The 72089-nt window shown below is 41.2% G+C and overlaps 1 long non-coding RNA gene across 1 annotated transcript; it reads right to left on the bottom strand.

Annotated features, from left to right (window-relative positions):
- Positions 1 to 54314: 54314 nt before the first annotated feature.
- Positions 54315 to 70462, bottom strand: LOC137167230 (uncharacterized). The gene is made up of 3 exons (XR_010924060.1): positions 70361 to 70462; positions 67967 to 68028; positions 54315 to 54401 (listed from the first exon to the last, which is right to left on the bottom strand). It is a non-coding gene; the product is annotated as an uncharacterized lncRNA (long non-coding RNA).
- Positions 70463 to 72089: the final 1627 nt, after the last annotated feature.

The raw sequence follows: 72089 nt of genomic DNA, 5'->3' as shown, positions 1-72089 counted from the left end.
GCTAAAACACAGGACTAGGCGTTCAGAGATGTGAGTTCTGCTCTCAGCTCTGTTACAAACATCCTATGTGGTCTTAGGCACGTTACGTAATCTCTCTATGGTTCAGGTTTTTTTATCTGTAAAATGGGCATAATGATATTCAGCTACCTCACCAAGTATTGTGAAACTATTTAATTAAGTTTATAAAGCATTTTGAGATCCTCAGCAGCACTTTGGAATACGGTGTTAGTGGATCACGATCAGCTGCTGGACGGTCTCATAATGCCTCTGTCTGAGACTTTTTAGTGGTTGAATAACCACAACACAAATGGCTTTGCTATTTGGTATTTGTCCTAGAGAATATGCCTTATTTATTATTATGGTTTTTGGCTATTCCTGCCATGCAAAACTTCCTTCAATGGAGAAGCAAGTAAAATAACATTATGCTAAACTATCTGCTTAATCTTGTATTTCGCTGTCACACTCTGAGTATCTTTCTCAGACCTGAGGAAGAGCTCTGTGTAAGCTTGTCTCTCTCACCAACAGATAGTGGTCCAATAAAAGATATTACTTCACTCACCTTGTTTGTTAACATTTGTTATTTCATCCTTATCAATCATCAGGGTAAAGGACAGGCACGTAGATTTTGTGCATCAGCTGATAACTTTTTGTGGTATTTTTGCAAAGCTGGGTTATTCACGTTTTTCCATATTTGAGCTGCTCTGAGATGTTAATTTCTGCAAATTTCTGCAATGCTCATTTTTTGAGGTCTTGCATTGTTTAGTACAAGTCATACTAATTGGAATTTGTGCTTTTTCTACTGCAGGCAGTATTGTCATTGGGTAGATGTGTAATTAATTACTCAGAAGACCTGTGAGCCAGTCAATTATGTCATCTTGCTGTATCATCAAGAAAGGTTGGCTCAGAAAACTAATTTTGCACCACTCTACCAAAGTTTCCACATTAAAATAAATTAAAACTCTTAACTAATTATAAATCACATACCAAAGAAATGTAATGGTCCTGAAGGATTAAGTTCATTGGTGCATCATCTAATAGACTTATTGAATGGGTTTATCCTTCCAAAACACTGAATAATCCCAGAAAAACTGCAATAGGAAAACAAATCAAATCATCAAGGACCACAGAACACCAGCTGATCAGTTTAATGTGTTTAAATGAAATCCAAACCCCAATATTTAAGACTACAGTTTCAAACAGGTTTGTATCTAAATGCTTTTACAAATGCCCAACTTTGATACAGAAATGCCTCAAGTTACATTCACAAGACAGATTGCAAATATACTTTCTTTTGTGTAGGAGTGAAGCCTTAAATTGTGTCAACCTTTAGGAAATTTGTGAGCATAAATTGGGCATGTGCATTTAGGCTCTCATATATTTGAAAATAAGGCATTTAATCTCTTATTCCACTGGTACAATGGAAGAATATTCTTCAGCCAAATTCCAAAAGAATACTTCACTGTAACAATAACCTGTTTTTTCTTCTTCACTTGGGCTGTAGTCATACCTTCCCTTCCTCCCATTTTTGCAAAAACGTTCCAACAAATGAGCTTACTGGTAGGAATGTTCATCAAACCAGTATCATGAAACCTGATTCTAAGAGTTCTGCTAGTCATGTCAGGAAACATAAATGCATCATAAAATCTATGTATCCAATCAAAGCAACTCAAATTTCAAATACTGAATACTCACAAGAATCGCATGGTTAGAAGGGACTGCAAGGGTCATCTAATCTAAGCCCCAGTCTAAGAAACTGCTCAGAAAGGATTAACACTACTGATCAGGTAGTAATAGTTGAAGTGAGTAAGTGAATAATTTTGAATAATGAATTAACCTGAGAAAGTGTAATCTGTTTGCAGGCAATTCCCAAACAGAAAAAGAGATTAAATGCTTCAAATAAAATATTTGTGATTAGTTATTTGCCCTACTCTAGTTAATACCCTTATTCTTGCAGCTGTGCCCTGAGAATCTTTAATGAACACCAGTGGCAATAGCTGGGGGCTTACATCTCATCTGGAAGAAAAATACACATATACAGAAAAGGAAATCAAATTGGTGGGGAAGACAAACTGATGAGTTGGAAGAAGATAGGAGAATAGCCTACTGTATTCATTTATGCAACATTAACTGAGATATTTTATGTTGCACCTTGACAAACAGTTAAATTATGTAGTCATTTAATATCATAGTTGCCAAATTGAGCCAAATCTTCAGGTGGCTTCAATGGAGTTACACCAATTTATACTAGGAAATCATCAGACATGATTATGGTGCAGGGGCTCTCAATCTTCACTACATTTTACTCTCCTCTTCTTCATAATAATTTTGACTGTCTTTCTCCCATTGATGATCAAACATCTTGTGCAAATGCATTTGGAAAATTAACATTAGGAAAGTATTTAATGTATATTCAGTGTCTTTCAAAGCTATTCATCAGCTAGAAATGAGGCAGAAAACCAGCACCAAGTCTTCCACACTAACAGCAAGTGTTCTCAGACCACTGGTGGTCCATGAACCAGTTTGGTAACCATAGGTATATTGAAATGGTATATGGCTATGGGGGTTCATGGTTGTATGTAGTGAACAAGATGAAAAATGGTGTAGTCTCTTAGCTAAAGTGGGTTGAGGAGACAAGCTTTTGTCTCTATCTGGAGGATAAGCAAGGAGATGCTGTGAGCCATCCCCAGGAGCTGTGCAAACGAATCAGATTTAGACTCCTTGTTTTATTGTATAAGTGAAATAGAAGTAGATATCAATTTTTCCTTTACTGTTATGATAATGGTATAGTACTGTTTAGTGTGGCATAAGTGAACTCCATCTTGTTAGTTTCTTGAAGTAAACTCTTTCCTGAAACTTATACTATTGAACCTAAAAATATCTTGATGAATTCTCTTTGTGTGTGTGAGTGAGGAATGTATGTGAAGGGCAGAAAAAGATACCAACTTAAACTGCTCTGACAACAGAAAGGGAGTGAAGACTCTGGCTGCCATCCTGACCCTGAAGGCTGAAGAATGCATATCAACAACTCTAAAATGCAGATAAATGACCCTAAAGTACAGAAGGATCCACCCTGGGAATGAACAAAGTACAGAAATAAGAAAATACTCATGCTTGCAATTAGCTGGTGATTAACAACCATACTGAACCTGGAGGCAGAATAACACAGCAAGGTCCATAGACTTACATGAGAGCCAGTAACTATACAAGATGGGGTAAGAACATGGAAACTTTGGGCTTTGTTCTGCAATCATCATCTTGGAACATCAGATTCACGACCGACAGAGGCTCAGCTCCCTCCTAGTGCCCAGCCTAGTTGGCCACTAGGCTGACTTGAGCAACGTATAAAAGGACTGGTAATTATATGACGCCAGCTTGCAGAACTTCTTGGATATCAATGTGTATGTGAATGTGACTGCTTTTTCACATTCTTACATTTACAATAAACACAGCGTATTGCCTTGTCCCCCTGAATAAGATCCTGCTAGTCTTTTCTTCTATAACAATGCTAGTGTAGCAAGAGTATGTCATGTTTGTGATATCAGTGCATGCACTTTAACAAGAAGGTGATGAAGAAGAGAAGGAGAGTTTCTGCCAGAATTTGCAGGCACTAGTGGACAGAGGAGCACCGAAGGAGCTGCTGTTAGTGTTGGGTGTTCTGAATGTACTCACAGACAAAAACAGAAAGAGGTATAAAATGTGTTTAGGAAAAGGCAGCCTAGGCACTATGAATGAAGAAGGGAAAGCACTACTAGACACGTGTAGTTGCAACCTATGGATGATAGCCAATTCACGGTTCCAAAAGAGGGTGACTTATGTGGTTACTTACATCAGTGGTGGAAACAAAAGCCAAATTTATATGATATTGGTGAGGAAATCTCAGTGGACTCAAGCCATGGACTGCAAAGTGATACTTAGCAAGATGGTAGCAGGTGCAACACAAACTTCTTCTGGCAAAGATTGCAGTAGAGTGTTGGATAAGTAGGGAAATAAGCTCAAAAGAAACAAGATTGAAGTACAGGAAGTTAAGGGAAAGTGTGGCAGATAAGTTTGTCCAGAAATAGCTTTGGCATCATGTGAAGAGGAGTCGAAGCACCTCAAAAGAACATGGATTGAGGTTTGTGGTCAATGCAGAAGGGGAAAATGAAGGAAAAGAGAGGAGGAATGGTGGACTGACAAGTGCAAGTAGCAATCTGAAACAGGAAAATGTCATGTAAAGAAAAATAAATGAATCCAAATGGAAATGAACGCAAATGCAAAGAAGCAAAGTGAGCTGCCAAACAGGCAGTGAAGAAGGCCAAAAAGAGTGCCCTAGATAATGTGTATGCCAAGCTTGTAAATGACCCAAAGCTGTCTGGAAAAAAGTTTTATAGCAAAAATGAGACACTTAAAGGAAGGAGTATGGTATTACAACACTATTTGTACATGACGATCATGGGAGACTGCCACTAACACCCGAACAAGTGAAAGAGAGGTGAAAACAATTCTTTGAGAGTCTCCTAGATGAGCCAAAGACCTTCAGAGAGGACTTGCCAACATGTGATCCTAATGTGATGCTTAAGCCTAATGTATCAAAGAAAGTGATGAGAAATGCAGTCCTGGACATTAAGAACGGTAAGGCAGAGAGACCTGATGAAGTGATGGCCGACATGGTAAAAGTCTTGAATGAAAGAGACATAAAATGGATAAGCAGATTTGTTAAAGCCATGTGATAAGACAAGAGAATTCCCAAGGACAAGTCCAAGTCTATCCCGGTCCCAATACATGAGAAGGGAAGCATCCATGAATGTGGAACTATTGAGGGATAAAGTTATTGTCATATGTGATGAAGAGACTAGACTATCCTGGATACTAGGGTTAGGAGAATGGAACACATCCACAAACAAGAGCAGTTTGGCTTTAGGAAATGATGGGGAACCACAGATGCCATGTTTGTAATTCAGCAAGGAATAAAGATGTAGCTAGAGTACAGGATAGTATCTGGATAGTATCTGGACTTTTATAGACCTAAAAAAGGCATACAATAAAGTGAACAGGATACTCACACCACTGCTGAGGAAATATGTAGCGTCCGAGGATTTAATAACTATGGTAAGTGCCCTATATAGATCACTTAAAACAATGAACCAAACATATTTTGGAACAAGTCCCTTTGAAATGGAGATCCCAAGGAGAAGGTCAGAAGCTGCTATCTACAGATAGCATAGCAATAAGGACATCCTCAGAAAAAGACCTAGAAGAAATAGTAAACCAGAGGTTTGTTAAGCTAAGCATGGGATGACAATGAGTGTGACTAAAACTGAAGTCATGTGGGTCAGCAGAGGTGCCACAGGGAAACTATGTGTAGCGATTAATGGAATATGACTAAATCAGACTAACTAGTTCAAGTACCTTCATGGCTGGGTCATGGAAGATGGCAAGCTTGCATATGAAATACAGTCCAGATTGGAGATTGCTGAAAGAGTGTGGAATAACATCTCGGGGCATTGTATGACAAGGGCATGCCACTGAAACTAAAAACACAACTGAATAAAACAATGTTAGCCCCCACAATGCTGTGTGGTGCAGAAGCATGGGAGGTAAAGAAGTGGCAGGTTAAATGCCTCCAGATGTTTAAGATGAGATGACTTCATGCCATAAGCGGAGTTACATGAAAAGACAGATCTTGAGCGGATCACTGCAGACTATGTGGCTCTGGGAAAAGAGATAAAGGAGTTTGAAGCGCAAGTGGTGTTCTCATCCATCCTCCCTGTTCAGAGAAAAGGCCCAGGTAGGGACCGTCGCATTGTGGAAGTAAATGCATGGTTACGCAGGTGGTGTCGAAGAGAGGGCTTTGGATTCTTCGATCATGGAATGCTGTTCCAGGAAGAAGGATTACTAGGAAGAGACGGGATTCATCTAACGAAGACAGGGAAGAGTATCTTCGCAGACAGGCTGACTAACCTAGTGAGGAGGGCTTTAAACTAGTTTTGACGGGGGACGGGGACCTAAGCCCAAAGGTAAGTGGGGAAGAGGGACACCACAAGGAAGCAGAAGGAAGAGGGTGCAGCAGGGGAGGCCTCCCGATTCATACAGCGAAAGTAGGCCAATCGGCTACTTATCTCAAGTGCCTGTACACAAATGCAAGAAGCCTGGGAAACAAGCAGGAAGAACTGGAAGTCCTGGCACAGTCAAGAAACTACAACATGATTGGAATAACTGAGACTTGGTGGAATAACTCTCACGATTGGAGCACTGTCATGGATGGGTATACACTGTTCAGGAAGGACAGGCAGGGGCGAAAGGGGGGAGGAGTTGCACTGTATGTAAGAGAGCACTATGATTGCTCTGAGCTCCAGTATGAAACTGGAGATAAGTCAGTTGAGTGTCTCTGGGTTAAGCTTAGAAGCAAGAACAATAAGCATGATGTCGTGGTGGGTGTCTGTTACAGACCACCAGACCAGGAGGATGAGGTAGATGAGGCTTTCTTTACTCAACTAAGGAAAGTTTCCAGTTCACAGGGCCTGATTCTCATGGGAGACTTCAATCACCCTGACATCTGCTGGAAGAGCAATACAGCAGAGCACAAACAATCCAGGAAGTTTTTGGAGAGTGTTGCTGACAATTTCCTGGTGCAAGTGCTGGAGCAACCAACTAGGGGCCGTGCTTCTCTTGACCTGCTGCTCACAAACAGGGAAGATTTGGTAGGGGAAGTAGAAGTGGCTGGCAACCTAGGCAGCAGTGACCATGAGATGGTCGAGTTCAGGATCCTGACGAAAGGAAGAAAGGAGAACAGCAGGATACGGACCATGGACGTCAGAAAAGCAGACTTTGACTCCCTCAGGGAACTGATGGGCAGGATTCCCTGGGAGGCTAATATGAGGGGGAAAGGAACCCAAGAGAGCTGGCTGTATTTTAAAGAGACCTTATTGAGGGCACAAGAGCAAACCATCCCAATGTGCAGAAAGAATAGCAAATATGGTAGGCGTCCAGCTTGGCTTAACAAAGATGTCCTTGGCGAACTTAAACGCAAAAAAGAAGCTTACAAGAAGTGGAAGCTTGGTCAGATGACTAGGGAGGATTATATAAACACTGCTCGAACGTGCAGGAATGAAATCAGGAAGGCCAAAGCACAATTGGAGTTGCAGCTAGCAAGGGAAGTGAAGGGGAACAAGAAGGGTTTCTAGAGGCATGTTGCCAACAAGAGGAAGATTTGGGAAAGTGTGGGCCCCTTAGAGAATGAGGGAGGCGACCTAGTGACGGAGGATGTGGAGAAAGCTGAGGTACTCAATGCCTTTTTTGCCTCTGTCTTCACAGACAAGATCAGCTCCCAGACTGCTGTACTGGGTGGCACAGAATGGGAAGGAGGCGAACATCTTCACAGTGCTGAAGGAATGGGTTCAAGACTATTTAGAAGGATTGGACATACACAAGTCCATGGGGCCAGATGCAATGCACCCGAGGATGCTGAGGGAGTTGGCTGAGGTGATTTCAGAGCCATTGGCTATTATCTTTGAAAGCTCGTGGCAACAGGGGGAGGTCCCTGAGGACTGGAAAAAAGCAAATATAGTGCTCATCTTCAAAAAAGGGAGGAAAGAGGATCCAGGGAACTACAGACCGGTCAGCCTCACCTCAATCCCTGGAAAAATCATGGAGCAGGTCCTTAAGGAATCCATTTTAAGGCACTTGGAAGAGAGGAAGGTGATCAGGAACAGTCAACACAGATTCACCAAGGGAAAGTCATGCCTGACCAACCTGATTGCTTTCTATGATGAGGTGACTGGCTCTGTGGATGTAGAGAAGGCGGTGGATGTGATATACCTTGACTTTAGCAAAGCTTTTGATACTGTCTCTCACAGTATTCTTATCAGCAAGTTAAAGAAGTAAGGGTTGGATGAATGGACTATAAAATGGATAGAGAACTGGCTAGAGCATAGGGCTCAACGACTAGTGATCAATGGCTCCATGTCTAGCTGGCAACCGGTCACAAGCGGAGTTCCCCAGGGGTCAGTCCTGGGTCCGGTTTTGTTCAACATCTTTATTAATGATCTGGAGGATGTGGTAGATTGCACCCTCAGCAAGTTTGCGGATGACACTAAGCTGGGGGGGAGTGGTAGATACCCTGCAAGGTAGGGATAGGATACAGAGTGACCTAAACAAACTGGAGGATTGGGCCAAAAGAAATCTAATGAGGTTCAACAAAGAAAAGTGCAGAGTCCTCCACTTAGGAAGGAAGAATCCCATGCACAGCTATAGACTGGGGACCGACGAGCTGGGCAGCAGCTCTGCAGAAAAGGACCTGGGGGTAACAGTGGATAAAAAGCTGGATATGAGTCAGCAGTGTGCCCTGGTTGTCAAGAAGGCTAATAGCATATTGGGCTGCATTAGGAGGGGCATTGCCAGCAGGTCATGGGAAGTGATTATTCCCCTCTATTCGGCGTTGGTGAGGCCGCATTTAGAATATTGTGTCCAGTTTTGGGCCCCCCACTACAAAAAGGATGTGGACAAGTTGGAGAGAGTGCAGCGGAGGGCAACAAAAATTATTAGGGGGCTGGAGCACAGGACTTATGAGGAGAGGCTGAGGGAACTGGGCTTGTTTAGTCTGCAAAAGAGAAGAGTGAGGGGGGATTTGATAGCAGCCTTTAACTACCTGAAAGTCAGATTCAATTATGGTTAAGTACTGAGGGCTATTTTAATGACAGTTTGCAAAACAAAATTAGGAACATTCCACAAGATCAGTAAATCTCACATGGCTCAAATCCTATCGGAATGGCTGTTCTCATGGTGAATATCTGAACTGGAACAAGAAAATAAGACGCTTTTTTTCTTTTTCTTTTTTTTTTTTTTTTTTTTTTTGTTATCCCAGAAGAAACAAAAAAGAAAGCAGTGAATTCTAGATCTGGGAATCTGAATCCTATTTCCTCAAAAATCCAAAGGAGTTTTGGCTCTAAAGTTTTGATTTAAGCCTCTCCCCTTTTTCCCCAATCTAACATTCCTGTACATACTTGAAATATTTTGGCAACATGTAACACACCCATTAAATTAAATAATTTAATCTAAGATCTTCCCACTGTGGACTAACTTGTTTTAGAACAAGGGTTACCTTCTCTACTGTGAAAGGGTGATAATTAGAAGTTCTTTAAACTTCTTTAAGAAAAGAAAAAATTTAAAAAAACAAAAACAAATTAAAGATGTCTCAAGATATGGAGTCAAATTTCCCACATAAAAAGCAAAACTAAAAAACTCCCATATACTATACTATACTATATAGCGTAGCTAATTAACATAACTAACAACTTTCTGCCTCTGCAGCCTCATGTATTACAGATTACATTAATTTGATTGTGAGACTTGTGTAGCGAATGAATACCAACATACCAGGATATAATATAGTGATGCACTTTGATTTCTACCAGTGCTATAATTCTCATTTTGTTTTAAATTGATGGACTGCTGGGTAGCTGCTTATCTCCTTTTATAAGGCTAGTGTGTCTTGATAACTCATGGTGTCATTTCCCTTTCCTTTCATCAACATGCTGAAGCCGTTTTTAAAAAAACTCCTTGGCAGTAGAAAAGCCACCTGTAAAATTCATCGAAATCACTTCCAGCAAATGATTTCGGTCTGAGGCTCCATTGCACTTATTAGTTGACAAGTACTCCCAATTTCAGCATTTGTTTCTCTCATTTAATATGCCTTGTCAGTTAAACCCTGTGTACAGTTTCTGACTCATTTTCATGTTGGGTAATTTTGGAATATAGAAGCTGCTGAGTGATTCTCATGCTGAGTGAGAGAGTCCATGTTTATGTATCAATTAGAAGCATTGACTAAAATGAATACATGAAAATGACATATATTCTAGAATACTGTTGCTCTGGAGAATACTCAAAACAATACTTCAAAATCTTCTATCATCCACATGGATTAGATGCAGGCCTACTTTCTGAAAAGTTGCCATCTTTTCAAGATGCCTCAGATCAGATGCTTGAGCAGCGTTTTATTTTATTTTATTTTATTTTATTTTATTTTATTTTGTTATGTTTTGTTTTATGGCCGTTTATAAAGTGCTGAGCAGATGTTATGAGAAAGCTAATAACTCTTAATTGAAGAAATTAAGTAGAGTCAAAATCATTTTGGTAAATAGGGCTGAATTTTGACACTTACACAAATGGCTCTTGACTGATGAATTGCTTGCCCATGGCCTTTGAAGGACAGTGCAGACTGTGAATCACCACTGACTTTATGTTTTGGAAATGTGAACAAATGACTTACTAAATGGTGTGAGCTCTTAATGACATGTTGTTTTAGATGTACGTTGGATGAGCTAATGTACTCTCCTGATTATGTTCTGAAACTTAACCGAAATGTCTTTCTACAACCAAGGAATGTTATATTACATTATTTAGTGATATGTCTCATTATTCACTGGAAATTGCTCTTACTTAAAATAAAAAGTACATTTTGGACAGACTAATTTAATAATGGAAATACCAGTGCAGTAAATATTTGAAACCTATAGGTTAAAATATAATGTCCACTTCCCATGAAACATGCATTTAATAAAGACTTCCCATGAAACATGCATTATATTAAAGACTCCATAAAATCTGCAACACAGGTTCTCTGAAATGATGGCTGTTGCTAGCTCAATTAAAAGAAAACTTCTATTGTAAACCTAGCAAATTCCAAGCTTATGGGAAAACATTAATTCAGAATTAATCTCTGCAAAGATAAAAACACTTCCAGAATGCATATGAGGCTGAGAGAAACATATGCAAACTGCAACTGAATGTTGAGTAACAAACAAAACTTCCCAGATATCTTCTGAGCTTGGTTAATCTGGGGCATAATTTTGTCATAATTAATAGATGCTGACTCCAACATAATAGATCTCCTAAAAACAGACGGTACAGCAGTTATCCAGACCAGAAACCATTTTGCTGCTTATAAGGCAGCAAATTTCTTCATCTTAGCACATATGTTAACTAAAATCATGGGAGCAGATTAGGGATGTAAAAGCCTAACCATTTAAATGGTAATCAGCTGGGCTCCCCCCCAAGCCAGAGCAGCTGGGCAGTTCTGGCTCATGGGAGGCATGGAGGGCAGCGCAGTTCCCACCCTCAGTGCAGAGCGGGGGAGGGGAGAGCCGCAACTGGGCTCAGCTCCCCTCCCCGCCAGAGAGAGCTGCCCGGCTACTGCTCTACGGCAGAGATGCTGCAGCTAGGCAGCTCTTGCTTGATAGTTAGCCCAGCATGGCTCCCCCTCCCATGTTTAACCGTTTAAACTTTCGATTTTTAGAATGTTTAAACGGATTTTTTAAAACGAATGTTTACATCCCTAGAGCAGATAAAGTCACCAAGGGATTGAGTGTAGAAAAAGGAAGGGTGGAGAAGGGACTGAGGGAGCCTTAAGGAATGTCAACAGAGAGGGAGGGGGAAGAGATCAGAGGCAGCACAGGCATTGCTGAAGCAGTAGTTAGTAAAGCAGGAGGAGAACCACGGAAGTACAAAGTAATGGAAACCCAACAAAGAAAAGAACCTAAGGGAAAGGACAGGGTCACAAAGTCAAAGGCAACGAAGAGCTCAAATAAAAAGTATATGGAGAACAGGCACTTTGTTGCGGCTAGAGGGATGTCAGTGGTGATCTGAGTGGGAGCAACTTCAGTAGAAGGGAGAGTTTGGAAATCAGACTGAAACTCCTCAAGGACAGGATCTAATAAGAACAAGATGAAGTGTTTAAAATAACCAGCTTGCTCAGGGAGCTTGTACATAAGCCAGAGGTAGGGGAATGGAGAGGAAATGAAAAGTTACCTAACTGAGGATGGCAGCATTGGGTCCATTTTCTGTACCATTTGAACCACATTTTTCCATCTGGTGATGGTCATTAACAGAAACAATTCATCCTGTCCTGTCTTAAGATCCAGTCAGTCAAAACTCCCAGGTCTTCAAAAATTGGCCCTTAGTGCTTAGCCATATTTAGCAATGTGCACTGCCCCCTTGAGTCTGTCACAGGTTCAATTTTAATTTTACGTCCAAGGTCTAATGCCTGATGTGAGTTTTCTTTAGAGGACTTTTATAATAGATATAATCGGAATCACTCTCTTATCCAATCAATGTGAACGTTTCTCCATTTTGTATGATAGTAATGTAATTTGTAAAAACCAGATCATCCTTTAATTACTTGCCATCTTCCAGACAGAAAATGAAAAACAAAAGTTGGAGTTGGCGAATAGAAAGAAGGACCCGGACGAATGTTCTAGAGCTTTAATAGCATCAAAAAGGTGCCAAAACCAAAACAAATGTTTACTTTTCTTACATGAAAAGATTTATATTTTAGAAACTTGGTCAAAATAGCAACATATCTGTGGAATGGTCACAAAATAATAATAAATTATGAATGTTATTAATCCAGGAGCCTTCCCTTTCCATTGTCTGTCTGGTACAAAATAATCTCTTGACTTCCATGCAATTTAAGTGAAGTGAACTTTCAATACATCACCTCAGAATAAGACATCTTTGAAGAATCCTTATCTTTCCTGTGCATAGTACTTCTGTGTTCACCTCCCCTGAACTGAACACAATAGTTTTGTCTCCCTCACTAAGTTGAGTCTATTGAGGCACCTCAGTATACAACATGAAGCCCATTAATATGATAAACTTGTATACAGTGAAAATCCATTAACAATGAAATCGAATGAATGAAAGTCCACAATTATTTCAATGCTTTGCAAATAGGCAAATTACAATTCTGTTTGTAGAGTCACAGAAGGTAGAGATGGAAGCGTAAATTGTGCAAGGGATATAATTGCCCAAAAGTCTCATGCCTTTAATTACTCAGGCCTGCTTTTTGCAGGATGTGTTGAGGTGAAAAGCACTATAGGCTCAATTTTCCATTGCACCTGAGCTTTGCTAACAGGTGGACCCATTCGCAGTTCCCGGATTCTATTCTGCACTGCTCCAGAATAACTTAAAACTGCAGGAGAGGCAGCTTTATGTTACCTTCAACTGACAGACAACAATAGAAGAGTCTCACTCTCCTACCTCCTCTCTTCTGTCTCCTTCCCCATCCCTAAATGCAGCCTCCCCTTTACTTCAAGCATTATAGTTCCACCAGGAAAGGTGTTTGCAGTGGAGCTGACACATAGCCTCTTCTGCCAGCTTTATACCTGTTGGAGATTACCCCCGACACAGGGAGAGTTATCTAAGAGGTTTCTCTGTCCCGTTTAAGTACACAGTGCAAAATGAACTTAGCAGACCAGGGCATCTGCCTTACACATGCAAAACATTTTTATTACTACAGTATTATAAAATATATTGTCAAGCTTTTGCTTCATAGGGATTTTTATCATTGGTTATTTGTTAAATCTTAACCTAAAACCAGACTCCTTAATAACACTTGTTTTTAGCACTTTTTAGCCAAGGAGATTTCTACATTTTAATTAATTTAGCCTCACATTCCCCATGTGATGTGATGGAAGACATAGTGGAAAATTTGATACAATTAAATAAGAATAGAATAAATATTCTGATTCTTTTTTTCCCCCACCTGGGTAGATCAGGTGGCTAGAAAGATATTTTCCCTCAACATCAGGTTCTGATGGCTATAAGATTTGACAAACCAAAGAAGTCCACAAAGGCTGGAGCCATGAGATCTCCATTTGAATGATGGAAACAGAAAGAGATGAAGAAAAGCTGGAAAAAAGGCAGCCTTCAAATAGTATAAAGTGAGCATGTCTTGGGTTTGTGCCTGGAAGACCATGTGGACTTTTTACAAGAGAAAAACCTAGAAAAAATAAATTGCCTTCCGACCTTGCTTAAACCAAGGAAAAAGGAAGGCCCTGGTTGCAATTGAAAGGGGACTTAATTATTGGCAAACCTAATTAAAAAAAAAAAAGAGATGTGTCTTACTCTTTTAGCTGAAAGTGGTCTGGCTGGGACTCAAATATTTTTGTAATGGAACTGAATTCCAAAGGTGAAGGCCCAACACTAAGCATGATTTGCCTCAGATTCCCTGGAGTTCACCTTCTGGATATTAACTTGAAATGTGTCCTACAAGCATATTTGTTGTGGTAGAACAATGAGGAGAAAGCAGTCTCCTTTTATCGTTTGAGTGACCTTCCTGGGAGCAACTTCAATAAAGGCGAGAGATCAGTAATCAGACTGACACAACTCATGGAAAGGATCTAATAAGAACATGCTGAAGTGTTTGGAATAATCAGCTTACTCAGGGAGCTTTTAGGTAAACATCAAGCAGAAGATAGGGTAATGGAAAGAAGTGCTGGGTAATCCCAAGGACTACTGAGTGAAGAAAACTAATGGTGTTACCCTTTCAATGATACCAGCAGAGGCGTTAGGGGATCTAAAAGTGTACTGGTGGTGAAAAATAGAGTTGAGAGGATCTAGGGTTGGATAATTTCTGCATAGCAACTAAGGGTACATCTACGCTGACAGCGGCAAAGTCACTGCCGTCAGATCAACCTATCTAGATCAATTGAGCGGTCAGTGAAGACCCACTCAATCGATCCAGAAGTCATCAGAAGTCGACGTAGTAAAACCACCCCCTCAAGTGGTGTAGCACTGCGTCGATGGGAAAGCAGTTCCCATCGGTGCAGTGCAGTGAAGACGCTGCGCAGAAGAAAAGCACAGTAGTTGACGGGAGTTACGCAAGCTACTTTGGGTAGCTTGCGTAACTCCCATTGACTGCCGCCAAATTGCCAGGTAACTGTAGACTGGACCTAAGTACACCAAAGAGAAAGCAGTTTGGATTAGCTGTCTAATGGAATACTGCAATCTGCTGCAGTTCCTGCTTTTCACTAATTTACAAAAGACAGAGTCGGGTAATTTATATTTGCAGTTCACTGCTAAGATGTCATTAATGAGAATTTTAGACATGCTGTAATGTACTATAAAGTTTTTTAGTGTTAAGCCAGAGTAAACAGATGCAGGAAAACCTGCTGACATTATGTGGATTTATTGTTTAAGAACTTAAACTTCTGCAGGTAGTATGGAAATTCGTTCAAGCGTGTTTGGCCTGGGTTTCTTTCTGCTTTAATGAAAACAGGTTGTTGCAACACCAGCACATTTCCATGCCTCTGGTAATACAACAGCACCCAAGAAGGGATTAGAGAGAGTTGGCAAATGTATAGCAATAACAGAACAAGACAATTTTAAAAGATTTTGTTCTGCTCTATTAAAAGCTCCCTTTTCCATACAGATTAATTTCAGGCAAAATATTTTATACATAGTAAGGTCTGATGCTACATAAAGCTCCAAAACTCAGATTGGTATCTTCTCTTTTTTGTCACAGCCATTTCATGCACTCCATTGCACTTTCCAAAGTTGGTCAGATGTGAATCTTTATAGCTAAAACTATACAATGGGATTCATTCATTAAAATAAAACTCCATTGCTTTTATAGCAAAGTTTGTATAGATAGATGTGTATGAAAAAGAATATACCATTATATTAAAAATAAAAAGGTGAATTGAGCAATTTTCCTTGAAATTTCAACTTTTCTTCAGTTGTAGATGGCTCCTACTAAGTTCTGGAAATAGATGTATTCTGAGACAGTAAATCATTTCCCATGCAGTTACCATTCTAAATAGACCTCACCCTGGATTTGATCAATCCAAAGTCCAAATTAAACCCGCTACCTTCTTGAACCAACATCACTCCTGAGTTCCTTTCCCACTATATTTTCCCAAAGCAGTCCTGTCTCCCTACTCTAGCCCTGGCTTCTTTTCTCCCTGTGGGCGGTTTGCAATCTACCAAAGGATCTTTTATTCTTATCACCTTTAAGGTTTGTCTATATAGGGAAATTGTGGAATAAGCAATAGCTATTCCAGTCAATTCAGTTAATTTCCATCCAAAGTGAGGATCTATTTGGGGAGGGTAAGCTATGGGGTTGTTAATAAGAACACAAAGGAAAGGAGATAAATGATTTGCTCTCTGTCTCAGATTATCTGCTTCCCTGCATTAAGTACACTTGAACTTGTTTTTTAGTGTTAACTCCAAAAACGAGAGCCAATACTATGGATACAAGCAAGAAAAATAATGAACTTTTAAATGAACACTGAAGTTTGATTTAAAATAGCAACTAGAGCGTATAGAACTTAGTTGTTCTGAGGAGAATTCCTCATGGAGACAGGGTTTACAGTTTTGGCTTTGAGGTGAAAATAGACATTAAAAAAATCAAGCTTTCTGAGTTTTATTTCTTAGATTTAGTTACACCTAGCTAGCTATGGACTCGTGATGATGACTACAAACAGCTAAGTTTGCAACTCACCTTCTACTTTAAGCCCAATTTTACCACAATTTCCCAATAAATGCAAGAAACATTTCTACATCAAAATTAGCATATATGATCTCTAGATAAAGAATTTAATGTATGGAAAAAGGGTGAGTCAGAAATTGCTGGGAAAGATAGTTTCCAGATAGTAAGCCAAAATGTTTTTGAGAAGTTTGAAATAGGAAATGTGGGTCAATTATGGAAGATTTTTTTGTACAGTATAATTGAAATGTGCTTTGGGTCTAAAAACTGCACCTTGGTTTTATTCTTTAGTCCTAGACAAGCTTACTATACTGAATAGAACTGTTTGCTTATTTTTTATTAATTTGGGAGTAAAATTTAGGAATTATTTGCTTTTGTTTTATGAATTTTTGAATGGTTGGGCATTTCATGGTAGTTCATAAACTTAATAAAAGAGCTTTCTGAGAGCCAAACATTCACCTTTTTAAAAAAAGCATACAAGGAAATATTAAGCCACTCTGACTCACAATCTTTCAATAATAGAACCTTTTATTAATAGCTATGCAACAAAAGCTGCAATTTCCAGAGAGCATTAAGCTCTCCAGACACCAGTGGTACAGAGACAGGGGCAGGCAGATTGAACTTCTGGAATGGAAAACAATCCATATGCTCTGCCATTAGGGAACATTATTAAAGATAATATTCCAGTGGTTTCTCACTCAGTGGTAGTCTTAAGGAAATGGTACATTAATTGGGATCAGAGAATACCTGAACCTATTCAAACGAAATTTGTTTGTAGCTGGTGTCTTGCCCTTTAATATGGAAACAAGTCCTAAAACAAACAAGAGAAATTACTAAAATGTGAGCTCATAAAACTGCAAGTCAATCAAGTGGAGATCACCAGTTGCTGATAGATCCCCATCGGCTCATTATGGAGGGGGGAAAATCCTTCCTTTGGAAAAAAAATCAGACATCAGAGAAAAAACAAAGTGGGAGACCATCTATTGAATAGTCAGAAAAAGGCAGATTTCCAGTAGCCAGACCTTTGTATCTCCACTCTGTGGGTCTTCTCCTACAAATGATCTACAATGCAATAATGGGGGGTATTTTGTTTGTTTGTTTTTAAATCACAGAAAAAGTTGGTTTCTTCTAACATTGGACAAGAAACTTTATTCAAAAATAAGATGGGGGGAAGAGTATTATCCCTGAAACAATTCTGTCTCACTGTTTCTTTGTACAGTTCATGCTTTCCTATTTGGCTTTCTGCTAAAGGAACAGTACACATAGCCTCACATCCTTTATGTGTACAATCACATTGACATGAAAGGGAGATTTAGGCATGAAGACTATGCAAGATTACACCCTTTATTTGTACATTAAATCCTGCCAATCCTAAATTTCATACAACCCTACGAAATTCAATATGTTACTCATATGATTAGTACAATACAAAGGTAGCCTTAAAGTGGGTTTCACATACACAAAGCAATTCAGTCCAATCAAATTTTCAAGACACGTTGAGTGAACACTCTGATTCAAATTGTCTGTTATGTGTTGACTTTCTCCACCAAAAATTTGACTAATTTCTCCTGTTAGTTTGCTTCCATATTACTGTTCTGTAATTCTGCCTTGAGATAATAATATGGTATTGCAATTCTTTAGCTCTCAATCTAGTAATTGTTCTTTATTATGTACCATTTTTCTGGACAAAACCTGTGAACTATGTGTAAATAATCTTGAAAAACTGTCTGTTCAATTAAAGTTTTAAAATACATCTATATATGTGTATTTAATATTTCTGATCCCTTTTGAGCCAAACAGCTAGCCAAAAATTTGAAGTTTTATAGGTGTGACAGACAGGGCAACTTCCTGCAGCATCTTTGGGAGACCATATTGTATTATGTGTATGAAGGGTTTATGCGTCTTTGTGGGCCAGGGACTGTATGTTCTCCACATAAGGAGAGTTACCACAGCTCCTCCAGGAAATGAAAATAGTAGGGGATGATTAAGGCAAATCAAGCACATTATAACATCTCCAGAGACAGGTGGAGAGGCTTGCATATTCTGGTTCAAACTGGATTCTCCAAAGAACAAACAGGCAAAGAAAGAACTTTTGGATAAATAGCCCAGGCTTAAACTGGCTCGGGGCCTGCGTTGTTTCCTAATCTAAAGACCAGAGCAGTTTGGGGTTTGAAGGACTGACACCATCCAGAACTCGATGTTGGGGTTCGGAGTGACTTCTGGTAAGCATTTAGTGCCTGTGTTGATTCTTTTATAGAGAAAGCATGTAAAAACAATAATTCTTTTACCTTAAGAATAAATATGCTTGCTTAGAAGGAGCTGTGTGGTAACTTGTAACTGTGGCAATACACTGGTCAGAGACCTCAGAGAGAAAGCAAAGCACAGGCAGACTGGCTTGCTGGGGACATCATAGTGTAGATCAGGGATCTGTGCAGCCTTAAATCCCTGGTCAGAAGGGAGTGAGATGTGGGTCTCCTCCCAGGAGAGGTGACAGCTGTGAGCCAGAAACCATTAAGTGGGTGCCCTTGAGGGACCATAAAGAGGAAATACAGGGACAGTTTCCCTTGAAACTGATGGTAGGTTGTTCCACTTAGGAGGAGAAATTGATGAGAGTCAGGTATTTCTTTGATGCAATTTTATTTATTTACAAAGACCGTACAGAGTTCTGTTTCTCAGAACATGGGCAGAATCAAACTGTGGGACAGTGTCCTTGCTCCCTACTACAAGCCTTTCTCAGCTGGCACCCCAACCCAAAACTTCTCTCTAAGCTTCTCCCTGGGCCACACATCCTGCTTCCAAGCTGTGCCAGCTTGGCTTTTTATCTGGTTTTGTCTCTCTTTCCTGCCTCTCGCTCTCACACATATACAGCTTTATCCAAACAATGCCCAATTTAGCACCCGTCCACATAGTTCAAATTCTTATGTGGCTTTGAAAGTGACTTTGTTTTGGCTGGACACATTGGTCTGTGTGTGTGGTGGAAGGCACCTGTCCACAATGCCTTCTTTACATTTATCCTGAACGAGAGGCAGCAGTTTCACCTGGCTCATCAAAACAAAGGTTTAACTCAATCCATAACCATATTATTTAAATAAACCTCCACTCCTTTTTCTGGCAAAGTGTCTTACATTCCAAAAATTATCCCTAGTTACTGTAATTTTTATATTAAAATTAAAAAACTGATTCTAACTTTTCCTCAATCCCCACCGCTCATGCATTCTTTCCAACCCCTGGAGTCAATTTTCCACTCTGCTCCGTCTACAGTACCACAAAGAAACTATCTACCTATTTGTTACTGTAGACCTAAGCACTCTAGTAATGGACCAAGACCCCACTGTGCTAGGCACTGTGCAAAGCACAGAAACTCCGAATACCTACTCTAACCCCTTATCTTCATTTCTCCCTGGGGAAAAGGAGTGTCAGTGAGGGGTGTGCAGATTTGTCTCCTGCAGGTACACTGAGGAAATCCTCGTAAATGTGCAACCTTGCTGCGGTTTGGAAAGTGAGAGGCTTCCCTTCACTTGCGCACACACCCCTGAGACCAAGTCACTTTAGTCTCAGTAGGGTTTCCTCAGAAGCATCAGGGAGGGGATACAAGTGTACTTTTCCAGACTGGGATCTTCAGAACACCCACCCCCTTGCTATGTGTATGTGGAGGTATAACATTCAGCCCCTTGCACTGAAGCAGGTAGGAGCATTCCCCTACAGAACTTCACTACCTCATAGATCATTCAATAACAGAAAAGTCAGCTATATTCATCAATTAAACTATTCACTAGGAATTATTCACTCAGCTGTAATATATTTAAATTGGACACTTCTGAACAGAGCAGAGGGACGGGGTCCCCAAAACATTTTCCAGAGCCTTGGCTACAAAAGCAACGAAATGAGCCAGACAAGGCCTTTGCAGATAGAAACATATATACCCAAAACTCCAGTGGCTTCCTAAAGGGCTCCCCTACCTCTCCCTCCACCTCTTGTTTCACACTCATGCAGTCAGACTAGAACAACGCTATATGACGTATGTGACCAGTGAACTGCTCTCGAGTTGGGAATAGTGGGTATGGAATCTTCTCAGCAAATGATTCATGATCAATCCAGAGAGTAAAAACGAAAGTTCAAAAAATGTTTTCGAATAAAATTGGAAGAACCAGTGAAATTGAGGAAATCACCATCAGCTTCTGGTTGCTCTCTGAGCTGAAAAAGAAACTAAATTATTCAAATAATTATTTCTGAACAATTTATTTATGACGGTTACTGGCTAAATTGATTTCCTTGAGACATAGAATTGCTGTGAGAGTTAGGACCCTGGCAAGTCATCATTCGCCAAATATCAGTTCCTATGAGTTGCCCGCTTGAATCGAAAAGAGTATTCTAAGCACAAATAAAACATATTCATGTGGATATAAAAATACGGACACAGGGAAACCGCTTTTTAAGCACATGACACATGGGCCAAACGAATTGCATAAGAATATATATATTTACGTATAATTAACCAAATACCAGAAATGTAACTCATGGTCTTATGATACCATGAGATTAATGCAGCCAATAAATTCAGTTGGGAGTGGGCAGATGAAGTGAGGCTTGGTTTTATTTGTTATTTTTAGGGGGATTTTCGCTGGAAACCTTTAGCTCAAATAAGGGGTTTGTATTTTATTGTAAAATAAATAGTTATTTAGAAGAGGACAGCTTTTTCATAATACCCCAGAGATCAGGAACTACATTTTCAAGATACTGGAATTTCAAAGGTTGACCTTTTCATATTTCACATCCATCATCTGGAGTTCAGAATCTTCCAACAAACAGTAGAAAGTAATCCAGTCTAAAATCATTTCCTTGGGTGAACAGATTAAAGATTTTGCTTAAACTCTACAGGAGACAGACATTAAAGAGATGGAGCCAGATACTGATTTCAATTAGAGCAAAATCAATGCATTTACACCAGATTTACACCAGCATAACAGATGAGAATCTGATTCCTGAAGATTAGAACTGATGGGCTAGATGCACCCATAAGTGAAAACAAGAATTGTACAGCATAAATTGATTCAATGATCCATAAAATGAACACAGATAAGGAATTTCAGTTTGGTTGGAGCCCTGAAGGCACAGATGCAGGAGAGGCCAAGGTTTTGCTTCCTACATGGAAGAAGATGATAAAGAATAATTCTGTTTTCCTTCTGTATCATGGAACACCTTGCAATTGAGGTAGAAATTATTTTTATTTTCAGAGGCTGTGAGATTGTTCGTAATATTTCTCAAACTTGGATCCCTTGGGGCTGTCCATGAATTACATAACCTGTCAATGTGCCTTAAGCCTAGACCAAGAACAACTACTAACTTTACAGGAAAAAGGGTAATTCAGCCCATACAATCCTTGGTCTTTCTAATGATATGCCAACTAGAAGGTCACAAAGGTCCAGATTTTCAAAAGCATCTCCTAAAATAAAACTACAAAATTTATACACTCAAGGAGGCCCTGATGAATGTAGTTATCCATTTTACATGCACAGATGTATGCTTTTGAACATGCATGTTCAATATAGATGGCTCCACCGAAAAATGAACACAGTAATATTTATGTGGCAATGATTTTTTTGTGGTATGGAACCTTGTCCACATCATGTACAACCTGTGGGAATTGGTTCCCAGTCAGCATTTGGGTCATAACAAAAAGTTTATTTGCTTGCTGCAAAGAATTATTTTGATTGTGTGTATGGGCTGAATAAATGAACAAAAGCTGCATTTTAGGTGCTGTTTAACACCTTTGTAGTTTCCAAAAAGCATCTATGTTTTGGCTGAGGAAGCAAGCATCTGTTCATTGGAAGAGTTTTTAGATCGCTAAACAAATTCCCTACAGCAAGTTTTTGTTTTTCCAACCAGTTATTATAGGAGAATATTTTACAGGCACAAAAAGTAATTCACTACCAGTTATACAGCAAACGTATTTCTTATGGGAGAGCCAGTGGGTTCCCATCACACTGACGTCAAGCATTAAATTATATTATAAATCATTTACCCCCATCACTAACCAAAAGCATGCAAGATTCCCAAGGTTCTGGATATTTTTTATCTATGAATATTTTCTTTCTCAGACTCAGATTCTCTAATCCTCTGGTTCTGTGCAGAGTGCAGCACTGGAGTGAAGGACAAAGGTGGGTTTAAGCCATCTTCATACCTCCTTATTTCTGACTCTGGCCTTCAGTGCTACTCTAAATTGTGAAATTTTTATATCCCCTATGTGCCATTATATTGGCACAGCATAGTCCCAGTGAAGTGTACTCTAGCCCAGTCCCATCCTTTGAGACATTTTCTGACATCCCTACCGTAATTGTATTGCACCTCTCAGATGCTGACACGGAGATTTTGTGGAGGTTGTTTCATTTCTTTTGTGATCCCTTGACGGTGCTAGGGCAATGTAAATAGACTGCAGTTAGAGACAGAATGTGGTCCTTTGAGTCAAGGGTGGGGGCTGATTTGCAACATCTTAGCAGAGCTGTCTAGTAGCAGGGAAGCACCCCAAGTTTAGCAGGGACCTACTAAGTCCTGTGATCATCTCAAACTCAGTTCTTCAAAAACTGCCCTGCCACTCCTCTATGGCACCAGATGTGATAGCCTTTCCAAATCCTAGCAAAGCAGATAGAGCAATCACCATATCTCTGGACCTCTTTGTCCAAATAGAGATTTTTGTCCTCTAGGCTATCATTCTTGCACCTTTGAAATGTACTAATTCATTCATTTTTTGAAAGAAGTAGAAGGAAACTCTGATACAAACCTTACAGAGCTGTGTAATACTTAAAATCTTTATTCCAGGAGTATGACAAAATACACAAAAAACAGCATTTGAAATAAATGTAAGTTACGAGGAATTTCCTTTTTTCCATGCACTATGGTGATGTCAACTAACAGCAACTATTGGGGCAGAAGCAACACACAATAAAAGACATCAGATGTTTGTTCCTAAAACACCACAATTGTGATAAATCACAATTTACTGAAATTATAATACCCCATCAAATGGATATAAGTGCTTTGGGCCAGTTTCTGATAGGTATTTAAGCACTTCAGAATGCACTCAGGTGCCTAGTGGGATTTTCAAAAGAGCCCACATGCCTAACTCTCACCGAAATCAACAGAAGGTGCTTTTGAAAAATCCCCCTGGGATCCATCCGCCTCTTTAGATGCCTAAATAACAAAGGGCCATATTTTTAAAGGTAACACTGGAAAGAACTACATGGCTCAGAATGGAGTAGGGTAAAATTTTCAAAAGCCCTAAATAAATTAGGAGCCTAACTCCCATTTTAAAAGGTGTTTTAGGCACATAGAAATCTAGAGTCCCATTGGAAGTCAATAGAACTTAGGGCAAGTCTACAATACAAAATTAAGTCAGCCTAAGTTATGTCAACATACAGCCACCACAGAAATTAAATTGCTTTTGCATGCCCACACGACACTCCTTGTGTCAGCAGTGCACATCCTCACTAGCGGTGCTTGCATAGACACAGAGAGCGGTGCACCATGTGTAGCTATCCCATTGTGCAACTTGCCACCGTCTAGCACCGGGTGTTTGGAAGAATTTGCAATGGCTCGTGGAGTCATGCAGGGGTGACTCAGAACATGGTTTCAATGTCCCATGATGCGGTTTTCTCCATCCCATAATTTTATCTGCATCACTCGGGTTTCGTGCCTCTTTTCAAAAGCACACATCCATCACGCTGTGAGAAGCATGGATCCTGCACAGCTCCACAGTATTATGATGAGCATTGTGAGCACAATGCGCCTGATCCTGCAATATTTGTAGAGCCACTGGAGGAGTCAGGTGGAACAAGACAATTCCTTGGAGGCTGCCTTGCTGTTGGTCTTAGAAAGAAAATTCACAGTTCTTGGCATTCACAGAACAGCTGCAGATAGTGGAACGCTGGTTCTGGGTCTGAGAAACAAGCATTGACTGGTGAGATCACATCATTATGCAGGTATGGGATGATGAGCAGTGGCTGCAGAACTTTTGGATGCACAAGGCCAGATTCCTGGAATTGTGTGTGGAGCTCACCCCAGCAACATTAAAAAGAGAGGTGTAAAGACATTAAAAAGACAGCAGAGAAGCAAGTGGTGATCGCTCTGGGGAAGCTTCCAACACCAGCTTTCTACCAATCAGTTGGGAATCAGTTTGGAGTCAGGAAATCCACTGTGGGGATTGCTGTAATACAAGTGTGCAGTGCCATTAACTGCATACTGCTATGCAGGACTGTGACCCTGGGCAATGTTTAGGACATAGTGGCTGGTTTTGCAGCAATGGGGGTCCTGAACTGCAGTGGGGCAATAGATGGCATGCATATCCCTATTTTGGCACTAGACCACCTTGCCACAAAGTGCATCAACTGAAAGGGCTATCCTTCTATATTATTGCAAGTGCTGATGGATCACTAAGGCCATTTTACCGACAACGCAGAACGATCAGGGAAGGTGCATCTTTAAGAACACAGGTCTGTTCAAAGAGCTGCAAGCAGGGACGTTCTTTCCAGACCAAAAATATCACCATTAGGGACATTGAAATCCCAACTGTGATCCTGGGAGACCCAGCCTACCCCTTACTCCCATGGTTCGTGAAGCCGTAAACCAGCCACCTTGACAGCAGTAAGGAGCACTTCAACTACAGGCTAAGCCAGTGTAGAATGACAATTAAATGTGTCTTTGGCCATTTGAAAAGCCGCTGGTGCTGTTTACTCACGCGATTAGATCTCAGCGAAAAAAATCCCAAATGTGTGCTTCAGAATATCTGAGAAGAAAAAGGGGGAAAGTTTCCACCGGAGCTGTCTGTGCAGTGTCTGTCTGTCAATTTTGAGCAGCCAGATACCAGGACTGTAAGAAGAGCAGAACGGGTAGCTATACAAGGAGGCTTTGAAAGGCCACTCAGTGATCCACAGTTATGTGTGTTGCTGTAGCGTGCTCTGCCTGGCATTGGTTTTTTTGCACCCGATATGAATCTTGTAATGAGCGCAGTGTGTGTAGTACTATAACACTGCAAATGCACCTATTGTTATTACCTGTGAATGACGTCAGCCCCAGCCGCCATATGCTGTGAACTAATAAAGATGAATTAAGTTTCCATATATAGCCTTTTATTCCAAACCCATGAAAACAGACATATTTACAACAGAATGAAACTATGAATACAGGGAAAAGAACCTTTAAAGGGGAATGACCAGTTATTTTCATTTCACGTTTCCACCAGGTCAGCGTATGTGTGGCTGAGATTGTCTGTACTCTCCTCCATGGTGGAGTGGTAGGGGTAGTGCAGTGGCCCTGGATATGACATGGAATGGGGCACGTAGGGCAGTCCTGGAAAGCAATTTCTATGGGCTGCAGAGGGAGGCGAGCACAGGTCTCTTGAACCTGAAGGTTTGCCTCTTGAGAAGCACTAGCATGTCCTGCTGCACGTCTCTCCCCTTTTCCTGTGCTTTTCTCCTCTCTGCTCTATCCCTGACCATTTTGTTTAGCAGGGTGATCCTTCAAGCCCTGTGTTTGGTGTTCAAGGCACTGGAGGCTTGCAGGATCTCTTGGAACATGTCATCCCACATCCTCTTCCTTCTCCTCCTGATCTAGCTGAGCCACTCTGCTTGTGTGGATGGAGAGATCCTCAAGGCCACGTTTCCAGCTGCGAAAGATACAACAGTACCTCTGTGCATTGTGAGTGTATTCAGAAGATAAACGGAAACTTGGTATAGTGAACTCACTTCCTTGATCGCACACAAGCACTACTCTCACTTCTTCTTGGATTCATTGAGCACGACAGCAGCATGAGCTATGGTGAGTACGGCCCGGGGGAAGGGTGTAGTTGGGACAATGTGCAGTAGCTCACGGGTAGGAGTATATGCAGATAAAGCAACTGAACTGAATACTGGCACTATTTTCCACAGATGATGGTGATTTTAGCTGATATCTCACTCCTGAGGGTAACAGAGGCTGAAAGGGAACAGTTCCTGCGCGCGTCTGGCTGCAGACTGGGTCTGTATTCTGCTAGCTTGTGTGCTGCAATGATGCCTGCAGAAGTAATTGATGAATGGTGTGGGAAAGTGTCCTACTGAAGTGGAAGAAACAAGGCAACCCGCCCCAGAAACCTTCAGCAGAGGATTTCAGACTACCATCAGAAAAACGTTTCCTCGAGATCTCTATGGGGGATTCACAGGACATCCTGGTGCACATAAACTGCAAGCCCTGTACAGGGAATTGAGAAGCAGATAGTGAAATAACCAATAGAGGTAGTCACTACCTCTTCCTGATTAAACGATTTTCAAAAGAGTATATGAACAGATGTTTGCTCTGATATTGCAGGAACATCTCATACTTACCAGAGGTTCCTTCCCCCTGCATAAGGCTTGCCTGTGCTGCACTGTAGGGACTGGCTCGACTGCTCTGGAGTCACAAAGACTGCTTATTTGGTATTATTATGTAGATGCCACTCTTGCTTAGATCTAGAGGGGTTATTGAAAAAAGGAAAGGATAATGCACGGGTATTCTGTAAAATTCACAATACAAAGTTTTAAACGCAATAGCAGACGTAACTGATATTTGTTGCCCTGACTGTGTTGTGTCATGAAAGCTGCCTTTCACAGAAAGTAGTTATACAAACACTAGAACAGAGATGTATTTTCATATCACACTCATTAACATCCAATCCAATTAGGCCCTTTAAAAATACTGGGCTGATTACAAATAAAATTAATTCAATTTTTTCTCTGACCTAGTTTTCAGAAAGTCACTTTAAATCCGGAAATACTGTTTGTCTGTCAGAACAAGGCATATTCCTCATGCCATTCTAGGTCGTAACTTGCAACATAATATGACAGGATTGAAGCATCTTGATGTGACAAGTCATCACCTGGGGAAAAAAAATTAAAAGTCAAGTGTCTTTACAGTTTTATATACATTATATTAGCCTTCAAAATTGTCAGATGATTCAGTTTAGCAGCTTGCAACCTGAATCCTTAGAGGTTTTCCAAAATGACAGTAGAGGGGCTAAACAGCCGACTCTGGTGAAGAATGTAAAAAAAAAAAAAACCACAAACAGGGACACATTTTCAAATGTGTCAACTTCCTTGGTGACACTGCTCAGATTTTCCTCCTGAAAATAATGAGTAATCTCCCGTGAAAAGCACACAGCATTGGTAAATTCTCATGACTGGATTTTTGAAAGAGCAGCTAAATTCAGAACTGTCAGCCTGACTTTATCCAGAACAGAACAGAACATTTTACTCAGAATAGCATGCGGAAAAAAGTGTTGTTTCTTCACTTAGACTCGCTTAATACACACAGCATCTCAGACACAAGTTAGAGCAGCATTTTGACTGGGGTAGCCTCTCAAGACAGCATTCTTTCAGCAAACACTGATCTAGCTCTTATCTGTCACCCGTGTTAAAGAAGCTAGAGGCAAAATTATCCTCTCACATCTGCACAGTGTTGCTTGACCTGGCCTCTCTGCACAGGTGTGGATACAGGGAGAGCAAAACATTGGACTTGAGATGCACTGTGGAGATCAGAGAGAAAAACATCACCCCCAGTGAAGAAGCAATGTAAATGCACATTTCTGCATATTTTGAGGGTTTTGGATTTTGTTCTTTTTATTGACAGTGCATCTATCCAGCCAAAGTCTGACTCTTTTCACCTATGTAGTTATAGCTTTGAGATATTGTTTGATTATTATTTTTCATATAATTAATTAAAAGGTACATCTTACCAATCTCCCTTTTTCCCCAGCCTTTACAAACTTCTGTCTAGCGCAACCTATAGAGTTGATTTGGGAATGGCTAAGTTCATTTAGAAGTAGGAAGACCTTGCTGTGTAACCATATCACATTTCTAGTGCAATGAATCCACTGAGCAGCAGGAATGGAGTGGACACTGAGAATACAATAGCAGGCAGCTTTTGAGTTGAGACCAAGGTACTAGCTGAGAAGCACAGGACTGAACAGGGAGATGTCTGGCAGGGGACCAGTGGTAGTATACAGTAGGAGTAGTCTGCAATTAAGAGGCATGAGACAATTCACTACAGCTAGACAATGCACAGTGGCCTCCAATGAGCCATTAGATAAGAAGTACTGAACACTGGCCAGTGTGACCTATAAGCCAATATGTAACCAACCTAAATCCCTAAAATAGTGCAAAAAATAGTTTCGTCATGGCTGTCTGATCAGCAGGAGGGGTTAGCCATCCCGAGTACATAATCACATTGACATGAGATTTCCAGCCCAATGTTGGGGACTCAAGCAGTCAGATAGTTCTGATTAGGGATGAGTTAGTTGAACATTAGTGGTAAACAGCTCAGTTTTCTCAATGTGCATTTCCGTGCTCCTAATCATTCTTGTTGCTTTCTCTGAGCCCCCTTTTAATTGGGGAATATACTTTTACAGTTAGAGTGATTAGAATTCAACACAGTATTCCAGGTGAGAGCATACCACAGATTTATATCAGGGAATTAGAATATATTATTCTCTATCCCATTCTGTATGCATCTTAACATTTATCTAGCTTTCTTGACCGCTGCTCAATATGCAGCAGTAATTTGCATTGAGTTGTCCACAGTGATGCTCAGGTTTTCTTCCTGAGCTGATAAAGTTAATTTGGAATCATAATACAGGCTTTTGCCTGGACCGTTCCTTCATCCTTCCACTACATTGGTCATGGGAGCTGTCTGGCTGTAGAGAGGAACTCATGCTGCAACTTTTTAATGGATGGCATAGCAGGCACAGTCCTCTTGCATGCCAGAAACTGGATCTGCATTATGCCTTTTTAAAACACATTGCCTCTGAATAAACATACTAAGGCAGCACAATCCTACACTTTCCGGAACGTGGGCATAAACTGGCCCTAAGAAGTCACATGAGATAAATCAAACTGCAATCAATTATAGCACAGTATTTCCACTTGATGTTTTACAATTTACTCTTATTTACCAGGTAGCCAGTATTTCCATATGTAAAATATTTCCATAGCATGCTGCCCTCTGAGAACAAAATAACTGCTTTTGAACATACTTTGTGTGTAATCATATCCCTCAAATATTGCCTGGCAGACGAGACTTGAAATCCTAATGGAGGTTCAGCTGCCTGCAAAAAATCAACCTGGCTCTATGAAAATGGTACAGCTACATCTGTTTGCACCCGCTGAAGAGTTGGCTCACTGTTTCTCTAGAAAGGACTCAATTCTAAATTTAAGGCATATCTAGCCTCTACGTACTGTGCACTAGGCCCAAGTCTCAGCTATGTAGAGTTTACACTCACTGCGGCTGAGGAGAAAGAGAACGTTGCTCCTAAGCCATCTTTGTTTTCCACGTATCCTGGCTCAAACTGTGGTCAAAAAGAGTCTCCAACGTAATTTAACATAGGGGTTCCTTTAGATTAGACCAACTGGTGCAGTCCCATATGGGACTCGGTTTCACAGATGATTTCAGCATTGCAAAATTTGGTTTCATTCCAAATCAGAATGAAAAGAAAAATTTCAATTTTTTTCACAAAAGCCTTGGCTCCAAAGCAGTCCAGCAGACAGGCTACTGGGGAGCCAGGCAGGTGAGGACAGGAAACCATGTAAGGTTTTCTCAGAACTTTCTCAGAATCATACCAACTGTGCATGATATTTTGATTGACAAATTTGGCAAATTCATATGAAAAGTATTTGGTCAATTTTTTTTTCTGACCAGCTCTAGTATTAAACCCACTATACAGATGAGTAAATGCAAAACTTCCATTAGCTTCAGTGTTTCCTACTGACTTCAATGGGGCCAAGATTTCACCCAGAGAGATTTAGGCCTGGTCTACACTGGTGGCTTAATTTGAATTAAAGTCCCTTAATTCGAATTAATTACTCCCACGTCTACACTTGCGCATTGTTAATTCGAATTAAGGAGCCTTTAAAATTGAATTAATAAAACCACCTCTGCAAGTAGATTAGCGCCTGAAGTGCATCAGTTAATTCGCATTAGTGTGAGTGTGGACACAATGGGACTTAATTCGAATTAATTGGCCTTCAGACTGTATCCCATGATGCCCCATTTCAGTACCCTCCCCCAAAGCAGCCCCAGGAAGATTTAAATCTTCATTTCCTGTGATGAATGGGTTTAAAATCCAAACTGCGATCACCCCCCCACACACACAAGCCCTTTGCAGTTTGTCTCTTTAAGGGTTTGAAAGATTTCACCACCCCCTCCCGCATGGTGAATGCGTTTTAACTGCCCAGCAAGCCCTTTGCAGTTTGTCCCTTTAAGATTTGTCCCTTTGAAAGTTTAGCCCTTTAAAGTTTGTCGCTTTGAAAGATTTCACCACCCACCCCACTCCCCGCGTGGTGTGGACAGTCTGCAGCGCTTTCTATAAATCGCTTTCTGTAATTCAAATTAAGCTAATTCGAACTAGTGCTGCAGTGTAGACATAGCCTTAGTGAGTTCTCCAGGTTCTCCCTCTGATTCAGCAGCAGGGCTGGGAATAGAATTCAGAAGTTTTCCTGACTCCCACTCGCCTGCCTTAACTACAGGAAAATGCTTCTTTTTCTTACATGTTGTGTATGATTCGAGGGCAGAATCAAGCCCTACTGTTTGGTTATTAATTAACATTCTCAAAAAAAGGATTTTTTAAAATTATATTAATCTTCCTGCATAGTTACTTCCCCTTCACCTCATAGTTTCTTTTAGGTTTGTAGTGCTTTGAGATCTTACATGAAATCATATTATTTTTGTAAAATTCTTTGTTCTATATGTTTATAAAAAGGAGACGTATACCTCGTACCTAATAGGTATTTCCATCAGGAGCCAAGATAGTTGTTTGTTATTTATTTTTGTTTTTTGATCCGATGTAAAAATGTGTTTAAATGCTGACTAAAATTAGGAAAAGCAAGCAAATCTGAGTGAAGGCTCTCTCTCCATCATTCACCCATCCCCACTGTGTAGTGTCCTAAGCCCTCAGATCACTGTATGATCTTAATAGCAGTATATAGCGCTACATAGTGTAGGAACATAAGGAAAAAGAGCTTTAACTCTTAATATAATGGCACCTGAAAGTTATTTTAACTTCTAAGATTTTCTATAATTTTATTTCTTGAGGTTTCAAGTGCTACTTTAAAAAATATTTTAAAAAGGACAATTGTACATTTCAGTTTATGCCAGGTTTTTCAGTGCACTGATCCTTGGCACTCTCCCCCACCGCCCACCCCATGTTAGCATTATAACAGCTGCACATCCTACACTTAAAGTAGAAGAAAATAGGGATGCACTGAATCCACTTCTTTAAGGTTCACTGGATACCATATATCAGACCTCACTTTCATTAAATACCAAATTAGAACCTGGGCAAGAGCCCACATCACACAAGTTGTTGTAATAAATATCTTCTGTGCTGTACATGCTGCAGCAGGTATGATCTACTGTGCTGTGTGTATTATTTACAACCATGTGGCCCTACAGGCTACCTAAGCTCTCTCTGCACAGTGAATCTAATGGCATGGCAGGAGGAAACACAGAGGAGCTCCTGAGCCACTTCCAGGATAGAATCTGTCCTAAGCGTGGATACAGGAAGGCTGCAAAACCAAGTCTGTAGCTGCAGAGATCAGCCATTTAAAAAAAAAAAGTGATTTACTTTTGAGCTCTTGTAAAAGGGCCAAATCCTGAAGCCTTTACTCAGTTTTAATTTAGGAAACTCATCATTGAAATAAATGGGGGTCTTGCCTGCACAGGAACTTTATAGGTGCCCCATTGTTTGCAATTTTTGTCTTTCTTGATAGATAATTTAATTTTCCCCTTTTGTCTCCATGGGATACAGCGATCCTAAGAATGAGACTTTGCTTTTATCATGTTTCTTTGGGTGAGATAGGGCTATCCAGTCTTCTTAGATTGGAGCTGACAGAGAGGAGCAGAGGCATGGCCAATCACAGGCCATGACTATGTGGCTCCACTGGCCTCAGACACCTGGATACCATATATCAGTGGGTGTTTGTCAGGGTTATAGCTCACATTCCGGTCAGTGACTCAAGTAGCCATAGTGGAGGGGATGCTCCACACCCTGCCTGAAGCCTGAGGGTGGGTTCTGAAGAGGCCTGTGAATTGAGGGTAACACTAAACAACCCTATTTAACTTGGGCTGTATGGGAAGATCATGAATTTCCCCCTAATTGCAAATACGGCCACATTTCATACTTACAGCTAACTATCTACTGCAAATTATGGTTACTCTTGCCTGGATGGGCGTCCAAACACTAGTACATCCACTGTCGCCTAGAAATATTAAGTCTTAATGCTCTCTCTATTTTTTCCAGCCCATTGGTTACTGTAAATGGACATTTTCATAGTATTTTCATAGCTCAGATATGCTCTGTGCACCTAAAATCAAAATAAGGTCCTTTTTAATAAGCATCTCTAGTTCAGATGCAAGATTCTAGACCTGGCAGAATCATCTGGAAGTCTCTGACAGCTTTGATTTCATCATAGCATTTTGGGTTAGATTCTGTCTTAAAGCCAGAGTTGCACTGAGGGGAATGGGGAAGGACTACAAGGCATTCCCTTGGATCTCAAGCAATTCTGTCTTATTTTACTAGAATTTCCCCCAGAGTTCACACATTGCAGCCATGGTTTCACCACCATCACAATCGATACAGCATGCATTCCGTTCTGCATGCTAATCAGTGCAGAGGCTGGGGTCACAGATCTACCCTTAACCTAACTACCCAGAGGCAGCAAGAGCATATTATGTCTACACTTGGACCTGGGTGTGCAAGTCCCTGCCTGAGCAGACACACTTGCACTAGCTCTGATCAAGCTAGCTTGCTAAAAAGAGTAGCATACCCACAGTCGGTGGGAAGCAGTTGCACGGGCTAGCCACCCCAAGGTCCAGGTGGGTTAAGTATAACAAGGAGTAGTACTTGTGCTCCCCACGGGGATTGTGCCCAGCACTAATGCAGGGTGTGTGTGTTGGTGGGGGAAGAGGAAGTGGAGGGAAGATATTCCGTGCACATTTTCCTCCCCCATGCACTTTCACACAGCTCCAGATACACACAATCTGTTCCTCTTGGTATTGGACAAAAACCACACTTTTCCTCAGTGTGGGGAGGCATGGAATTACTACAATTGCTTTGCTGCTGTCAACGTTGTTTCTAGGGGCTAGAAGCCTTCACATCACCACCTTCAAAAAAAAAAAAAAAAAAAAAAACACAAAAAACACCACTTTCACACTAGAATACCAACAAAAGTTACCTGAAGCTCTGTGTAAGCTTGTCTCTTTCACCACCAGAAGTTGGTCCCAAAAAAAGAAGGATTGGTGGATGAAGTACTTTGTCTCTTTAACATCAATTAATCGGTTGAGATTATTTAGACCACAAACCCAAGATGTAGAAGTTGGGGTGTTTTTCTTTTTGGAAACTTTTCTGGAATATTAATTCAGTGGTTTTGTTCTTTAACCTAATAACCTAAACATGGAAAAGCATAGTTTTGCAATACACATGTAGAATGTATCTACAGGCCCAGGTCAATATTGCTCTGTGGTCCCTTTGCATTAGCTAGGCTGGACAAAAAAGGCTGCAGGGCAGATGTCTCCATTATCCCGCAGAGAATACTCCCCGTGCAGGGGGCGTCTATGCCAAGTATGGAGCTAGCTCAGCCAGTTCTGTACTGCCTGTGCAGGAGGTGCAGGGAGCATTCTGACAGTGGGGCAGAGCAAGGGAGGAGGGGCAGATTGAGGGACAAAAGGAGAAACGGTTTATGCCAGGGTGATTCTACATCTACAACCCTGCAATGGCTCTTAGGGGCGATTGAATTGGGGGTGCGAGCTAGGATAGCCCTGAAAGTTGCCCTAACGTGAGCCAATGGCCAAGCCAAGCCCCTAACTGCCTTTGAATATTGGAGGCACAAACTAAGTCTCATAAGTTCCTACACTACCACCGTCTCTGGAAGGAATCTGGCCTATTTGTTCAATACTCCTCCTTGCATCTTCCCATAGTTCAGATAAAACACTCAATTTCTGACACTAAACCAGGCTATATCTCAAGCTTTAGCCTCTGCAGTCTAATTAAAATATATTGCTAAGTGGCAAGTACAGGTCCAAAAGTCAATGAATGCTAGTAGGTCTCATAAAAAAAAAAAAAAAAAAAAAAAAAAAAAAGCACATTTGTAATCACCAATTTAAAAAAAAGTGAATGTCAATGAAACAGAACGCTGTCACAGAATAATGGTTTCCTGCTGCTAGATAAGTGCCAAGAGAAAGATGTGGCATAAATATGAAACAGTGTCAGGATAAAGCCAAGATGTTTGTTTGTTTTCTCCCAAAAGGTGGGAACATTTGTTCAATGACATGTTATCCTGACAGTGTAATTTCTATTATTCAAAGGATTAAAACTAAACAGAAACCCACAGTAATTTTATTATATGCATGGATAAACTTCTCATTGCTCTAGTATCTGGGAGCTTTTTGTATTTGCTTAAAATAAAGTTCTGGTTTTGTGTTTGAAGCAGAAATACAGCACAGGATGTTTAAAGAAAACATCCAATTTAACATGTACTTTGTCCATGAAAGATGAGCTGACAGTCCTAGAGACTGGAAACTTTTATTTGTTCTCAGAAGAGATATCGTGTGGGTGGGGGCTGTTCAGACTCACCCATGGGTCGTTCTCCTGACTGCAATGGACCATCTCTGTAAGAATAAAATGTTAGGTGACTGTCCATTCCTATTCCATCTCTAGCCACCCGGCTGAGACTTTTAACAAATGAAAACTATGATGCTTTTTTTTTTTTTTTTTTTTTTTTTTTAATGTGTACACTGGGAACAATCTACTGCTATAGTGTTTTGTTTTTTTTTTTTTTAAATACAGCAGAACTGAAATTACCAACTCTTTTCACAGGCCAACACACAGCCTGCAGATGAAATGCCTCTTAGCCATTGTCAGCTTGACTGTATTTGAATCTGATTCAGAGGGGTAGAGCTCCAAAATCTTGTTTACTAATCTTCTGACTCCTCCAGTCTTCCAAAAGTATATTTTAACAAAAATACTACATGTAAACAACTTCTTCCAATTGATGGAGGTTTCATTTTAACTTTAATCAGTAAATAAATATTAGACACCTGACTACTGTTATTGATTTTATTTGGTAAAAATCTAGAACTAAAATGCTTCCTATTAAAATTTAAACCTCTTACACTATATTTCTGTCAGCAGGAAAGCAATACGTTTCCGAATCGCAAAACATCAGCCCAGAACATGTTAATTGTGTAAATTGGAGAGAAGAGCAGTTCCGGCAACTGACAATATTCATAATCATACATTTTAGAAACGTAATGGGTATTGTGCTTTTTATATTTTATAGGTCACACTAATTAAAATTTAATATGTTACTCCAGTTGAATATTTTTCAAATCATTAAAGTTCTCTGTGCGAGTACATTTCTATTGCTTCTAAAGTCTTAAAATTACTATATTACTTTCAAGTAATTTGCAATTGAAAGTAATAAATAGGTAGCTAAATTCAATTAAATGATCTGTGTCTACTACGTGCTAAAATACAGTAATTTATGCAAAATATTCAGCTTTCTTCCTCCTGTCTCTGAACAATCTATGTGTTGTTCTCTTGAGATATGTAAATTATTGTTTCCATCTGGTTTATTGCCTTAAGGGACTGCTTGAGAATTTAGTTTATGAATGCAGGTATGAATAAAAGTGCAGAATTTTAATGGAAAGCCTCTATGCAAGGGTGAGAGTCTGTAGTTAAATCCTCCTTCAGCATCAACCCAGAACACATGTTTGAATGTGCACACTGAAAAACACTATAAGGTTGGGGGCACTTCTTTAATCTGTCACTAGAGCAATAATCTGGGCTGGAAGAAAGTTACATACCTGCAAACATCAGCCTTTCAGAAATATGTTGGAAGCACTGAACAAAGTCCTACTGATTTCATGTTGGATAATAGGTTGTGGAAATATTAATTTAATGGTTTCTCAGATGCTGCATTATGTTCTTTAACCTAATAATGTATTCCTGTACTTGTCATGGTCAACAGTTGCCCTGGTGTGTCCATCCTCCTAGGTTAATCCTATTTGGTTGAGCATATTTTAAACCAAAATAATAATAAAAAGGAGAGGAGGAGGAGGAGGAGGTTATGCCATCTAATAGTTACAATTTGAAACTGCCTCATGGGACATTTTGAACAAAATTTTAATCCCTGCTTTCTGTTCATGGGTTCTTGTGGCCAAGTTCCACACTGAAAATGCACCACTTAGTCATTAATGGATTTTTAAACACTAACTTAATTACTGCATTATTAGTTTCTCATTTAATTAATGAATTAGCAATTCTATTATTTAGCTAATATGGGTTACAAACCACTACCATATAAAAATGGAGTTTGGCAACCTGGAATGATGGCTTTTGACAGTTTATTTAAAAAATAAACACATCCAGTCTCTGCACTGCTGAAGGCCACAGAAAACCAGGAAAGATTGATTCAGTGCATGTTCACAGTATGCATTGGCCCAGACCTATGTATTGAATCAGACCATTAGCAAGCATAAAATGAATGAAATACAATAAAAATGTTGTGTGTTCAAAGTACCAATGATCAAGAAAAAAAAATCAAAATCAATGTAATTTATTACCAAAAAGATGAGCCTGGCTAGGTGGCTCAGTAAGAGCCGTTTGCAAATCTGAATAACAGGCTTGGATGCTTGTTCCAGGTCTGGCAGGAACTTGAAATTGCATGGGCCATACTCAGGACTTTGGAGTCTAGCACTGCAGCTGCTGTAAACCAACAAAGCACTGCTGAAATCCATGGAACTGTGGTGAAGCTCTGGCCCTTAAGGTATGACTGATTAACACCACTGAATGACAACTTCTGCTAGGAACAGCATTCCAGGCAGAGACACTCCTGCTGTTAGCAACAGGCATTGTGCCTCTTCAGGAAAGAAAGATGCCTATGATTAGAGTGTGCTTTTTAGGCCGAGCCCAGAGTAGGCAACAGTACAAAGGTGCACCAGCTGGGACTGCACCTCGTGGTCTTTTTCTTAAAATTTCCTACCATTGCTGTCGAGTCAGTGCCAGTCCAATAATGTTAATAGAGCACTATGGCAGTAGACGGTCAGCGAGGTTATCTAACCACGTTCAGAGCATGTGCAGACAATATGCTAATTAAAACTCCAGCAGCCTAGTACTACGCCAGTGCTCTCCCCATTGCTTTGGTACAATTGCAAAGGAGGAAAGTTTAAAGAAAAATTAGAGAGTAGAGATAGTCAAGAAAGCACTGTATCTCCCCAATCTTTTAGGATAAGCCATGCCTGCTCTGCAAGCTGCTATAGAAGAGCAGGTCCATGGCCTTGGCTCCTACCCACTTCCCTGACTCCTTTGTTGCAACGTGTGCTCTTGAAAGGCACATCAAATGAAAAATCTTTCCGTTTACGCGAATGTAGACCATGCTTGGGAAGAGTTAGCTCTGTGTTCCCTACCTCATCTGTGGCCCTGCATGAGGGGTAGGCATACTTTGTCTCTGAAAGAATGGTACGAGTATAGATTTTAATGGAAAAGTGAAGTACAGTCTTATGTATTTTTATGAAGGAGTGATAATAAATTCTTGGATCCCTTTTGTAAATTATTTCCTCAGATGTCTGGTACCAGGAGCTGACCAAGTTTAGTCAGCTAATGAGGCCTCATTGTAGACGAGAAGACAAACAGAAGAATGAGATGCTGGTGGGCAGGGTACCAATTTAAAAAAAAAAAAAGTGAATGTACCACTCAAAAATGAGGAACACAAAACTCTGCCTAGAGAAAGCACACACTTTCCCATGCAGTCCCACCCACACACACACATCAATCCTGACCTGCAACACCCATCTCTCCATCTCTCATGTACAGACTGTCTACAGAGCCAGATAATAGTGGTGGTCATAAAAAGGGACTATGATGGAGCCACAAGTCTCCTTTTCCTTTTGCTCTGGAATAGAATTAGAACCCGAATTCTACTCTCATTTAGACTGGTGACTTCACCAGCATTACACTGGAACTACACCAGGGTAAACACGGCAGAATTTGTCTACAGCGCTCCAGAGATGCCAAGCTACTGTACTAACTCAGTGAGCCACCAAGGTCCTTTCCATGTATAATTTGTGTAGAGCTGGGCACGCTGAAAGAATTTATACTGTGGCATTCCACGTGATGTGGAAAACCTGGGAGGAATCAGTTTGAAAAATGCACAGAGCTATATTGAGCCAAACTTCAAAACACAGCCCTATAAATCTCCAAATAAAGATTTTTGAAAATTCAATACATCTTTATTTAAATGCATTAAATGTCAAGTTGTTGCAAAGTGCTCCTTCACCCTGCAGACTTTTTAATAAGCACTTAGGCATATTGGAAATTTGGTATTGAATATATATTAGTTTTTTAGAACTGTAATGCATGCCTTGACTTGCTTTTGGGCTAGTGGTCAGAAAAAATGATTCCAGAGGTCTTTGATCTTTCCTCTGTGCTGTAGCCTTGAGTAAATCCTTTTATGTCTCAGGATATGTCTACATAGCAATTAAACACCCATCCATAGCTGGCCCGCAGCTGCTGATGCTCACAGGTCTCCGGCTGCAGGGCTGTAAAAATTGCAGTGTAGACATTTGGGCTTGCGCTGGACCCCAGGAGCTAGGACCCCATGAGTTGGAAGAGCTCAACTCCAACCCAAACCGGAACATGTACACCATAGTTATACAACCAGAGTCAGCTGACACAGGCCAGCCACAGGTATTTACCTGTTGTGTCGATGAACCCTCAGTCTCATTTTCTCTAACTGCAAAATTGAAGTAATACATCTCTCTCTCTCTCTCTCTCTCTCTCTCTCTCTCATGACTGCAGTAAGAAATAGTTTATGAGAAAGATTCACCCACTCTAGCACAGAGCAGCATACACAACAACCCAACATCTGCCCCCTCATCTCATGACAGCAGGGTAGGATGCAACTCTGGGGTTGGGCTTCACCCCCCAGAAAAAGGTGAAGCAATGTTTACACTGAATTGGTACACTTCCTCACTGACCAGCACTGCCCACTTATGGCTGCCCACTTATGGCTGGGGAAAGGCCCCCAGGTAGTACAAAAAGTTTGGGGGCCTGGCATTATTTCAGCCTCCTCCTAGGAGGACTTTTTGCTGTTGAGGGCCTCCAGAATTATATTTAGAATTTGCTCAAATGTAGTGGCATAGATGCCTAGATTAGATAAAATAGCTTGTCAAATTCATGTTTAAAAGCACTATTTACCAGCTATTATTTTCCTTTTGTCAATATTAACACCGTATCTGAAACCCCAACAGACCACAACCTTGTTTTTCCAGATAGCAAGTGCCCATTTCATCATGGTAGGTCACCATCAGATATCTAGCGCCGCTTAGCATAGCAGATTTGCTTAGCCAGTAGATTTATTCTTCCATTTTGTCTAATTATTCTTTGACATTTGTCCTTTAGAGTAGATTGATGAGATTTTTTCCCCTCAAAGAAAAAAGGATGGTGTGGGGGTGAGGGGTCTCCTGTAAATTAAAGTCAAGTAACTGAAGAGCCCAGGGCAGTGAAATCTCCAGAAATCTTGTTGAAAAAGGTTCCAGGGAGCCAGATTGTAATTAAGAAACTCCTAAAGTGAGATTTTAGATATTTCACCAGATAGTCCAGAAACAATGAGCTGTTTGGAGAACTGATTTTTGTTTAAATCAATGCACATGTATTTCAGTCATCTTTCACCAAATTCTGCTCTCACTTATACCAGTCTTTTACCCAGGACCCAAACATAATTTTTTCAGGCCCAGTACAAACTTTAGGCCCTCTCCCACCAACATACCACAATCCCTCATCCCATACATACAATCTCATGAGCCATGAAAATGTTTTTCCTCATGGTAATGGGGGTTGCAGCCTGAGCCAGGCCACCCAGGGCCCTGATAAAGTGCACCCCTTTCTCCTCCCCCCCCATGTGGAGTAAAAGCAGGGGCCCCCTCCCTGTGGCAGAAGATCAGTGATTTAGAGAAAGTTGCCTATATATTTTCTCTCTCCCCTTAATATGTGGCTTGCTTTTTTAGTTTATAAACCCTTCAGCCCAAAGATTGTCTTTCTGTTTATGTGAACGGCACCTAGCATCGGGGTTGTGGGGTGGGCAGAGGTGCTACAGTCCACCCACATGCTTTATGCGGTGGTACGTTACTATTACTCCTAGGAGGGAGAAAGAAGCACTGGGGAGGAGACATAGCTCTCAGCTGGAGTCTATCTCTGTCCATGTGTGGGGAGTAAGGCAGGACAATTCAGATAGAAAGATCCAGAAACTTCCAGAACAGAGTTTTTAGGTCTCAAACAGATTAGTCAATTGTTGCTGCAACAAGCCGTCAAACTGCAATTTTGAATAAATCTGTTCATGTTTGGCAACTTTTGCTAGGGCTTGGGTTAGGGCTTCGGTTCCAGTCAGGCACAGGCAGCATTGCTTGTAGTTGGAGGTGCTGCGCACTGCAATACCTGAATTGGGAGCGAGGGGGAGTAAGGGATAAGTGGTAATGGCAGTTGCTCCTGGTTAGGGTGACCAGATGTCCTGATTTCGTAGGGACAGTCCTGATATTCTGGGCTTTTTCTTATATGGGTGCCTATTAACCCCAACCCTGTCCTGATTTTTCATACTTGCTATCTGGTCACCCGACTCCCAGTGTAGCTGTAGGGAGCATCCAACAGCAGTCACACCTTAGCCCATCGCTGTGGACACTTGGGAGATTACAGCATGGAAGATGGAGCCTCCGGCTGCAAACAGTCTCCCTGGGCTGGGCCAGTAAGGGTGGGATGCTACAGAGCCATAAATGGGGGCAAGGTCCCAGCTGGTCTGGGCCTCTCCAGTGGGATGGGAGCAGGAGAATTCTAGATACACGTGTCCAAGGCCCCTTCAGGAATTCTGGCTGCATCCCTCCCACTTAGTGCCCTCGACTGATAGTGGTATGTTCAGGGGAGGGTGTGAGTGAATCAAGAGCAACCCTGCCTCCCCACCATCTGTAGGCACCCAGCACCCATCCCTTGAACTCCTCTCCCTAACACCAAGCACTGATCCATCGGCATCCCCCACCTCTCACAGGCAGCCACTCCCAGCCACCCAACAACCATCAGCCCTTTACGAGCTCCTGCCCGCACCCCTTTAGAACCCGTAACCTTGTCTCCTATGCAGAGCCTCTGGCTCATCCCTCAGCCATCATGCTTCCACAGAGTCCTCTCCACTCCCTGCACTTAAATCTTCTTTGGAGTAAATTTAAAAGGCGGAGGGGAAATTGCAGTACAGTCAGAACTGTCCTTTTCAATCAAAGGACCTATCTTTGCATCCACGCAGAAGAAAAGGTAATCAGTTTTAAAGCCTGTATTTTTTTTAAAAAAACAGTCAGTTTAAATTATTTTAAAACACCAGTCAACTGCTCCTATAGCTATCCTAAGGCTTACCAACTCTGTCAAAGAACCAGCTTTTATATTTTTGGATTTTTATTTCAAAGTTATACCCTACACCAACATTTAAACTGACTACTGCCATTTGAGTAAAGGCCATACTGAATACTTCAGGATCATACAGATGTAGTTCATATGTTGACCATGTTTTCCAAAAAATAAAAACAAGGAGAAAGGAAATCTTTCATTAAAATGTGGGTCTGTAAAAATTCTATAAAGCTTTACCAAATATCAAAACATTGCAATCATATGTACTTGAGTTTTGTTGTTGGTTACAATGCTTCTATTATATAGACAAAGATGAATGATCCACTCCTATTGAAGTCAATGACTTCTATAGCAGTGGAGTCAGGCATAAAAATCTAGAAAGTAGTCTGGCGTTGGGACGTTTGTACCACGCGACACCACCAACCAATAGAAAACAATCACCCATTTAATGACACTGACAACTCCAGAGAGCCTGTACCTTGAGGCTTTTTGCACTATCTGGTGACTGTTACTCAGTGACAATTCCTCAGCAGCTGATTGACACAAGACCAAGAGTTATGTCTCCTGTGCGGACTGAGTCCCAATATCTCAACTATTTTGTATAGAGGCTACAGGTCTGCTTCACCAGCAACTGAGAAGATCAGTCAGTTATTAAGATGAGGACTGGAATGCTGCTAGCTGAAGAGGAGGTCCCTAGATGGTTTGTTGACTGACAGGGTCTGAGAGGTTTGAAAGGAATGAAACTCTGACATTTCTCAAAGTCTGAAGAGTCCAGGTGATCAATTGACTCAAACACACTGTATGTTCATGCTATAAAGACCAAGAAATCATCTGTGAGAGATCAGAGGGGGATGTGTGTTTTATATGTGCACTAAAGTGTAGAAAAATGTTATGAGACCTTATGTTTGTACGTTTGTAATAGAAACTACAAAAAAAAGCCTATATAAGGAACACCAGTACATTTACTGCCTAATAGCTTTTGTTTAAGTTATTCATAGTATTCCAGACAATATTTTATCCTATTTATGGTGTGCTTTAAATCTTTGTTTTACTACAAAAGCACATGGTACTCTTTGAAATTGATTTGGGACTGGTACCAGAAGTTTAATACTATGTAGTGTCTTCAGAAAAGTCCCGAAGAGATCTAACTCTGGCCCAAGCTTCAGCAAGAGTTAAGCTGACGTGCGGGGCGGGGTATATATTTATACAGAATACCATCTGCTTATCCCCCAACTCATGACACAAAATTAACAGCAGGAAATAGAACCCCTTCAGATTTCTTCACTCCACAGCACAACCCATACATTTAACCACTAGCCATGCTTCTTTATGTTGAAAAATAATCAAGTCACTATTTATGTATTGGCATTCCTAATTAAAAAGTTATTTTAGACATTTTCCAACATAGGAACTTGCATTTAAAAAATCAATATTCCTTTATTGCCTTTAAATTAACTGACCTGATCTTACCAGTGTTCACGTGCATGTGCACAGCAGGACATTTTGTTGGAAGTAGGTGGTATTTTACACTTAAATAGCATGACCCCCTCATTTCAATTCAAATCATTATGAATTTGGGGCTCTGCTGTTTTAGGACAGGCTTGGCTGTATGGGAAGAGCCAATACATCATCACCCCCTTTAACCCTCAAGTAGTTCCATTCAGCATTTGCTCACATGAAACCCAGCTCTGAACTCTAAGACCTTCACCCGCAAAAAGGGACTTTGGCACAAGTTTGGCTGAGGAATAAATGGAAGCACAGTTTCTGAAGGAATTGTGCTGCCATGAGGGAGTGAATTTCAGAGAGTAGCAGAAAGCCACAGCACCGCCTCTTGATCACACTGACTGAAGATGCTGCACCATCTACAGCACTTGACTCTGAATCATGCAACATCTACACAAAAGCCACATTCTGTACTCTGCAAGGCAAGCAAGGCTAGTCAATGGGATGATTTGGATGACACTTCATGGGTTCAAGACTGTAGTTCTGCCTAAGTTTCACAAAGCTGCAGATCTTTATATCACAGGGCAGAATGTGACCCAAAATCATTAGCAAAATAATTTATATATATTTTTTTATAAGAAGGCAGTATTGTACATTCATGAGTCCTATATAAGTCCATTTGAAAGGTGGTGTTGAACAGTCAACATTCAAAAGCATTGTACTCAGGCTTTTGTAAATAGAAAGGAGTGTTACAAGTTCCCTGCATTGAAGTTTGGATTCTGAATCTTGTGTCAAGATAAATGTCTGCCTCATGTGATTGATGTCAGTTTTGGAGTTTGTTAAAAAGAGTGCTGACAAGTGAAACACTTTATTAGTGTCCTATAAAGGATGCATGAACTATTCCTTTTTTTATTAGGATCAGCACATTTTAAGAGGTTAGTGAAGGTAGATATCCTTGCTGGGTGACATTGACCAGTCTGTCTGTTAGGTTCTTAAACTATTTGATCTTCCTGGTGAAGCATCACTTCTACATTTTTACATATGATCTGTTCATGATCTGTTCACTGTCAAGAAGAGTGGTATTGGTTACAAGCTGTTTAGAAATAAAAAGAGAAAGTGTCATAGCAAGCCCAGACAGTTTAAATAAAAATTCAACTCCCATTAAAAGCCAATTCTCACTATTTCTAGTTCATAGTTCTGAACTGTGCAACTGTCCTGAATGTTTATCCATTAGTTCTAAGTCATGTGGTGCACGGGACACGAAGATCAACTGTCATTTACTGTGTGTGCATACAACACCTAGTACAAGAGGAGCCCAACCTGGTGAAGGTTTTTAAGTTCTACCACAATCTAGTTTTAAATTAAAAAACAGTTAATTTTTTCAGATGTGTTACACGAGACTAAGAGTATTGCACAACAAGCAATAAAACCAACCATAAACAGCTCGAAACTGAATAGACTAATTTCACAATGCTGAAGAGTTCTGGAGAGTTTGAAAGTATTTAAATGATTTTAGGTGCTATTAACACAGGAAAGGGGAAGAAGTTAAACAGCTCTGGGTTATGCTAGCTCCCACTAACATAACCTAGGCCCTATAGAAGACAGTCTGCCCCAACTGGGAGGAGGGATGTTCACACCAGGACTAAGAGCCATCTGTACCAACAGGGGCTGACTGCAGCCCAGGAAGCAGGGATTGCTATGGAGGGGACATTGCAAGGCCCCTGATGATCTGTGGATTCACTGCTTTTCCCAGGCAGCCTCTGCCAGCAGGACATGACAATTAAATGAAAGCATATGTCCTCTGGGAGGGTGTTTCATTTGTTGTTTATAGTTAAAAGTCAATGTGACTGTATGGGAAACACACACATATGCACGCACGCTCCCCCCCATCCCCCCCCGAGTAGAGCTAATAGGACTGCTCATAGAGCTAGGTACTACTCGGTGTGAGTAAGGGTGGCAGAATATAGGCCTTACTGATTTTGGCTCTTTCAGGGTTTTGGGATCTATTAAGTGTGAGACTAAATCTGTAGGTTAGGTGGTGCTACCTCCAAAGGAGTACTGGGAGGCAATTGTGCCTCAAAACAGGCACAACTGCTCCCTAGATTCCCCTCTTGCATACTGGAGTATGCAATGTGGAAGAGTAATTTACTTCACCCCTTTTCAGATAGCAGAATACTCCCCATCCCTCTGCTGGCCAGTGGGGCTGAGGGGAAGGAAGAGACAGAGCTCTGCCCAACTTCAGGGCAGTACAACAGTAGGAGCAATAGGCACAATAGAATTCCAGGCTCGCTGGGCAGAGAGATATCACAATGCTCTCCCAAGGACCGTGTGGTTCCACTCCACACTTATCCCCTCCAGAGAGCTGTATCAAAGTCATATGATCTTGCCCTCAGCAAGTTTGGGAGCTATAACATTTCTTGATGAAAAAGGCACCTTTTTACACTACTTAAAGATAACTAGCTTGAATTAGCAGGACCTCATTCAGGAGTAGCCACACAAGTATGAGTAATTGCTCGCGGGATTCAGCCTGATGTCAGTCTTTGAACAGGAGTGAGAAAATACTTGCAGGATAGGACCCTTATGAAGAGTCCTATAAAAAGATGGGAATTACACATTTTACAGGTTATAAAACACTGCTAAAAATAATTTTAAATCCTGATTTTTAAGGCTCAGAGTGTCATCTCATCTTTGTTTCCTTTGTAAATTTTAGCTGAGCTTCTAGATGCCCCATGAGAATCCATGTTGTTAATCATCAAAGTCTTGGGAACAAACAAAAGCTTTAGGCAAAATATACATATGCTTACACGTTTTAGCTGATTTGACAGTACATTGTACATTTGGTGGCATTATCTAAAACATTATGAAAACATCTGAAACTGTCTGTTATCATAGCTCAAGTATTTTAGCTTACATTGCACACCTGGCATCCATAGTGGTTTTTCCCCTATCCCCCACGCACGTAAGTTAAATCAGCTTTCTCCTCCTCTAGACTGCAATGCCTATTAGTTCAAGCCTTCTGATCTTATTTCAGGATTTGTTTATTTTATTTGTTATGCTCCCTTGATATTTTTGAATACATACTTTCTTACGGGGGCGGGAGGCAGGTCTTCATAGAAATGTTGTGTACATATTGTGGGCCCAGTTTCAGCCTGGAAATAATTTAATAGTTGAGTTTTAAAGAACTGGATGTAACAGGGGTTTAGTAACAAAATTATGAAGCTTTTCAACCCTGTACAGTAAATGAATAGGAGCCGAAGTTGGTAGTGGTTGAAAGTTATTATGCACTGCTGGCTCTTTCATGGCCATATGAAATTATTTGGTGGCCTCAGTCAGTTTCCCAGTCAAGAAGTGTCCCAGGGAACTGGCACTGGCCTTCTAGGCAGTCTCAGAAGGGAAGTCAAGGATTGAATGGGCATGAAAACCAAATGACTCCTGACAGGTGATCTTTCAAAGCCAAGGTTGAGACACATTGGTGGGGCAACATAAGAGAATTTGCTCAGTGGACTTCAGTTTCTAGTGCTTTTGGTTCACTTAAAAATTATATATATACATTTATAAGTTTCTCAGAGAATCATACATACAGCCAAACTAGGGTTGCATAAGGTACCACTGAAAGTAAATAAGACACTATAATAATGGAATGGAAACCAAACAAATCATAGTACATGCAGTCTCTTGCTACCCAAGCCATCAGGGCTCAGCACTCCACTGAGGCAGTGAGTTTAGCTGAGAGAGGGACTGCCTTGCTGCGCAGGACAGTAGTTCTTTATTGGTATTTAAGAAGCATAAACATAGTGGTAGTTAGGTTAAACTGAGCAACAATGGGAGGACCCTCAGTGTGAGGATGTAGAGGACTGTGCCACCCATCTACGCATACACACACAAAAGTCTCACTAGTGATGAATAAAGGAACACAAGCAAAACAGTGCAGCACAGTTCCATGCTAAGACGGTTGGATTGTCATCCACACCGTAGTGAGACATGCAGCATAGTGATGAAATAGGATAGACTTTTTTTTTTTTTTTTTTTAAACAGGGAGGGTAATAACTTTGGAACAACTAACCATCATTGTGATGGATTTTCCACCACTGCAAATTTTTAAATCAAAACTAGAAGTTTTTTTTAAAAAGATGCTTTAGTTCACACTTCAGAGTTAATTCAGGGAATTCCTCTGACCTGTGTTATGCAGGAGGTCAAAATAAGTGGTCACAATGGTCCTGTCTGTTTTGTTTTTTGTTTTTTTTAAATATAAACCTATACTTGCTACAGCAATAAGGCCACAAGCCATGCTTCACTTCCAGCCACCCCGACATACATGCATCTCCTTACCATTTGTTATTTGAATAAAAAAAACCCACTTTTTATGCAAGACTGTTTTTCAGTAGAGATGGGCAAAATCTGCAAGTTCTTGCTGTAGTGTAACGAAGTATTGTGATCTGAATAACTATGTTAAAGGCAAATCTTGGAAGATTCCAAGTTCTGTTGAGATCGGAGCTGAAAGCTTATATGTTAGTGACCTATCCATACCTCTTAGGACTGTGAAAGTGAGCCAGAAATACCGTTAGAGAAGTATTCCTGGTAGTATTTTGGCATTTCTACTACCTGGACTTGATTTTCCACTACAGTTAGCTCCTGTGCAAGGTGGGTGCAAAGACAATATATAGAGCTGATTTGGTTGCATTTTACCCACACTTCATAGAGGTGTAAATGGCTACACAAGGTGCAGAGTAGTCTGGTATGAGCCAGAAATAAGTGTAGATCTATGCAAAAAATAAAAGCCAACAGGACTGATTCACCATTGTGTTATTCCAATTTTATGCTATTAAAACACCAGGCAGCATGTATCATTCAAGAGCAATCTTGTCCCTGGAGTACTCTCACAGCTGTGCAGTAACAATTACAGAAGGGCATTGAGGCTGCTTCAAGTGTCATTAACACCTGAACAGATTTCTACTTGGAAATCCATGGAGACCACACCAGAGAACGGCTGTTGTTCATCACCACCTTCATCTCCAAGAAGTAGAGCTTGAATCCCCCAAAGTAATCTGTCAGAGAAAGCACGTGGGGGGGGGGGGGGGGGGTGCAGGTTACAGGGAGAAGGGAATGTGCTCAAGTGGGAAGGATATCATCTTATGTTTTTGACTCATCAGTTGCAGTATTTATACTTCTGACCCAGTGTATGTATACACAGCAAAAAAGGTGGTAGAGAGTCTCAGAGCCCAGATCAACAAACTCAGGCTTGTGCTGCAGGGCTTAAAAAATAGCAGCATAGATGTTCAGGCTCAAGCCTAAGCCTGAATGTCCATGCTGCTATTTTTAGCCCTACAGCGCAAGCCACATGAGAACAAGTCAGTTGACCCTGGCTCAGATTCGGTGCCCTGAGGTTGGTTTTTTTGCTGTGTAGCTCTACCTTAAGTTAGTTCATACTGTAGCCCAACAGGGGAGTAAATAAATAAGATCAAGTTTGTTTTTCTTAACTCAATTTTTTCCAGTGTAAAAACTATATTCTGATCTCTTGCAAGTAGTAAGGCTCTGCATAAGAGGTAGAACTTCTTGCTTTTCCCTGATAACCACAGACAGAAATCAAGAGCAGTTTACTTGCATTCTGGCTCATTTCCTCCCCATCAGCCACATTAAACCTTTAATATCTGGATTTACAGTGACCATTTACTACAAGTGGAAATACTTATACTTGTCCTCTGTGGAAAACAATCTTCTAAAATCCTCAGAAGTCACATTTTACTGGAACAAACATCCCTCTTGTAATAAAACTCCTTGTCAGAGTTGTGAAGTACAGCACAACAATGAATTTGTGCTGAAGACAACCATTTTTCTCTAACAGGGAGTCTTGCTGGAACATCCAGAAAGTAGCAAAACCAATTAAACCACAAAATAAACTTGCACTTAAAATTATTGTTGAGGACCAAAAAGCTGGAAGAGGCAACAGCCGGCATTTATATATGTGCAGAACACCAGAGATAATATGCATATTACACCCATTGTGTGAAAGATCACAGTCTGCATTAGTGGCACCAGTTTGTTGCTGAAAACTTAACAAAAACAAAACAGGCCAACATTTTCATACTTGGCAGCCTGAAGTCAGTCACCTGAATCCAAATTATAATCCAGATAACAGCTGATTTTCAGCATTACTGCAAGCTCTGAATCCACCGTTGTCAATGGGGGCTGTGGATGCTCTGCACCTCTAGACAATATGATCACTTTCATTTAGGGACCTCAATATGGATTTAAGTGCCTCATTTTAGGCACCAACACTTGAAAGTGTGAGTCTACATTATTTTGTTCTCTGCTTCTGTAAAGCCAGCCAGATGATGTACTATAGCAAATATAATTAAAACACTGGACTGGGACTCAGGAGATCTGAGTTCTGCTCCAAGTCCGTTACTGGGTGACAATCACTTCACCTTTCTGTGCCTCAGTTTCCCCATCTAAAATGGGGATAATACTTCATTTCTAAAGCACGTTGAGGTCTACTACATGAAAAGTAGAATATAAGAGCTAGGTATTCTGCTTCTCAGAGCTTTGCTAACATCAACTAGGAGGTACTATCAATGGAGCTAATGTTCAAGCACAGTACTAACTCAACCAAAAGCTAAAAGCCTTGTTAGTTTCCACTCCACTGAAACAGAATCAGATCAGTAGATGCTTTATCCAGTAGGACAAAGGGCTTGTTCTTGTACTGTGCCATAGGTGCAGAGATTCACATATACGAGTGCAAGGTCAAAAGTGATCAACACAGAGCGGGGGAAACATGCTCCTGCATTAATCAAAGCATTGATGCATACTTGGCAGTAAGCAAGTGGGCACACAATAGGCTTGAGATTTAATTCTGCTAAGTACAGAGGACTGTGCCTAGTGCTCATCATTGTGACCATGCATAATTGTTATTCATACTAATGCTGGAACACAACAACCTGGGACTCCATGCTGAGCACAGATTAAAGCCAAGTTATTTAGAGGGAAGAAATATTGTCAATTATCTAATAGAACTGGGGGCAGATACTGGTACCCTTATTCATGCTCCTTATTCCACAAGTAGTACCATTGACTTCAAGGCAACTATCTGGGAACAAGGCGCTATTCAACATGACAAAGAATATCATAATCTGGAGATCATATTATATGAATACACAAAAGTGTTCTCATACAAGAACCCACATAAGGTTGCTGGTAACTGTTCTTAAGTAACAAAACACTAAAATATGGGAAATCCTGGAATGAGTTATTTCCCAGACTTTTAAAGTCACTTCCTCTTCCATTACTGTAAATATTCACATATAAATATTAATGAGCAATCATCTTTACTGACAGCCACAAATTAACTTTGAATTCAACCATGGCCCTGAGCAAGAAGTGATACATAAACCCAAGAGTAGCTCTGGAAGGCACGGCGACTCATACTTGCCTTTGACAAAAGGGGAGGATATATAATTGATTAGCGCCTCACTCCTACAGGAGGGGTTAGTAATTTACTCTGGCTATTACCACCTGTGTAGCTGTGGCTCCCCCTCCACATCCACACTCCACCCACCTGCTCCAGGGAAAGAGCAAACTGGTGAATAGCTTTGATTCACATACACACCTAGACCCAAAAAATCTAGGTAACCCAAGACATAGTGTAGAAGGATGCCATAGGGTGCCTTTCAAGCTATCCAGCTTGTTTTCATGGCTTCCTAGTCACAAAAACTGTTTCTTTTTCACCACATGTACCTTTAATCCTCAGTTGCCTGGCTTTAGCACCACATGCTTGTCACACAGCTTTCTCCCCTCTACACAGTTTACCTTCTGAGCTCCTCTCTTAGTTGCTTCCTTTCAATTATCTATCTTCCCCATTCCTAAACCAATTACCTCATTAGCCCAACAATTGCTACCAAGTGTCAGTAATCCCCACAAGTAACAGGTTGATTGCATCCACTTAATTCTACATGCTTTTCTGTACTGCAGCAACCTCAGTGATTTGGGTGCTACAACTAGACCACTGTCACAGAGGGGTTCTTAAAAACGAGGTTACTTACCAGTAACTGATGTTCTTTGAGATGTGTTGTTCATGTCCATTCCACTACCGTGCATGGTTCCCAGAACTTTTTTCCCCTTAGCAGACCCCATAGGACCGGCTCTGGCGCCCCCTGGAGTCCCGCGCGCATGCCGCAGTATATGAGGCACTGCCGGCCCTATGCCCCCTCAGTCCCTTCTTTCTGCCAACTCCGGCAGCGGGGACTGGGGGTGGGTTGTGGAATGGACATGAGCAACACATCTCGAAGAACATCACTTACTGGTAAGTAACCTTGTTTTCTTCTTTGAGTGATTGCTCATGTCCATTCCACTATAGGTGACTAACAAGCAATACCTTGGAGGTGGGTAGGAGTTACCGGTGAGCTGTCCTCAGCATGTCTCTGCCAAATCCCACGTCCTCTCTCACCTGCTGGACGATGGCATAGTGGGATGTGAAGGTATGCACCAACGACCAGGTGGCGGCTTTGCAGATGTCCTGCAGGGCACTCTCTCCAGGAAGGCTGTGGTTGAGCTCTGGTTGAGTGCGCTTTGACGGTTCCCAGAAGCGGCACCCTTGCCTGCTCGTAGCAAAACTTGATGCACGATGTAATCCACGAGGAGATGTGCTGGGTGGAGACAGGTGAGCCTTTCATCCGGTCCGCCACTGCAATGAAGAGCTGTGTTGATTTCCGGAACGGCTTTGTACGCTTGATGTAGAAGGCCAGGGCTCGTCTCACGTCCAGCGAATGCCATCTCCTCTCCTCCTCCGAACTGTGTGGATTGGGAAAAAACACAGGGAGAAAAATATCTTGGTTACAATGAAATTGGGAAACCACCTTGGGCAGGAAGGCTGGGTGCGGCCTCAACTGCACCTTATCCTTATAGAATACTGTATAAGGGGGCTCCGAGGTCAAGGCCCTAATCTCGGAGACCCTCCTAGCTGAGGTAATGGCCACCAGGAAGGCTACCTTCCATGAAAGCATGAGCAGAGGGCATGAAGCCATGGGGTTAAAGAGGGGCCCTGTGAGTCTCGAGAGGACCAGGTTGAGATCCCAGGGAGGCACCGGATCGCGGACCTGAGGATACAGCCTCTCCACCCCCTTGAGGAACCTCACGGACATGGGATGGGAGAACAGGGATCTCCCCTCTAGCAGCTGATGGAAGACCAAAATGGCCGCCCAGTGAACCTTCAATGAGGCCAGCGCCAGACCCTGGAGCTTTAGCTGGAGCAGGTACTCCAGGATCGCCTGCAGAGGCAAGAGGCTGGGCGGAATGCCCCGGGACTCCACCCAAGAGGTAAACTGCCTCCACTTAGCCCAATACACGACCTGTGTAGAAGTTTTCCTGCTCCCCAGCAGGACTCGTTGGACCTGCACCGAGCAGGCTCTCTCTCCCTCTGGCCGTGAGGTGCAGGGAGTCCAGGTCTGGGTGCAAGAGGTGACCATGGTCCTGGGAGAGAAGGTCATGCCACCTCAGGAGCTCCATGGGCAGGGCAATCAAAAGGTCCAGCAGCATGCTGAACCAGTTCTGTCTCGGCCAGGCTGGAGTGATGAGTATGACGTCCGCCCTGTCCCTCTTGATTTTCAGTAGGACCTTGGGCAGGAGCGGAATCGGTGGGAACGCGTACATGAGGGTCCCCATCCAGTCGATGAGGAACGTGTCGGAAATTGACTTGGTCTTGCGACCCCGGAGTGAGCAGAACCTCAGGCACTTTGCGTTCCAGGCCTATACGAATAGGCCCAGTTGGGGAACACCCCACTTTTGGAAGATCGTAGTCACTACCTCCAGGTGCAGCAACCAGTCGTGGCTGGGTAGAAATGACCTGCTGAGGCAATCCGCCTCATCATTCCTCACTCCCAGAAGGTGAGAGGCAGTCAGGTGGAAGTCGTGCCTCACAGCAAAATCCCACAGATGGGTAGCTTCCTCGCAGCAAGCCGAGGAGCACGCCCCTCCCTGCCTCTTTATATAAAACATAGCTGTGGTGTTGTTCATTAGCACTAGCACCACTCTACCTGTCAGGAATCGGAAGAACATCCTGCACACTAGGTGAATAGCCCTCATCTCCTTCACATTGATGTGCAGGCGCCTGTCCTCCCCCGACCAGAGCCCCTGAGTGCTCAGGTTGGCGCTGATGTGGGCTCCCCATCCCACATCCGAGGTGCCGGACATTAGGGTGACCGATGGGACCAGCACCCTTCAACACTGCTCTGGGAGACCTCCACCACTCTAGGGAAGCTAGGACAGGCGGGGGAACTGTGACCACCCAATTCAGTGGGTGTCTGCTCGGCACATATACTGAGGCCAACCACAGCTGAAGCGGCCTGAGCCTTAGTCTCACTACATACATGCAGGCCACCATGTGGCCTAAGAGCTGTAGGCAGTGCCTGGCTGTTGTTGTGGGCCATTGGTGCAGCTAGGAGATGATAGAGACCATCGCCTCGAAACGTGGCTGAGGCAGGAAGGCTCTGGCCTGGGAAGCATCCAGGGTGGCCCCAATGAATTCTATGTGTTGCACTGGGGTTAGTGTGGACTTCTGCTCATTTATGAGCAGTCCCAGCCTGCTGCATGTGGAGCAAGTGAAGGTCACGCTCTCCTGCATTTGGGACCTGGACTTGCCCCTGATCAGCCAATCATCCAGATAAGGGAAGATTTGCACACCCTTTCGCCTTAGGTGGGCTGTCACTACCATCATGCATTTGGTGAACACCCTTGGAGCCAAACATAGGTCAAAGGGCAGGGCTGTAAATTGGTAGTGGGAGCCAGCCACCGTACCATAGGGAGGAGGACATAAGAAGAAAAATGTCCCATGTTAGAACATCCTAGAAGAGAGAATAGGAGAGAAGACTGAGTGTGTATTTCTATAGAAGACTTCTCTCTCCATAAGAAGTACAGATTTCTCTTTTTTAGGATAAATTATGAGGAGTGTCAAGACTTTTTATAGGAATATCACAGTCTGGGGATTTCAGATCTACTCCACAGATCAGGTCTGCTAGTCATTTGAAATGATTAAGGGCTAAGAAATCATAACATTGCTTCAGTGGATAAACTGTTAAAGAACTATGATTATTGCTTTGTCAACAGCTTTCTAACTGATCTGCGTTCTTGTGCTCAGCAGTGATCCCTCAAGGCCAATGCTTTCAGTTTCAGTTTGGTGACTACAGAAGCTTTTCTTCTATTGGCAGCTTAGTCCTTTTCCATCATAGCAATATGTCACATTGCTCACAGGGAGGGATTTGCATGTTATTCTTCATCCCACCTAGAAATTATCACCTGGAATACTGATAAAACCACACAACACAAAGTTAAAGAAAGATGGCTAAGAATAAAAATTAGCAAAGTATTCTGCAGTCTCATGGTAATTTAAATTGTGTAATTTACATTTACAAATCAAATATATTTCAGCATGTAAGAGACATGTCAAAACCACCAAAGGTCCACTAAACATAAAGCTCACAAATGAGATGTTGATCTCAATGACCTCCTTTGAACATATAATCATTGTGGCATGAACAAAAAAATCTCTTTTAAATGTTGGGTAGATAATCTGAGAAGAATAATGACATGAAAAGACACAATGTCTTTTGGTTAGGATGGCATTTAGCTGAGCAGGAGGTTAGAGAACAGTAATTAATTGCTTAATTGTTTTGAAAGGACCTGCTCTAGAAAGTAAGACCTTTCAGTGACACTTTGTTTCAATGGTACATTAATTATAGATGAATTTCAATGGTACTCATTCACATTAATACCAGACAAATTTGTTGTGGCCATAGCTCTTTTAATAAATGCTTAAACTGAAAACACAGTTGCGTTGCTAATCTGTATATGGCTCAAAAGTTTATACTATAGTTACAGTGCCTTGTAGCCAAGGATTTCAATACCGTTACAAACATTAATGAATTCTCACATGGTGAAATTCATCCCAGTGGTGTGAGCCCACAGTATGTAATTAAAGAGAGGTAGATGAGAAAGAAAACCTGGATGGCTTACGTGGACTGTAACACAGTCTTCTTCTAGTTGTCTGATTCTTTTTTCCCTTTAAAATGACAGTTCACAGCATTTGGATGTAGATCTAATAAAATGTCTCCAAAGTTTGGTGTACTGCAGTTTGGGCCCATTTTCTAGATTTTACAGGTTGCCCTAAAAAGCGTACATTGCAAGTGGGAGTTAATCATGATGTTACCATGGAATTCCTAAGCCCTGGAGGATTTCTTAACTAACATATTAAGACTTAAGGGACATATCTACCTTTGGGCTTAGTGTACCTGTTGCTGCAGCTGAATAGGAAAGGTTTCCCTTACCTGGTGTCCTGATTTGGGGAGTGGGAGGGATTAGGTTTATTTTTGGCTCCCTAGATGACTCCTCAGTGAGGGGCAGCCCATTGATAATACAAGACATAGGACTAATGACTTGACACTCCAAAGACAAAGAGCCATCCAGCACCCAGGAGTTGACTGGAAAGGAAAGAAAGCTTCTGGAACCTTCTGAAGATAGGGATGGTAACAATAACACAGGAACTTCCTAATGCCAACTGGCAAGGGGGTACAGAGGGGTCACAGGAATCTCCCGAGTCTGATATGTACATTCTAGTTCACCAACAAGTGCCTTGAGCGTTCGCTAATAAAACCTGGTGTCACAATGGGCATCAATATAATCATAAAACATATGTACAGATCTTGTGTAAGGAGTTATGTATTTATGCTGAAAATTATGTTCTTAAAGTCTGTGTCTAGGGACAGGTCACCAGCAAAGGTGGAAAAACAGGTTTTCTGGCAGGCAAGAAATTTTTCTCTATCTGGCTGTATACATGCAAATTAAGTATTATATAGGTCACCGTGTTTCTCCTCTCACCAGTCTGAACCAAATGTTAATGAAGCATTGTGAAAACTTCAAAGAGAGAAAAGTAACAAGAAGAAGTAAACAGTGAACATAGGGGCTCCTATCTTGAGCTGCACATCAAAGATGCAAATCAAATTTCCCTGACCTCTTTCACCTAAGAAGTGAATGGACAGCAAGTTTGCTTAATGAAAGAGGGGTCTCACCCAAGCTTCACCGAAAACACTGGAGAGTACACTGGGTGAGATAAGTTTTTTGAGACTGGAAGGAAACTTGTCAGTTAAGTTTAGTCTCTAGAAAGGCTGCTATGATTTTGTTTTATATGTAACCATTTGTTTCCAATATTCTTACTCAGTATCAGCGGAATCTCTGTCTTTGAAAATAAGCTCATTCTTGTGTTCACGATAAATTTATTTCAGTGCTGATCCAGAGTTGAATCTTACAAGCTGCAGAGTACCGTTCCTTCGGGAACAGCAGGCCTGGTAATTCTGTGTGTGTTCAGTCAATAAGGGCTGGACACTATGAGGAATGCTCCAAGGAAGTGGGGACTGAGATGTGCCTTTATCTAATTTGTACAGAGACGGCAAGGCCTGTGGAGGCCTGGAAGGAGGTACTTGTGTTGCCAGCGACAGGTGATTTCAGGGAGCTGACCCACAGCAGGCACAGACATGATTTCCTTATGCTAAGAGCCAGTGGTGAGACGGTGCCTCACAATCCTGAGTATGCCTGGGGACTATCACGAGAACTGGGATGGGGGACATAGTCTTTCTGATTAATGGATACAGGCAAAGGGTCAGAGACAGGGCCCATGGAGGCAATGGTTCTTTTGGCGTTTGTAGACCCTGGCTCTTTTGTTGTTACGTTTTGATCCGGGAAATGAAAATGGACTCTTTCATGCTTCTTGTTTTCCATTATCTTGTTTTCTGTCACTCTTGGTGTTTTGCCAGGTGACCTGAAATGATTTTTTCCTTTTTTATCCAACTTCCACTCTGTTTACTCTCTAGATTTCTGCCACTACTTTGGTTTTGCTTTATTTTTATTTTTCCATGCCAGAGTCTATTTTTCCCCAATGGTATGGCATGGAATTCTGGGATTCTCCTCTACTACCATCCAACATTTCCAAGGGGATATTGGACTGGAGTCAAATGCAAGTCACTTGCTGAAAGGTGCCAGTGGCAAAGAATTGATGTAGGTGGGTGGAGTGAGACTGGCATCCAGTGCTGGGTTATGATAATTCATGCAACTTCAGGCTTTACACTTCTATGTTAGATAAATTCCCTTGTCTAATACAAGTTACCTATTGCCTTGGAATAGTTTCCCAGCATGACCTGAAGCCTTAGGAAGGATCCAATGTTCATAAATAGCCTCCCACTTTGAGACTGCCCCTCAGCTCAGGATGAAGACTTCAGTTTCAAGCCTCCTTTTAAAAGGGCTTTCCCTCCTCCCCCTTCTTCTGGCATGATGCCTCCTGGTTACTTAGGGTGAGGAAATTCTAATCCTAAGAGATGTCTGACCAGACCAGGCCAGAGAGAGAGTCACAGATGATACCATCACTTCCATTGGCTTCAGATAAATCTCAAATACTGCCAGGATGTTTGTGTCTTTTTTCCCTCCTCTAACCCCACAGGTGTTCTTATTTCTTCTTCTTCCTGTCCCTCTCCTTTTTCCTTCTGTCTAACAATAGTCTTGGCTGACTAAACCAGGATATATTTTTGCAACATTGATGTAAGCCTGTGACCAGAAAAAGGCAGCTAAAAGCAATGCCCTAAATAGCCTGATGCTGGTTTGCCAGATCTCAGACTGACAGATAAGACCATGTACCATGCCTGTGCTTCTCCAGCAGCAATGTTGCAAGTGAAAGTCAACACCAGGAGACAGGAGCTGCATTTTCTCTCTTTATTGTCCTTTTCTCTTCCCTTTTGCATGTGTTTGTCTTTTAGGATCTGACTTTAACAACAACATCAACAACTTAACTTCTCTTTTCCCCCAAAGGGCAATTATTACCATCTCTGATACCATCTAACTAAGAGACTGTCAACTAAAGGGGTTTTTCCTTCTAAAAGCTCTCAACAGCTCAAGAGAAAGGGAACAAGGGATGTTTTTAAAATGAATGCCTCATTTAACACTTGACATTTTAACGCTTTACCTGGTTTCCCTCCTTTTCTGCATCTTCAATAAAAGGTTAAAATGAAGTTTAATGGTATGTTTGCCATAGTACTAAACAGGCTGAGGTCTCTGTATACCAAATCCTAAACCTTGTTTAAAACTATTTAATGTTAACATGTTTGGCCCATATAGTCCATCTAAATTAATACAACAGACTGTGCCTTCTTGTGTGTTTGGAAAATACCTAGCATATTATGGGTGCTACTCAGTTTTCTTAGTCTCTACAATGGTTATAGCCATAAGGCATGCGTCCAGGAAAGTAGTGCCTTGGTGGTCTTAACATTTACATTGTGGGTACTGCCTTCTCAATTACAATAATAGTTCAACAGTAAATAAAGCAGTGCTGAATTGGCTGAGGTGCATGAAGGAAGACTAAACACAGGGAGACTAAAACAGTCTGTTGGAGTAGCCTTTACTTTCCTTGCAAGTTTCTCTTAGAAAGAGAATTGGGATTCACACAACAGCAAAAATAAAACTGACCTTTGTTTCACCACCTAGTTAACTAAATTCTGTCATGGTGCATACAGACTTCGCTTCCTTGAATACAATGGAGTTTCCCCTCCTTACTGTAGAGTTGGATTTGGCCACCATGCTCCTATTCCTTCTTATACTGAGGAAGCCATGGTGTTTCTTCAGACTATTTTAGCTCAGATGTCCAGCCTGAAGTTATGGTTTCCAGCTAGACCCAAACTTTTTATGATGGGCAGAGGAATAGAGTTACGGCCCACACACTTCTCCTTTCTCATTGATCAGTGCCTGTAAGCATGATGCTCTATTCTGGATGTTGGAAGACAACTATGGGATGAGGTGGGGAGTGTTCAGACCCAACAGAGCACAATCAAAGGGACCAGTGGAGGGTGGAATTTCATGGAAAAGGTATTTGATTCAGTGTGAGTGCACTTGCAGTCAGGCAGAGTCTTGTACACCCAGTCTTGAAGCCCAGAGATTGCTGTAAGGTGACAGAAGGGCCACCAAGACAATTTAGTGATGTAGTAACTGTTTTGCTATAACAAAGTTCTGAGGGGCCTGAAAAAGCAGCTGTGACTGAGAACTCCAGATCAGCAACTAATATGTCAGAGTTATTAGGAAAAAGTCAAAATAAGAGCTGCACCATTTGTCTTCTCCAGGCCACAGACTGTATGTAACCTGCATCTGATTACATGAAACTAATCCTGTTTACAGTATGCTATGTAGCTATTGATCAAGCAAGAGAGGTAAATGTGAGAGGTTCAGTGTTTGTCAGCGTATGTTTGCCTGTTTGTCAGAGTAGGATGTGCAGCATGTTGAAGACCATATCAATGACCTAATTCTGGCACTTCTCAATGGTGGGAAAAAAGGACCCGGGGGATGAAGTCCTGTAATTCTGAGGAGCAGCAGGTGACATGGGGAGCAGAGCACATATAAGAGAAATAGGGGTGAACATGTCCACTCAGATATTCAAATTAGTTGTAAAATGGAAAGAACGCCTTTTATTTTTGTTTTATTTTTTCCAATCTTTGCCCTGCTCTTTCTGTTTTTAATCTGGAACACCAAGCTGTAATTTGGTCCCTGCATATCAGAATTAGTGTGTTACTCTCTCCAAGTTCTGGGAAAAATCCAGGCATTGTGGCCCTGCATAACGCTTGTCCTCCAACAGTTTGGGGGGACCTAAACAAATAAAGGTGTATCTGGGTTTGTTTTAGTGTCTAATCCTATTCCTGGCACAGATAACCTTGAAAACGAGTCAGTGGAAAATTATGCAAATGGTCAGTAGGGCTGAAAGCTTGTCACTGATTTATTAGTCCTAAAGGTCACAGTTTATTTTCAGTTTTCTCTCAACCACAATGGATTCCAGACCAGCTATAAGGAGCAGTGCCCCCCAGACCACAAATAAGGGTATTAGGATTGCCTCGGACTCTCTACAAATACCTATAGCTGAGCCATTTTCTTTGCTGACCAGTATTTATAACCTCCAACTACCAACAGGCATTTCATTATAGAGAGAGGCAGCATGGTGTAGTGGACTATCAGCGCATAAGGGACTAATCCCAGCCTTGACACAGATTCCTTGTGCCTTTGTCCAGTCAGACAGGCAACCAAATTTGAACAAGTTGTCCACTGCAGCCAGCAACACTACTTGGATTCCCCAAAGTTGCATTTACCTTCCTTTGCCATGAACGTTCCTTTGACACTGCTGGAGAAATTGGTAACTTGTGTCATAAAAATATGTTCAATGGTTTAATTTTGGAAATATATCTCTGAATTTTCCTCAGTCCTTTTCAAGAAGATAAGAATGTGGGTCAGTGAGAAGAGAGTACATCTGAAGTTTCCGGCTCATTATGTAATTTGAGCCTACATCCCTTGCTCTCTGTAAATCCCCTAAGAAAATACGTTTTCCTCCTTTTTTTTTAAAACCTTGAAAATTCCTAGTGCTTTTCAAAGAAAAAAGCAGATTACTTCAGTTTTGCTTTGCATCAAACTGGACCCCTACTGAGAAGGATTGTTAAAATGGCAACCTACATAGAAAAAAATAGCCCAAATCACTGAATGGAGACACAAACACTGACAGGGGTTTCTAAAATTTGCTTTGAAAAGCCCCTTTTAAATGACACAGTATTCTTCTTTAGTATACATTTATTTTGCTACTCTAAGGCATTCTACCTAATTACTGAAATTTTCTTTTAACCATGATTTCCAAGGCAGTCTAGAAATTCATCTTAAATACTCTTAAGGTGTTAATGTGATCCATTGTATGAGTAACTGATGGACGAAATTCTCACTACACCCAGACAATCCTTGAAAGGATTGTATGAGATGAGGCAGCCTTTGTCAGGGCAACTAAGCCTTTCCTGAGCTTCCTTTGTGTTGCAAAGCAGCTGCTGCACAAAAGGAGGGAAAACACCCAAGCTCACCTGTGAAGACCCTGCGGTCTTAGATGAGCAGGCTTGGGCTAGGGGCTTTCCCAGGAAAAGTCCAGGGGCTGAGGCAGGAAGAAGGAACTGGCTGTGTGCTTGGCAGTGAAGAGTCCAAGAAAGACAGAGACTCAAGGCAGCAGCAGGAGCTTCTCTTAGTGACAGGCAGAAATGCCTTTCTGGATGTTTCTGCAAGAAGTAGTAGTCTGTGGTGAGCCTATGACCCCCTCTGTTCAAGGAAACAGGTCCTGTGAATGATTTGTAAATACAAAAATTACCCTTAAAATATACCTGACTGCATCACCAATTTCTCCACTAATGGGGAACTGACTTACAAGTCCCCAAAATCTGTGACTATTAGATAAACGGGGCAGCACCATTAAGGACTAGATTATTTATAGCTACTACATAGAAAGAAACCTTCATACCATATTGCCACAATCACAGTTCCCACATTTCCTTTGGGGCAGGGACTACTCCCTTCTGTGCTCTCAGTGGGGCATGCCACCACAAAGAGGGCACGGCTGTGCTGCATGGACTTTTGTGAGAAGCCCTACTGCAATGGATATACACCGCTGTTCTCAACAAGCACTAATGTGCTCCTAGCCTAGGGTAGATGCTATCAGCAACAGGTCAAAAGTTTCATTTCCCAATATAATCAGAACTGAAATCTCAAGATACTGGGCTTTGATATCAGCTGTATAATTTATGATGTCTCAGAGGAGTCTTAATATATCTCAACAGATTCTCTCACTCATACACCTACCCATCATCTGTCTTTTGGTCTAACACAATTCCTACACCTTCTCTCCATTCCTTGATAGGTTCCGGGTCCCTCCTTGTTTGCACTGTGGCTGGTCTCCCTCATCTCTCCCTTGCTCCTTTGAAATGCCTTCTTCAAAGCAAGTGTTCCACTACTGAGTGGGACAGATTCCATCTTGGAAAAGTCTTCTTTCATTACCATGTGGCAATCTGGAGAATATGTCTGTCAGCTTATTCATTCCTTTCTGTTTTATGAATAGTATTTATGATTGTAACCGTTGGTCTGGCTTAGAAGTTCCATTTTATAGCAGGAACAGACTGTCTGGAAAGCACATCTAGGAGCACATCTAGGATCCATCAACATTGAATAGTTTTACCCTGGAAGAACAGATGGACTACTGCAAGAAGAATCACTGACTTTTAGCAAACCTCTGCCCAGCAGTCAACAATGGGGGAGGATGGGCTGGAGCTTGGAAAATCCCCAGAAGAAGAACAGAAAAGATGTCAGAGCCAGCTTGTAAAAGAGAGATACTCTTTAAGCAAGGAGAGCCAGTCAATTGCCAGAAACAGAAGACACAGATAGAGGATTGGGGACAGAAGGAGTTTGCCTTCTCCCAAAGACATCCAGAAGTGACGAGGACTCAGGTGAGGGAGAAATTGCATTCATGCATTTGTTGTTCTGCATAGATCTGTAACTTGCTTAAGCTGTCTAAGACTAAAGTATGTGTGTTTAAGGAGTTCCTTTGCAAAGCCTGTGTCCCTTGTTTTGATTGTCATGTGGTCCATGAAGAGTTAAACTATAAACCAGAATGCCCATAAGAATGGCACTTCCTGAGGATGTACAAAGTAGCTGAAGAGGCTTGGAAGGTCTGAAAACTGGCTTTGGGGCCTCGGGCTATTGGACCGTGGAGTCCCTCATCCATGGAAGCATGTCAGATAAGAGATCTGCCCCTGGAAGAGCTCAATAGCTTGGAGCAGTGAGTGGATCCTTCCTAGATCCAGCTGGCTAGGATACATGTAGGATATAATATAAATATATATATAAATATAACAGATTGGCAACCATCCACTAGGGCCAGTCAGCCATGACTGTGACAACCAGTGTGTAAAGAAGTTTGACTTGAGTGTAATCTGTCTGCTTTACATGACGTACCCACAGTCATCATTATGCTTAATGCCATTATCACACAGAACTCCTTGCCTTTAATGAATATGCATTGGGTCCTCTGTAATGATAACATCCTGAATTAACACTCCAGGATTTTTTGAGATGGTGACAAATTCTCAGTCACTGAAGTCTGCTAAATGAGGACAAGGATTGCTTTCTTGAATAAGAAAACTACAGGGCATGACCAGTATGCTCCCATCGGGCTTGCAGCCTGCAGTACTACCCATCTTGCCTCACTAAACTCTCCCATTAAGTTCTCAATACATGTACTTAATGTACGATTGCCATCTATTTATACATGCCTGCTGGGCAAAATAAAATACTTGGCACTCAATGCACCATTCACTTTCCATGTATCATTCACTTTCCATGATGCATCGTGACTTTGTCCTCAGATTGTGATGGAACACACTTGTGCACTGATATAACACAACACTATATTGGTGCAACTTCATTACTATTGATATAACATCATGATACTGAAGGGCCTTGAAATAAGGTTGTCTTTTTAATTGCCCTGAGAGCTAATTGGACAGATACATATTTATAGATGGGTGGCAACTCTGTGCCCAAGTCAGATACCCCCAAGTTTGTCAAAGAATATCAATCCTCCAACTGAAATAAAAAGCTTGCCTCTTCAATTCTTATAATATTGTCATGGGTTGTTCATTTAGAGGGGCGAATTAGAGTTTTGGGTCTTTCATTCAAGGATAACTGTAAAGAAGTGGCTGAAACAATAGCAGAAGCACCCAAAACACACATGTATGAAATGCTTGAGTAGAAGCTGAACACTGTGATCCAAAGGGTTTCAAATAAAGTGGGCAGGGCTTTGATTGGTGGAACTGTTTTTATCTGTGTGTGTTTGAGAGAAGGAGCAGGGGAAGACACCAAAGTGACAAGAACACCAAGCAGACAGTAAAAGAAGTGCTGGTAATGTGATGTCGAGAGAAAGCTAAGAGGGGAATCTTTTTGGGCACAGAGTGCTGGCTGGAAAGGCAGATTTGGAACTGTGAGGAAAGGATGCCTCTCCTGTTGTTTCATTCTTACTGTATTCAGGGAAACAAAACTTTATGTATAATCTTTGTAAATAAAGAAGATTGCATCAAAGGAAGTAGCTGACTCTGTCACCAATTTCTTCTCAGGTTGAAAACAACCCACGGGGCCTTGAACTATGTCTAGCTGGCTTGGGTCAAAGAGGATAACAACATAAACAAAGCAAAAACCTACAAACCTTCCTGGAACTGGTTAGATGTTACCTCACCTGTCCCTCCACATCACTCCAAAAAGTAAAGACATTATACAGACCTTGTGCAATGCTTCTGTTTTGTGCTAGAGCCACTAACTCTTGTATCAATGTCTTTACTCTGGGGAATATATTTTGGAATTTGACACGATTCACCCATGGACCCAGGAATATGAAATTAGACCATTTGGAAATAGCCGTTTGATGACAAAGAACATATATAGTCAGAGTAAAATACCTTCCCTAAATGAATACCCATGAGTACCTCCTATCCCAATGCATCTAGCTATCTTTAAACACTGTCAGGCATAAGTATCCCTTATAATCCAACCCACACAAGGATTTTCCTGAACTTTTCTCTGGGTAATTCATGATCCTTTCACTTATTTTGTCCTTAGCCTTCCTATCTTCTTTAATACTTTTTGAGACTGCTGCACTTTTGCCATCCCCGAGACACAATGTAAGCAAATTTCAAATGATCTGGGTGGAACACAACTGAACTGGATCTGCTCCCCTAACTTTTCCTTCCTTCCTTCTGGAGTCAGAGTTTCCTTCCCAGCCGTCAAGTGGACTTTTTCCTCCTATTCCTAAATCAACCACTTTATTTATTACTATTCGGTAAGCACTGGCATTATATCTGATGCTATAATAAGTCACTCAGTGCTGTACACACAGTCCCGGCCTAGATGAGTTTCACCATTCTCCCATGTGAGACAACCCAGCCACAGTGTTTCATCCTGCTTCTATACCTCTGATTCACAGTTGTTCCATCAAAGCTTTTTGATGGGATCCAAACCCCAAGCTTTAATTTGCCCCTTTAAGTGACCAACTTGTGATTGAAGTTCCTTTAAGTTACCCAACTAGCTTGTGATATTTGAGCAGTTTGCCATTTAATATTGGTAATTCAGTACTTGGATTGATTATTCTGCTGATTCAAGTTCTGCAACAGATGCAAAAGTGTTTGCCCACCTCCTCCCTAAATGAACTCAATACATCATGACACATAAAGAATTGTTTGGCTAGTCCACAAGCAAAAAGTCTTCTAAATATACAGTATTGCTCTCAAGCCTGAAAGTTGCTTCACTTCTCATTGCAGGACTGTGTTAAAATATATTAAAATGGATAAAAACAAAACAAAAAACATAGCACAGAGGTGGATCTTGGCCTTGGCCAGGCATACATGGCAAGTCCAGACTCAGCCCAATATTCAGGAATCACAAGATCTGGCACCAAGCAAACAGGATTCTGTGAGGCTGGATCTTCAATACGTGTGCTATAAGAAGTAATCAATCATTGGAACAATTTACCAATGGTCGTAGCGGTTTCTTCCTCACAGACAATGTTTAAATCAAGATTGGATTTTTTTCTAAAAGATATGCTCTAGAATTTTTAAGGGAGGTGGTGGGAGTCCTCTTGCCTTTGTTATACAGGAGGTCAGACTAGATGATCACAATCTATGAACTTGGATATGTGAGGGACATAGGCATATTCCATTTTTAAAATGGAGTGCACAATATTGTTCAATTTATATCACCCACCCAAAGAAGGAGCAGATGCTCCAACCACCACGCAGAATAAACTGGAGCTCAGTCCCAGTCTGAGATTTGGATAAGCAGAATATGAGTGCTGAGAAGGACGAGGACCCTGGCTTTGATCCAGAAACTACAGCTTTGCCTGGCTGAACAAGCCCTGTATCACCAAAAGGGCTAGGGAAGAGATATGCCAATGCGGTCTGGGTTTTCTGTTCATGTGAGGAACCATGGTCCGGAAGAGCGCCAGCAGGAAAGAATCATGCTGGGGCTGGCAATGGGAGATTGCCAGACATCCATTATATAGAGACAAGTGTTTGTATTATAAACTGATAGGTTTGTTTTAGCTCTCTGTGCATGGTCCCAAAACTTACAGATAACTGGCAGCCTGACACCGACACCAATTTTGGCAAGGTGTCATGTAAAAAGATTTGCCAGAGTTTGATATGAACATTTAGATGGAACTTGAATGTAACAATACGATTGTTTTTATTTCTCTTTGAAGTTTAAGTAGAGAACACCTGTGAATGGTTGTAAATGGCCAATTACCTTGTGCTAATGTAACTAGTTATCTAGGAGATGATACTTCAGAGCCACACGCAATCATCTATTAATTGTTCAAGGAGTTATCTGCTGTCAAGAAGATATTGGTCAGCATGCATGGATCTAAAAAAGACTCTAGTGGACTGATCCTTTTTATCTCAAATCTGTCCAAGCTTGTCAGGAAAAGTTTGGATTGCAAGACTGGGATCCCAGTGCCAGTCTGGAATCACCCTGCTAATTCTCTTGGGAGAATTTGAACAAACTCTGCACATGGACTATTTAGTCTTCATTTCTCTGGACTGGATTTCTAACAAAGAAGCTCTAAACACAAGGACTGATGATGCCCAAGCTGTTTGGGTAATTTCAGAGACTGCAATTTAAAAACTTTGCAACTCAGTTATCATCTCTATTTTGAAACTTACCTAAGAGCTTTATTTTCATCTGTGTGTGTATACTGACCTTTTAACCATTATTCTCTTTCCTTTTTTAATGAATATTAGTTTACTTAATAAGTATTGGCTTTAAGCATGTGTTTAGGTAGGATCTGAGCTATTCACTGACCTGTTTGGGAATGTGTCGGATCCTTTGGGATTGGTAGAACATTTTTACATATGATGGATAAAGGTTTTCAGTAATCCCCATCCTATTTGACTTGGCTCTCTGGGTGCTAACCAAAGGGCTGGATAGCTTTAAAGAAATTGTGTTTTTGTCTACTGAATGACCAGTGAAGTCATCAGAAGCTATCTGTTGATGGCTTGGTATATCTTTTGGAAGAAAAACCACCAGTATTTAGGGCTTTGCCTGCCCCTTCTTTGCAGTTTGCCCTGTTTAAGATATCTCAGCATAGCTCTCCTGGAGGCCAGCATCACACCTTACTTTGGTTATTGGGTTCAGACTCAGCAAGTGTGAAGTTTACATGATGTAAAACTAAGGAACATATCCATGCAAACCCACAGGAGCCCAGTCACCAAACGTTGCAAAGATTAGGTTATTCCTCTGTGCAAGTCAGCATTTTAGAGGCATGATCCAACTTCCATTAAAGTCAGTGGAAAGATTATTTTTGTTTTTATTAGGAGCTGGAGCACGCCTTAGCAAAGACAAACACACACACACACATTGTTTAGGCTGAAATTTTCCATGCCTTAGGTTGAATTTCTTTCTTTAAAATATATATATTTCAGCCAAAAAAGCATTCAACCATTTGAGAGAATAATTCTAAGGAAAATATGTTGTTTTGTCCAGGCTCAAAGCTTTGGTGACCTTTTCTTTAAACAGTTTAGTGTGCCCATCTTTGGAGCGAGGACTTGAAATTTGGCAGGAGACCAGTCTGAATGTCTGGGATATGCCTTTTTACATCTGTGGATGTCCACTCAAGTTTGGCCAAGTTAGAAGACTTTGAAAACTTGTAGCTGATACGTGCTCAGAGACTTTAAATTTTAGCAGCTAAATTCCCCAAAGATTCCATCCACACTGACCGTGGTCCAGCCCAGGACTGAGCAGGACTTTCCCTGAAATTGCAGCTCTGGATTGCTGCTGGCTGTGCCAGGTCTAGGCATTTTAACTGAGAAGAAAAAGACAATGTCCTGTGCTCTCTGTCTTAGAGGCAGCAGAGTGACGTCGCACGTAGGAGCAGTGGAAAGAATAGGAGGCTCTAGTATAACATCACGGATAGCCCCGACACTGAAGACCAGCTTACTCACCTGCAGTGGTTCTGCAGTCCATTGTCGGGATATTGTTGGCCTGGGAGTTCATGAATAGCACCCTAGAAGGGAGAAGAAAGACTATAAGTACATCTTATTGACCTTGGACCTGGGTAGTTTTGGTTTTAATTTGGGAAAGGACCTGGGGTTCAGCTCCACTTCATTAAATCCCCGAGTGACCCCTTGTTTGTAGTTTATCCTCTAAATAAATTGTTCCTTGGTTTATTTTATTTTGAGTCATTTGGTATTTATCCACTTAACTACTCCAATGATAGATGTGGAAGGGGGACCTAGACCCTTACCTTTTTAATTGTTGGCGGTAAGGTTAGGTGTCTCCCATAGAATCCCGTTTTACTTTTCCAACAAGAGTGATAAATAATGAGAACATTATGGCGGTCATACAAAGTGATCTTCGTCAAACAAAACATGTTTTAAAATAGCCATATGCAAAGTAATACACCTAGGCACAAGGAATGTAGGCCATGTCTACAGAATGGGGGATTGTATCCTGGGAAGAAGTGATTCTGAAAAGGATTTAGGGGTTATGATGGATAAGCAAGTTAACATGAGCTTCCAGTGAGATGCTGTTCCAAAAAGGGCTAAAACAATACTTGGACTTATAAACAGGGGAGTATTGAGTAGAAATAACTTGTACGCAAATTAGCTCATTGGCCATTTAGAAAAAGAAGCTACAAATATTGTTTAAAGTGAGCTCTCCAAAAAAACATTAAGAAAGTACAGTAACTGGCTGGGTACATAACAGGAAGGGGGAAAATCCTGGTACTGTATAAAATCATAGTTTCATAAGAGATGTACCCTGGTAGGGATAATTTAGTTTCCATCAGGTAGTAGCATTAATCATGAAAGCTCTTGAGGAAGTATATTATTGAAGATGATCAAGTGCACAATTTCATAAAGCTGCACCTCAGAAGTCATTAATGACCACTACAAGAAGAGAGCACCAGGGAGAGATTTAAAAAAAAACAACCCCAAACAAAACCCTCTTATTAATTGAAAAATGTTGTGCTGTCAGCTTTATAAATTGAATTTCCCTGCATCGGTTGCATAGCCAGGTAATACCCAAATAGTTATAACTTGAGATCCAATCTTCTAGAATCCTGTTTACTTGGGGTTTGGAATTAATGAATTCTCATTGCTTTTGTGTGTGCATGCCTTGTTAAGTATTCTCTCCACAGGCAGAGGGGATATACACTTTCCTGCAAAAATCCAGCAAATCCCCTGAAGGATACTTTTCACCACTATTTTAACAGTGTCTCTTTAATGTGACAGATGCAGCTCGGAGCTTCTTTCATGTTGGCGTTTTATTTTTTCCTTCCTATCAAATAAGGTCTGATGAAATAAGATGAGAATCACAAACTGAATCTTTGAACCTGTGCTGATTAACTGTTTCAAAGCTTCCTCAAAGCACCTGGGGTTGGAGATTAAAATCTTCCTCTTCAGTTTTCTCCCAACTTCATACATCAATTCTTTCTGATTACTGTGTGCGTGCACATGCATGAGCAATTGTGCAATATAATTTGCCAGGTTCTTTCAAGGTAGATATTATTACTATGAACAACTGCAAAGTGCAATGATGCTACATTGTGCAGCAGTGCGTATGGAAAGTCCACATAACAACTCACACAATTTTAGGAATTAAACTGTCAAAGGACTAAGAAATATAAAAGTCTGCCGTCATCTTGTTTTCAATATAGCAACAGTAAAGAATCCCATGCATTTGTATAAGTGTTTCAAATATTTCTCTCTGACCAAGAGAGCCTGTTGACAGACTACAGATGCAGCATACCAACGCCTGCATGTATTCATGTATGCCCAGGCCAGCTTTAAAAATACATCTGCATAAGTCACTCCCACAGTTTACAAAAATATCTTTCCTCTTCTTTTGCATCCACATAGTTTTTCACTTAGAAGGGTTGTTTTCTAGACCATTCGACATCAAAGTAAGTAACTATCTTAGCAAGTCAGAGAAATTAGAAAGAAAACCAAAGTTGGAAATGAGATGCTTCTTTTGGAGAAGAAAACTGTGATGACATTTTAGATATTAAAACAATGGTGAGAATGTAAGCTGGGCCAGCCATATCCATGTATGAATAGACAGCTTGCTGTTGTAACAATGGCCTTACCTGTTCATGAACTATCTGAAGCAATGTAAAACATTTTGCATTTGGGGAAGGAACTTGGGCAAAAACAGGCTTTTCTGGTAATAATGTGAACCATTTAATGGATCTCTAACTAGAGATCAAGAGAAATTCCACAATTGAAATAATTGTTTCTCAAATTCAGTCATGAAGAATAGAAAAGTATATCAGTTTTCAGAGTGAATTGTTAATTACTTATATCACTATGAGAAGGACAAGATGATCTAACAGGTACCTTCCATCTCTAACTTTTATGGTTAGTTTTTGCTGTGCTGACAATATAACTCAGTGGTCCATAAGTCCAAATGAAGACACAGTTCCTGCCCCACAGAGCTTGCCTAAAAGACACAAACATACACACAGAAGATGATGAAGACTGACAATATTATATATATAAGTTAATAGGGTGGTGCTGATGTTCTATTGCTCCAGGCTAACCTTTGAAGGCCACACTCATGAACTGGGCTGTCAGGAGAGATGTGGACGTACCAAAGACTGGATGAAGTTTTTTATGGCAGAAAAGCTTGGTCCGGAAAGTAAACCTACAGCTACATTTAGGAGAAAACAGCATTAATGTCTTTTCCCCACTCCCAGTTTATTAGTGGTCTAGGTTACAAATTTGAGACAATATAAAGACTACGTCTATAAAAATAGGCAACAACACTTTCACCAGCCCAATTCATGTTACTCTAACTAGAAAAAAAGCAGAAAGAAAGACAGCAAAGGAAGAGGGGAGGGGAAAAGGGAAAAATAAAGTGCAAGGAAAGAGGAATGAAATAATACCTGCAGATAAACTCATTTAATTCAAAGCTGAAACAATCTATCCCCGAGATGTCCCCCACACACCCACAATCCCAGATTTAGTAGCAGCTAATTGACTAGAGCTGTGATGCATTAATTTCCACTTTCTTGTCCTATGTTACCTCATTTTATTTGTTGGCATGCTGCCCCCAATAATTTTTTTTTTTCTTGACCAAACGTGGCACCACAATCTGAAGTGACATGTTCTTTGGAGCTTACCCCCACTGGACTGTACAAGTCAGACTTTTACATAGTCAGTGTTGTGCAAAATTATTAATTAAAGCCTCTGTGGGAAATGGCTTCTTGCCTACACCAGCCATTTCACATTTATTTAAATAGAGCAGTGATAAAATCCAGAGACTGGTTAGGTTGGTAGCAAATAAGTCCTGCTGATAACTTAATGGATTTATCAAGTCACTGTTAGCATTGCTGAGACAAAGACACATTCAGATACCCCCCCACACTAGCAGAGTGTATACAGAAAATGTAGATTTATACAAAGAGTGAGGAAAGAAAGGAAGGGGGAAGAGGGTTGAGTGTTTTAAACCTTCCATTTAAACGATGTTGGATGGTGTACATTTGAATAGCAGCAATTTCAGTCACTTGCAGTTTATGACTTTGGAATTCAAGTGGATTCAGGCATATAATGGATTGCTACAAAAGTTATTGTGCATACTATACCTAAAGAGCTATAGCCTGTCAGTTTTATAAAGTAAGGCCATTTTGTCTACAGTATGCTCACAATACAAATAGCTCCATTTTTCTGCTTCCCATACCAGCTACCATATATAGGCTGTCTATTCTTTATGGCAGTTATGCCTTCCCTGAAACACCTGTGCCAAAGACTTCTTTACTACATTTGCTAGTGTAGTCTTCCATTTCAGAACCTAATCATTCCCGCCCTCTTCCCCTCACTTGGTTTGCCAAAATATGGGCTGGCTGAAACATGACACAGGAACCACAAGGTGTGTAGAATCAGAAGACGTCGATCTGATTTCAAAATACATTTTTTTCTAAACTGTCAAATAGAACAATGTGTACATTTTAAAAAGTTACCCTACACATCAATCAAGAATGCAGTGCTAGTTATAGGTAGCAGCACTAGCACTGTCAAAGTTTAGTTTAACATTCAGTAGATGAATAGATAATAATCCATGTGTACA

The sequence above is a fragment of the Emydura macquarii genome, unplaced genomic scaffold, assembly GCF_026122565.2.
Source record: "Emydura macquarii macquarii isolate MOO-44397 ecotype Brisbane River unplaced genomic scaffold, CSIRO-AGI_Emac_v2 contig_2897, whole genome shotgun sequence".
Lineage (NCBI taxonomy): Eukaryota > Metazoa > Chordata > Testudines > Chelidae > Emydura > Emydura macquarii.
Note: the sequence above shows the minus strand (reverse complement) of the source record. Positions and strands in the feature narration are given on the sequence as shown.